Below are 72,089 nucleotides of genomic sequence, written 5' to 3' on the forward strand. Positions count from 1 at the left end.
AATAAAGAGTAGAGTGTCGTGTACCTCTAGTAACAACCATGGAACCCTTGGTGAGCTTCCAACTATCACGAGAGAATGAGCTATCTAAAGTCTTCATAACACAATTTACCAACAGAAACTAAGTTCAACCGAATATCTGGAACATGCTTCACACGCTTCAAAGTCAACTTGGTACCGTTGGAGGTTTCTAAGCAAATCTGTCCAACACCGGCACATTTTACAACACCTTAATGATCCATTTTCACATCACCAAAATCACCAGGAGTATAAGACGTAAACAGATCCGTCCTAGATGTAACATGAATAGAAGCACCACTATCAATCACCCAACTAGTGCTATTATCAACAAGGTTAACAGATTCAAACTCCTCAACAATAAGAAAATCATCATGAGTTACATTAACCTTAGCTTCCTTGCTACGATCATCTTTATTTGTGCTCTTGTCTTTACTTGCCGTAGCTTTCTCCTTCTTTAGCTGCCAACAAAATTTCTTCACATGTCCTTTTTTACCACAATGATGACACTCAAAATTTTTATACTTTTCTCGAGACTTGCTTCTGCTTTGATCTCTACTTTTAGGACCTCAACTTTGTTTCTCCCCCTAGACTCAGAAACAAGAACATCTGAATATGTAGTCGATGTACCTTGTGACTTTCTTCTCATTTCTTCATTCAAAATACTGCTCTTGGTAAGATCCATAGAGATTACACCATTAGGAGCAGAATTGGACAATGACATTCTGAGAATTTTCCATGAGTATGGTAAAGAGGCGAGAAGTAACAATCCTTGAACCTATTCATCAAACTTGATACCCATGGAAGATAACTGATTTATTATTCCTTGGAAGTTATTTAAGTGATCTGTCATTGATGTCCCATCTGTATATTTCAAAGCCAACAACTGCTTGATAAAAAAACATCTTGTTATTCCCATTTTTCCGAGCATACAACTATTCAAGTTTAATCCAAAGGGTCCGAGCATGTGTCTCCCCAATAATATGGTTCAATACATTATTGTCAACCCACTGCCAAATATATCCACAAACTTGTCTATGCAACAAAGTCCAATCATCATCAGATTTATCATTAGGCTTCTTTGTACCAAAAACTGGTTGATGAAAATTTTTGACATAAAGCAAATCTTCCATTTTTGACTTCCACAAATCATAATTAGGACCATTAAGAGTGATCATCCTACTACTATTAGTATTAGCTTCCATTGTTCATAGAATCACAAGCCCAGAAAAATACCAACAAGTTCTGATGCCAGTATGAAAGAGCCTAACAGCGGAAATAACACAAATATCCAACGCAATATGGCAGCAACTATGAACAAGCAAATATAGCAAGTAAGGCAATAACAAGAACACACCGAGATTTTAACGTGGAAAACCCCCTCAATGTAAGAGGTAAAAACCACGGGTCATCCAGACCAATAAAATAGCTCCACTATAATCAAATGAGGTACAAGAGAGTCTCAAACAAAGCACAAAAACGTGCATATAACCAACCAAAACATCAAAGCACCAAAGCTTACAAATGAGAAGCAAAAAGATAAAATATACCCAAAAATAAAGCTGCTGTTCGAAGCCTATTTCTCCCACTGCAGACTTCCAATTAAAATCTTCACCATTCAGAATGAAGAACAAGATGTGAAAAACCTGCAATCCAAATTTTGCATCGATCCAACGGTGAAAGAATGAGAAACAGTCATTCAAAAATTGCTGTTCTGTGTAAAATCGGGAAACCTATTTTCTCTCTTGCGAAACCAATTTTCCCCACTGCAAACTTCCAATCAACATCTCCACCAACCAAAATGAAGAACAAGATGAGAGGAATATGCAGTTCAAATTTTAAGCCAATCCAACAGTGAACGAATGAAAAACTGCCATTTGAAATATACTACTTTGCATAAAAACGAAAATTCTGTTTTCCCTCTTTTTTCTTTCTTTGGTGGCTACACTCTCTACCTCTTAATGACTCCAAAAAATCTAATTAAGATTAGACATTAGAATGTAAAAATACATCCCAAAAAATTAAATTTGAACCTCAAAAAAAGAGAAAAAAACCCAACAATCATTACTAAACTACCACCACTTTTAACACCATCAACACTACACAATACAGCAACAAATTAAAGAGAGACAGAGGGAGTGAGATGGAAGTAAATAAACAATAACATGGCGAGACTAAAAACAATTTCAACAAAACTAAAAGACAATTTTAGATTGCACATTTTAGAAATGAAGAAGCGAAGCTAAATTGAAGAAAAATTAATAAAAAGTGTATAAAAAATAAAGCTAAAATTAAAACAAAAATAAAATAGTGAGAGAGGCTTCACCAATAGATGAAGAATAGGGACAGAACAAAGCTGAGTATGCCCATTTCAGCAGTGACGTGATATAGGCGAGCTGAGGACAACACAAATCTAAGAAGGTGCATATCATGACGATTTTCAGCAGCAACGTGGCGGTGGCGGACTGAGCCGGAAGACATAAATTACGATGGCTTTAGCAGTAGCATGGTGGGACCGACAGAGAGCGGCACAGATATATTAAAAGTATAGGAAAATTATCATCTGTTCTAATGTACTATATAGAACAGCAATGTTCTTAGCACTACCAGGTATGCTTGTAACTTTTGTCCTTTAGTAAAGGAGTAAATGATTATTTTAATCAATAATGTAGTTTTAAAATGACTATATTAGTCAGCTATACCGGAGAGATTATATTTTATTAGTTTGTATAGACTTGTGCCTTGTGATAAAGCCGGTTCTATTGAGAAATTAAAATCGTCCTTAGCGTTTCATCTTATTCAATTGGTGTCAGAATACTAGAGTTGGAAAGCATGGAAAAATGAAAGTTAGGCTAAATGTGTAATCTCCTCCTCCGACCAAAGGAGATGAATACTATTAGAAGAATGGAATTTAAGAGACAAATATTTAGAATTTCGTTGATAAATTTTTAGTTTAAAATAAATTTATTTTTACTCTATTTCTTATTTTTTATTTGATTTTTTTATAAATTTTTTTTATTTTCTTAACAAATTATGATTATAATAATTTATCCTAAATTTGTGTTTTGTAAAAAATTTATCAATCATAAAATACAGAAGACTTAATAAAAAGTTTAAAAAATATTAATTAATCACAAAATAAAAAAGTATAAATTGTACTTTAATTATGTTATAAAACAAATTGATTCTATTTAAAATTAGTCTTTTATCATTAATGTTAACTTAAATTATAATAAGGTAAAAAGTAAAAATTGTATATAATAATTTAATATAATTATTTATACTACTAAAATTATTTTTTATTATATTTCATTTATTTTTATTTATTAGTGATCTTTAATTATCTATTTTAAATAAAAATTTGAATGGATTGAATTTATTTTTTTTAAATTAGTAATATAATTATTGTAATATTTACTTTGTTCAGTAATATTTTTTAATTTATTTAATCTGATTAATCATGTCTTTTTTATTTTATACTAATTTAACTAATTAAAGTTAATAAATTTCAGTTATTTTAGTTCTTGTAACTTTTTATTTTAATAATGTATTTTAATTAATGTATTAATACAATTTTAATATTTATATGTCATTAATAATAATCTCATTTTAAAGTAAAATTTTATTTTCAATATATATATATATATATATATATATATATATATATATATATATATATATATATATATATAATATGTCTAATTGTAGAAAATCTACTATTTTTTATATGATTAGATTAGACATATTTATATTCAATTTATTTGATTACTTAATTAGAATTAATTATATTAAAAGATAAGATTAAGATTATGGTAGACTAATTATATTGTTATTAATTAATTATATTAAAAGATTAATATTATGATAGATTATTATTATTTTATTACTTTTTATTCTGATATTAATTCAGATATTTAGTTTTTTTTATTATTTTTTTTTATTCTCTTATTATATGTGTTTATTTTTATAAATCTTATTAAATTAAATAAGGTACTGTATATCTTCTTTTTATTCCTCTTTTATATGCACATAAAATTTATTAAATTATTTTTCTTCCGTCTAATAATTTTGTTTATCTTCTATTTATATTTCTTTCCTTCACTATTTTATTGGTTCTTATTTTTTTAAATTTTACTTTAATTTATATATTTGTCCTTGTTACACCTAACATTTTCTATTTATGTGTAATATACATTCTTATATATGTTATAGAAATATGATTTGATTCCATTAACTTGCTAAATTTTTTAAAAAAATCTAAAGTTAAAGCACAAAAATTTATTTTAAATTAAAAAATGATCTCATGCATGCCTGTTTTCAACTGGTCTAATTTGAATAAAAAATTTATTTTATTTAATGACAGACTCAGATGAAACTCAACGGCAATGCCTGGACTCATAGCGATGGCGACTAAGTGATGAGTCTGTGGAAGAAGAAGAAGAAGAAGAGAAGAACTTAACAGACTCACAATGAGAGAGGAGGGAGGGGGAGAATTTACCTAGAGAAAAGGGACTCGGCAAGAGAAAGGTGGCGACGGGCTTAACAATGGGATAAGCAGCGATGGCGACATGAACTATGAAGGAAGATGGAGCTATGAAGGGGTAGGTGACGATAGGATCAGCAACAACGATGACGAGAGCTATGAGATTTTTTGTGAAGAAGCCGAGAAGAAGAAGACTCTGAGTGAGAATGACTGGGTTTCTCTTGCATAGCTATAGAGTATGGACTGAAATTGTGAATCACTGAATCTGTGATATGAGGCAAATCCTAATTCCTAAAAAGTGTTTATATGTATATATTTGGGACGGGTATACCCTAAACTCGATCATGTTCTATCCTAAACAAAATATGCCCTAACTCGAGTCAAGTTATTACGCTTCCCAACCGGGTATGGACGGGTCGGGTACATGCGTATTTGGTATTCTTATCAAATCTAATCACGTATTGATGCTCCATTTATTAAGGGTTTACTACTAGTCCGGTGGCGGAGCTTTGTGTGGGCAAGGGGGCATGACCACCCAAAGTTTTTGTATAAATATTAGTAATAATACTTTAAAGAAAATAAAATTAGCTTATTTGATTAAATTGATATACTTTCAACTTATGTCTGAGTTTCATATCTATCTTCAACATTTTTTCAAATTTTTTATCCTATCCTATTTGACATAACAAATAGCATATCTTTAAATCAACAACAAATGACATATCTTTAAATCAATGTTACAAATTAAATATCAATATAGAATTAACACTAAATTATATTTAGCTTCTCATATAGTTTCATGCATTATTTTATTTTTAGAATAATAAAAATTATAATATAACTAGTAACAATATCAGTTATTAATAAAAAGTTATTATTTTATTTTTAAATCAACTTTACAAATTTAATGCCATTATAGTATAATACTGTTTACATTAATAAATTTTGATATTTTTATTTTATTAGAAATTTAAGACTTTATTTTCTTGTATTATATTATTTAATTTGTAATAAAAGTAATAATAAAAATAATTAATCTTGAAATTTTGAGAGATAAATATTATCAAAAATAAAATTAATTTTTTAAAATGTTAAAAAATAATTTATAAGTTATAATTGATTTTATATAATTTAAATAAAAATCTAACTTTTTAAAAAAAATCAGTTTTTAGATTAAAAGAATTAGTTTTCTAAATAAAAATAGATTTTTATGTACACAAACTATTTTTTCATGTAAAAATTGATTTTTTTTAAAATTAATTTTTATTTAAAATCAAATTTTCTTATTAACCTAAACAAAATTTTTTATTAATCAAAATCAGAATTATTTTTTGTTAATTTTAACCATATATAATTCTACATATTAATAATATATTCAAAAATAAAATAATTATATTTATAAATTTTATTTTAATATAAATATTATTATATAATTTTTTATTAAGATTTTTGGTCCTCCACAAATTTTTTTCAAGCTCCACCACTGCACTAGCTAATGAATTGCTACACACAAAGCAAAATTCTAACTTCTAATAGTTGTTTAAACGGACGAGTGAGAAGATCACTTAACAAACTCAAATAAATTAAGACAAATATTAATTATTTTTAATATTTTAATATTAAAAATCTTAAAAATTTAATTTTAAATATAACTTTATAAAATATTTATAATAATAATTACTATATATTTTATTTAATTTTTTTATATAATTTTATTTATTATTCCGTACATAACAGGGACATACATTAGTAGTAAATAACAAGCTCATCTTGGTATAATAGACTAAATATTTATGGAATAGTCCAACAAATTCTCAGCTCCACTCACCTTTATAGGCCAACATAAAGTTGCATTATAGCCACAGGGACGAAAAGGAAATATTGGAACATTATCCACCGATGCAAGGGTCAAACGGTTGCTTGACCACTTTGCAGCTCTTTTAGTTGCTGTCCACACCAGATTACTTCCACTAAATCAGGACAGATTTCATTTTTTACATTAAATCTTGATGGTGAAATTGATTGGAACAGAAAAATTTCAGATTTGTACCATGAAATACGGAACATCTTCCAAAAATATATATTAAAAAGAAATTAAATTACATACGGACTTTGTTAAATAGAAAATAGTTTTTTTGTAAATAATATGAATAATAAACTCTAAAAATGGTCTAATAAAATAAAAATATACTACATTTTAAATTGTCTACTTAAATCTTAATATTAAAATAATTATTCACACTTAATAAATTAAACATTTAATATATTCATTGTTCACATTATTTAGTATTTTTATTATTTACCTATACTTTTTCATTACATATATATATTAATTAATTTTTTTGTGTTCACTTAATATTTTTACAACTATATCCATGAGAGTAAGTTTAAAGTTAAAATAGATGAACTAAAAAGTAAAAAAATCAAAATCAAAACATTTTGTTGACACTCGTTAATAACAAATATAACTAATAACAAACATGTTTAATATTCTGAAAAAAAAAATCATATACTTTAGTTTTTCTCTAATTTATTGAATGTTTAACACAAAAGAATCTCATTTTACTTATTAAAATGTTATATGCACTTTTAAATATTTTTATTAATTATGAACATGATTAATAATAATTAATTTTTTTTCTAAAAAAGAAGTAACCAAAACTGATTTTCGTCATACATAGATACACAAGAAAGGATCTACAATCAGTATACAGTCTACACTAATTGGGGTTTATGTTAATAGTGAAGGAGAAAGAGAGGAGAGTGAGGGATCGCAGGTTTTGTGTTTGGGACTGAAGGGCGAGCGAGGCAGGCATAATGGCCATTTTTTCCAATCATTAAAATCGTCCTTCTCAAACCCCATTCTCCCAACTTAAACCCTCACTCATTCTTTCATTTATTTTTGGCCCCCTTCTCTTTTATCTTTTTCCTTAAATTACTGTTTTGTCGATTTTATTTTGATTTTGTATTCCGATCAATCAGCAATGGTTACCAGCGCGGCTGATTCTTCCTCTAACCACCACTCTCCCATTGTTGCTGCCGCCACAACCACAAATGTTCCCACCAGTAACCTTAATTTCCCGCGAAAAAACCTGCCTTCTCCTTGGGCTCAAGTCGTTCGCGGCCCCGACGTTGAGCCACCCTCCGCCGCCGTCCACGAATTGCTGTCGCCATCGTCTTGCTCGTCCTCCTCTGCAACCGACCAACTGCTGCAATCCTCCGATCCCTCGCCGCTGGTTGAAAGTTCTAATTCCGATGGCGCCACCGCGGCTGCAGCAAGTGTAGATAGCTTGGATGCTGATAAGGCGGGCAATAATGCGGGTGGACCTAAGAAACCCGCGTGGAGGAGGCAATCCAACGGCGTAGAAGATGCTTGTGCTGTGAAGGTAATGGACGCTGTTTCTTGGCCCGCTTTGTCAGATTCCACCAAGCCTACCACTAAGTTGTCACCTGAGGCCTCATCTTCCAAGACTGCTTTTGATGGATCGCAACCTACTCCTCGGGTTAGATTTCCCTACTTAAGCTTATTGTTGGAAAAAAAAAGAAGATGATGGCTTTGTTATCCCTTATGATTATGATTGTATTTATTCATTTATTTTTTGTTGGGTTGATTTGTGATTGTGCTACAAAACCACAAATTTGTAAGATGATGTTATATCTACAGAATATGATACATGACTTTGGCAGGGTCCGGTTGCTTTACACTCTCCTCGAAAGCAAGGAGTTGGCAATGCAAGACCTAATCCAGCATCAGTTTATGGTGGGGCTGGTAGACAAAGACTAATAATAAAGCGTGGAGGCGGCAATGTCAATGGCAATGGCAATGGTGCTGGCCCTGTTCAAGCAATGAGGAGCTTCTCTGCTCCTCCTCCTCCACCACCACCACCCCCTTTTCCTGTAATTCAGATGCCTCCAACTAGCTTTCCTAATGGGGTAGCAGGGGTGGCAGCCCTTGTTCCAAGAGATCCTTACAGGAATAGTAGCTGGGGTGCAAGGTCTTCGGTTGGGAGTTTCGTGCCACCAATGATTGAACATAGGAGTCCATCTCGCAGGGTAAATTTTGGGCATCATCCACGTACTGGTGGTTCTTTTCATAATTATGGCAGCCGGAGTGATCAGGATCGCCAAAATTATGCACATACCAGAGATCCTCAGTTACACCCGCCAAGGATGTTTCCAACACGAGCAATGAGCCCGCTTCCACCTAATACCCCTTCATTTGCAGGTCCTCAGCCTATACCACCGTTTGTAAACCATGCTGGCTTTCCTGGTTAGTTGGTTATTGAGTTTGTTGGTTTTTTAATTCTATTAGTTGTATTCTCAGAAAAGCAAAAACAAATAATGTTTTTTCTTTTCAGAATATTGTTATTTTCCAACGTTACAATTTGAACCATTTGGGGGTATGCCATTCTTTACCCATGGACCTCCTGCTGCAATGTTCTATCCTGTTGCAGAAACTTCTCTTGTCAATGCAATAGTCAAGCAAATTGATTATTATTTTAGGTAAATTTTACATGTTTTGTATTATATAATTTGAAAATAAAGCTTTTTAACAGTTTGTTATTATTTCTCAGTGATACTAATTTAGTGAAAGATGAGTTTTTACGTTCTAACATGGATGATCAGGGCTTTGTTCCAATTAGATTGGTTGCAAGCTTTCGTCGTGTAAGTTATTGAATTATTGAATTTTAACTGACCTAACATTTCTTTGTGAATATATATAATATAATCCATGTGTACGGCTTTTCCAGGTTAAAAGTTTGACAAGCAATGTTGAGTTGATTATAGATTCATTGAGAATATCTACTATTATAGAAGTGAAGGTAACCTTTCTACTGCATTATATATTGCATAATGTATTGAAGTTTAAATTGAGCTTCTCCTCTCTTAACTTAATAGTTTCAATGCTAATTTATTCTAGGGTGATAAGTTGAGGAGGCGGAAGGATTGGATGAAGTGGCTGCCCTCTCCTTTGAATCGGGCAGATTTTGGTTCAACATCTATGGGTGGATCAAGTTATAATAACTCGGCAACTGATTTTGAAAATATCACTTTGGATAAGACCACTGTGGATAGACTTAATTCCAATTCTATCACAACCAGTGATGGCAATGTGAATGAAGAGTCCTCTAGTTCGTATCAATTCCATAATCATGATGCTATGCTTAGCAGCAATTAAACTTCAATTTAACTTACATATCTGTCCAATCATACCATTGTTAGCCTTTTTTTAGTATCCCCTCCTTATTCATATTAGAATAGGCTGCAAGTGTGATACCTTTCTACTGTCATATGGTCAATTTTGATAGTAATCAAGTCTGTTAACGATTGTTTTTTTCTTCTCAAAATTATTTTCTTTTATGGTCTAAAGATAAAGAACGAAATTAAGAATTTGATTGAGGCAAATTTATATAGCTTTATATTTGATGATATTTTCTATGAAGTTTAACTGTATTATACCGGTATATTTTGTAAAAGTATTTTTATTAGCGTAAAGTGTTTTGGCTTGTACTTGAGTTGCATGATAAAGATATATTGTAAGAAAAATAGTGTTAGTTTTTAAATTATTTAGTTGAGAAAAGAGACACAAGTAACAGATAACCAATTTGGATTTATGCCAGGCAGATTCACCACCGAAGCGATATACATATTAAGAATGATGATGGAGAGGTATCGTAGTAATAAAAGGGATCTACATATGTTGTTTATTGATTTGGAAAAAGCGTACGATAAGGATGATGGAGAGGTATCGTAGTAATAAAAGGGATATGTACATATGGTGTTTATTGATTTGGAAAAAGCGTACGATAGGGTGCCAATGAAGGTCTTATGGAAGGTTTTAGAAAAGAGGAAAGTAATGATTGCATATATTCTTGCAATTAAAGACATGTATGATGGGGTTACAACTAGTGTGAAAACTCAAGATGGTGTGACAGAGGAATTTTCTATTGGTATAGGATTACATCAGGGATCATTTTTAAGTTCGTACCTTTTCACATTAGTTTTGGAAGTACTCACAGAGCACATCCAAGAACCTGTGCCATGGTACATGCTTTTTACCGATGATATCGTCCTTATGGGAGAGTCAAGGAAAGATCTAAATAAGAAGTTGGACTTATGGAGAGAAGTTCTAGAAGTGTATGGTCTGCGCATAAGCCGTAGCAAGACAGAATATATGGAATGTAAGTTCGATCTGAGAAGGAAAAACCCTAATATAGAGGTGAAGTTTGGAGAAAACATCCTACGAAAAGTTAAAAATTTTAAGTATTGGGGTGCATCATACAGGATAATTGAGAGATTAAACAGGATGTAAAATCATAGGATCCAAGCAGGTTGGTCAAAATGGCGGAGTGCATCTGCTTTTATATGCGACAAAAAAGTGCATTTAAAACTTAAAGGTAAATTCTATCGCACTACTATAAGACCGGCTATGCTTTATGTTACGGAGCGTTGGGCGGCTAAAGGGGAGCATGAATATAAGCTGAGTGTAGCAGAGATGAAGATGTTGAGATGGATGAGTGGTCATACGCGATTGGATAAAATAAGGAACGAAGATATAAGGGAGAGAGTTGGAATAGCACCCATTGTGGAAAAGATGATAGAATCGCGTCTCAGATGATTTGGACATGTGAGAAGAAGACCGACAAAACCCCAGTCAGAAAGGTGGACGAGATGGAAGATGGATAAGGGGTGAAAGGCAGAGGAAGACCTAAGAATACCATCTATGATGTGGTCAAACGAGATCTACATGTAAACGGTCTCTTTATAAACATGATACATGACAGAACTTAATGACGTCGTTTGATTCATGTAGCCGATCTCATCTAGTGGGACAAAACTTTTTTTTTGTTGTTGTTGTTTGTTGTTGTATAATTCATATACGATGATGGCCGATGCTATGGTGCTGAAAGACATTTTTTTCAGTGCATAACTAGAAGCATCAGCTAGTTCCATAAGGGTCTGATGATCTAACAGCTCTTCCGCAAGCCGTAAGGTACAGGGTCCAGAACTTCCTTCCCTAACTGCTGCTGTTCAATCCGTCCCTGTGATGTTCCAAGGCGAAGAACTTATAAAGAGCATACCTAGTCGCCAAGCGGGTTGTAGAGCTGAACCTGCCATGCTTCCTGCTCTAACCGCTACCAGTCATCAGAACAATCCTTGATTCGTTGGAACCAGTGTGTTCATATTTCGAGTAAGATTCGAAAGGACGTATCTCATAGAACAAAATCCGCTTCTAGATGGTCTCGTGCGCCCGACAAAAGAGGGATGCCAGGAATACACACTCTCTCTTTCTCTTTGAAGGAATCCGCATTTCAGGCTCTCGATCGGGTCATGGCATTGTTCTGGAGTGGAGCGAGTTCAGATGCTAAAATGTGTTGTTGACATGTATAGAGAGACATGTGTTTGTGTCGCTGGCACACACACAAATAAGAACTAGCAGAAAGTGGTCAAAGTGAAGTGATAATTTGTAGAGAATGGTTGACCAATTTTTATGATAATTAAATAGTGCTAAGCCTTAGTGATAATTATGTATTTGAGTTGAATGTGTTTTTTTGGACATAAACTTTTTGATGTAATAGTGGATTTTGATTACTAAAATACAATGCTTTATACAAAAAAAAAATATACTGTACAAAAGATAAATAATATATTATATACTTTTTATATTAATAATAAATAATAATAAATATGTTATGCTACTGTATAAATTATTTTTCATACTTTTTATATTTAATTTTTCATGTTTAATATTAAATTATTTTATATTAATAATAAATTAAGTATTATATTTTTCAGGTTTAGTATTATATTTTTTGTCTTAATAATAAATAATTACAAAGAATTTATTTTAGTTGTATTAATTTTTTTATTTTATTTAGAGAATAAAATGTATTTATTTTTATTATTAAAAATGATAAAGACGTTTATGTATTATGGAATCTGATATTATGTGAGTGGTATTGAATTTTTTCTCTTTTATTTAATAATTTAGATAAATTTATTGGTAATCAAAGTTATTTAATTAAATGTTATTGGGTTTGATTTTTTGCTTAATATGCTACATGTGGCAAGAATGAGAGTATGCCATGATTATTAAAAGTTTATTTCTCTTTCTCCATATCATAACTCTATTTTTCTTTGTTTAAGTATATTATTATTATTATATGAAAAAATAGATAAATTGATCACATTATCAGTTTGGTATAAGTTGCTAAAAAAAGATTCAAATACAATAAAAAAAATCAGTCCAATTATTATCAAAATTAACATTAATTATTCACAATTTACTAACTCCATTGCATAATTGTTTTTTATTTTACTATCTTTTATTTCATTCTGATAACTTCCTGCATTCACCTGAGTTTTATCAGCACATGTCCCAACAATATAAATACGTATCTTTTTTTTTTATGTTACCAACACATTTTAGTACCTATTAAAAAAAAATATCTTTTAGCATCGTAGCACAGCCCTATGATAATAAGGTAGATTAGTAATTGTTCACATATTAAAACTGATTTATTATTCTTTTTTAAATAAATTTAAATTTTTTTATGAACTTACTCTTTGTTAACAAACTCATGTAAGGTGTACATGCGGGTATATGAATTCAACCCAACCATGAAAATTACTTACGGGTATATGTACTATCTAATATTATTCTTCTCCGCCATCAAAATTACTTGTGACGTCGTTTTCCATCTTTTCCACCTCTACGTTAGTTACTAGATTTTTTAAACTATAATCCAATTCAAGTGGATATTCCATGGATGTATTCCCCAACTTCTAATTTGTAATTAACCATCTTTTAGCTGTTCAAACAGTGCTTGTTTGTCTCCAGCTGCTGACATTTTTTTTCTTCTATAGTTAATTGATTTTCTTTTAATCCAAATATATAAAGAAAAATATTATACGTACTTTAAAATTCAGTCATTAATCAATCTTTTAATTTAAATAATATTATTTAATTAAATTTTAATTAAAATATATTCTTATCTTATAACTAAATATGTTGATAATTAAAATTAATTTAAATTTTAAATATTAAAATTTCTTTAACTTTCTACTCACTTTATAGAGTAATTATTTTATTATTTTTTTTATTTTCTTTATACGTTCTCCTCTCTCGTACATTCTTTTCTTTTTCTCTCACGTTCTTCACAAAAATTTTTATAGAAGAGTATTATTCCTATAGGTAAATTTACTATTTTATACTTAATATTTTATTATTATTATTATTATTATTATTATTATTATTAGATAAGTCGTACTATTTTGTTCCTATTTGATTCGAGTGACTATACATGTTAACTCAAAACTCATTCATCATTATTGTAGAATGAAATTTTAATAAGATTATATCAATATTTAAATTAAACAATAAATGAATTATCAGTCTATGTATCAATATTCTTTTCTTTTTCTTCACTTTCATTTTTCTTTCTTTTATTTTTTTTAAGCTTTATCTCTAGAATGATTAGAGAAGATCACCAATATAAAATAATTATACCGAATAAAAGATAAATAAAGGAGCAATTGCAGGTATTCGGGAGAAAAAAAAAGATAACAAATAAAAATTTAATAAAAGTTTATAGTTTTCAACAATTTTTTTTATTATTAGTTAGATTTTTTCATTACTTATTTGAACATTAACGCTTTTAAAATTATTAAAATATATGTTCGTAAATTTTTTTTTCAATTGTAACACATCTAAAATTATTAAGTTATACAAAAAATATTTTTGAAACACATCCAAAATCATAAATCTAAAATTTAAATTTAAACATTAAAAATAAAATTAATTTTTTATATCTTATTCGATAAAAGCTCATCTAATATTTCTTTTCTTTAATAGTTAGATTTTTTCGTTACTTATTTGAATATTAACGTTTTTAAAATTATTAAAATGTATGTTCGTAAAAATTCGTTTTTATTTTCAATTGTAACACATCTAAAATTATTAAGTGATATATAAAATATTTCTAAAACACATCCAAAATCATAAATCAGAAATTTAAATTTAAACGTTAAATATAAAATTAATTTTTTATATCTTATTTGATAAAAATTCATCTAATATTTCTTATTTTTTTTATTATTTGTTAGATTTTATCATTACTTATTTGAACATTAACGTTTTTAAAATTATTAAAATGTATGTTTGTAAAAATTAGTTATTTTTCAATTATTACACATCTAAAATTATTGACTTATATACAAAATATATTTAAAACACATCTAAAATCATAAATTTAAAATTTAAATTTAAACGTTAAAAATAAAACTAATTTTTTTAATATCTTATTCGATAAAAATGCATCTAATATTTCTTATTTTTTTATTAACATTTTTAAAATTATTAAAATAAATAATTAAGGTAAGTTTTTTAGATCTTATTCGATAAAAGTATATCTAATATATTAGTTCAAAATATGATCTCTTTTAGGAGTTTAAGATGTGTGGGTTAATAATTAAAACCCTTAAGATTTATCTTTTGAATTTTAAAATTAAAATCTTCAATTTTACTAAATTTAATTTTTGAATGTGTATTTAAATGATAATCTGTTAATAATTAAAAATGCTAAAACTGAAATAGAAATTTTAAATTTTAAATTTTAAATTTTAGTTTTATTTAGTTTGTATTTTGGATATATATTTAATTTTAAAAAGACAATAAATCTATTTAGATGTATCTGTTTCAATTTTTTTTAATTATTATAATAAAATGATGAATAAAGGATCACTTTTAAATGATACCTAGTCATACTGAAATATAAATATTAACATGTTGGTTAATTGGTCTTCCTCCGTTATCTATGGGTCAAATTAGGAAACATAAATTGGTTGAAAATTGAGATACTAACTCTTTATTCTATCAACTTGGGTTAGTCGAATAGTCAACTCTTAAGTAAATGTTGGGAGTTTGAATCCTACCTTGTGTATGAAAAAATAACACAAATATCTGACACAAAAATAATATAAAAACACTCACAAAATAATATGGCAGCAATTATGAACAAGTAGATATATTAACTAAAGTAACAAGGTAAAAACCACGAGTCGTCCCAACAAAATAGCTCTACTATAATCAAATACAAAATAGCTCCATTATAATCAAATATAAGATAAAAGAGAGTTTTAAATAAAGCACAAATTGTGCATACAACCAGCCAACACATCAAAGTACCAAAACTTACAAAATGAGTAACAAGATGAAAAATACTCAAAATCAGAGATGCTGTTCATAAAAAACAAGATAAGATAAACCTGCATTCCAAATTTTAGGTCAATCAACGGTGAACAAATGAGAAAATGCTGTTTGAAATTATATTACTATGTACAAAAATGAGAATTCTATTTTTCTCTTTTTTCTCACTTTGTGGCTGCTTTCTCTCACTCTCTATTATCCCAAAAAATTTAATTAAGATAATAGCAAAAGATACAAAAAAATATTTAAAAAATTAGACTTAAACCTTACAAAGAAGAGATAAAAGTCCAACCATTTTTTTCAATAATGATAATAACAGTGATATTATTGAAAAATAGAATATTAATATTGAGTAAACCTTTCAATAGACATTTAAAAAAAATAAATTAGGTAATTATTTCAAGCTAAAGATAATATGATATAATTAAAAAAAAATAGGCTTAAGTACGGGTCGGGTTGGTTTCGATTTAGGGTAAAATTAGAATCGAATCAATTGAATTGTAATTAGTTCGGTTTGGTTTGGATTTATGTTTTTTTATGTATGTATTCGAACCAAATCAAACTGATTAAGAACAGATTAGTTCGGTTCGGGTTAAATTGGGTACCCGATGAAATAGAAATTCATAAAAAAATAATTCAAACATGTAAAATCAATAGAAATAATTCAAACATGTTAAACACCAAATATATCAAAAACTAAACACGTTAAAATCTACATATATTAAACACTAAAGACATTAAAATTCAAATATATTAAACATCAAATACATTAAATTTTTATATTTTAAAAGGCATAAATATATTTTAATTTTTTCTTTTTTATTTAATTAATACATGGTCGAGTTTACGGATTGGTTCGGGTTCCACACTTTCAGAACTGTTATCCGAACCAAGAACTGTTATCCGAACCAATTACTAGAGAGAACCATTAGTTTAGTTCGAGTCGGACCCAATTACCCATTAATTTCGAAACCAATTTAATTAGTTCGATTCGGATTCGGACGAATAATTAGATACCCGCTATCCGTGCTCACCCCTATAAAAAAAAAAGAATAAAAGACAAATTAGTCTTTCATCTTTTATTACCATACCTATTTATTTATTTTTAAACCTTTTCGCAACAGCACCATTATAAACACATGGACAATCCTAATAACATTAGCTCATTCTTTTTGTCCAAACAATTGGGTGGAAGGATTCCAATATCACGAGACTAATTTATCTTTGCGATAGAAGAATAATTTTGTAATAAGTGAAGAATAATTTTGTATCTTTTAATCATGAGAGATGAATTTATTTTTACAATAGAAGATTAAAAATCTATTTATCCTTTAAAATTACTAAATTAGACATGCTATATGACCACATACAATTTTGTAGCCATAAATTCTTTACTTTGACTTTTATATAAGAGTACTATTAATCAATATTAAAATATTTAAAAAAAATCCCATTTTTTATTTAAAAAAAAATAATTAGATATTGATCCCTTTATTTATTATAATATATATATATATATATATATATATATATATATATATAATTCCAAATTTAAAGAAGAGACTTTTGCTCTGCTAGGTTCTTGCTTCTTTCACTCACCGTTATTTGTTTTATGTTCATCTTCCTTTACCATCACTCGATTTCTGATCCTCGCCGCTGCAACACTCGGATCCACTACTTTATTGGTTTTTGTCGCCTCTCTATCCCTCTTTTTCACCAGCGACTTTAATCTTTGTCCTTCTCCCTCCACTTCTACTTTTACAACCTACTCCTTTAAGATTCTATTTTATTTTTATTTGACTTATTTCTTTTTCTACGAAAATTTTAAGTGAATTTAAAAGTTCTTTCTGGTAAGATTCCATAATAATCTTTATAAAGTCATTTGCCAAAGTATGCCTTCGGAGAAGTCTGCAAATGTACAAATATTATTTTGATTTCAAAAGAATTGTATAGTAAATCATGTTTCAATTAAAAGTTTCTCGTTCTTATATGTGGGTGATGATATTTTGTTTGTGAGAATCATGATAGTTTGCACTACCTTTGGCCATAGCCTTCCACATAGAATACCACAACCAAAAGAAAGCTGTAAATTTGATTAACATGTAACATGGTTAGATTAGATGTATCCATATGTCTAAATGTGCACAACTTAATAATCTATATGTGTTCGTTGGTCATCAATCTTAAATTTTGTGCATAAAATATAGTGTAGAGTGAAATAGATACCTTAGTCAAATTAGGTTTTATGGTTGCTTATTTATTTATGAGAATGCTGTGAGTTGCTTGTTGATTTCAATGAGTTATTGCTAGTTGGCTGTTTTGTGGCTAGGTTGAAGTGTTGGTTGGTTTTTTGGTTTTGTGATGATTTTCTTTTTCTACTTGCATTGCAATGCATTAAGTTCTTTAGATTTTGTTATTAATGAAGGCATAGAAACTATCAAGGCTGCTTATTTGAACTGTAAAACTAAAAAGAATATTATGAAGAGGTGATGTTGTAGACAAATGTATGGGATCCTTTAGACAAAACATAATCACCTTGAATTTGTCTTTTAGGTGTAGTGCAAGCGAGAGGAGTAGTTTTATACAATAGTGGGAGGATTAACTTTAGAATATTCAATCTTTCTTGCATGGTCAACAAAAGGGCACGTAGCCTTTTCATGAGAGGAAGATTTGAATTTGTGATGAAACAAAGTCATTAAGCTGAATTAGTTGAGGAATTACTTCGAAATTCTCCTAATCAAGTGAGATATTCAACAGTAGCGATTTCTCGATGGTTGAAGGAAGTCCAGAGGATTTCAATCAATCTTCTAGTGGAGCGCAACTGGGATCCATGGATGTGCATCAAATTGCAAGCTTGCTTAATCAATTGTCCATATTACAAGCTCAAATCTCCAAAGTTGGTTCAAGTTCGATTTTAGATCCCTCAAGTCCCTACTTCATACATCCTGGTGAGAGTCCTGGTTTGCCTCTGATATCAATTACTCTAAATGCAAATAATTACCATAGCTGGAGTAGATCAGTGTTGTTAGCATTAAAATCAAAGAATAAATTGAAGTTCATAGATGGTTCAATAAAGAAGCCAGATCCAACAGATGCATTATTTGAGGCATGGGAGAGATACAATACATTTATTGTCTCGTGGATTAATTTGTCTTTGAGTTCTGAAATTTCCAAAAGTATGATTTGGAATAATAAAGTTGCCTCTGATCTGTGGAAAGATTTGGAACATAGATATTATCAGGGGGATAAGTTTCGAGTGGCTGAGTTAGAGGAAGAGATGTACCAAATGAGACAAGGCGAATTGACAATTACAACATACTTTACAAAGTTGAAGGCAATTTGGGAGCAATTAAATGAATTCAGACCAATTCCTAATTGTGTAGTGTGTGCTAAGGACTGTAAGTGTGGCTTGGCTAAAATGAGAGCATACAGAGAAGAGAGTTACACAGTGAGGTTTCTAAGAGGCGAACAATATTTGAATGTAAAATCCAAAATCATGCTTATGAACCCTATTCCTGACATAAACACCACATTTTCTTTGCTCGCTCAACAAGACAGGCAGTTTGGCAATCTGGATTTGATTGACTCCAAAATCTTACTGAATAATGCAAGAATAAACTACTTAGATGGCTCAGGAAATAGAGGCCAAGGAAGAGAAGAAAACAGAGGTGGTCAGACAAATGGAAGAGGCAGGGGTAGGGGCACCAATATGCAGTACACTTTCTGCGAGAAAATGGGACATATTGTGGACACATGCTACAAAAAGCATGGATTTCCTCCACACTTAAGACAGCGGCAACAAGGCAATATCAATCAAATGATGACTGCTGAGTAAAAAATTGATGAAGTCAATAGTAATGAATTGGCTATGAACCAAGAAGAAGTGAGTGAAACTGCAAGTGTAGCGTTAACAGTGAACCAAAGGCAAGCCTTGATGTCACTTCTCAAAAAACAATGTGCTCAGCAACACTCTCATGGTGCAACCCAGGGTTAGAAATCATCCAATCCTATTTCAGGTCAAGCTAAAATTCATTTATTGCAATTTAGTGCAAGAAATTTATCACTGATTAGACCAAAATCTGCTCTTTAGGTCATAGACACTGGAGCCACAGATCATGTTTCGTTTGATCTGACTGATTTCAAAACTTATCAAAGGGTTAGGCCCTTAGTTGTTAACTTACCTGATGGTAGCTTTACAACTAGTAGCATTGTAGGCACCATCATGTTCTCTAAGAACCTATTTTTAACAAATATTCTTTTCATTCCATCTTTTGATTTCAAATTGATTTCGGCGTCGAAACTTACAACACTTTTAAAATGCAAAATGCTTATTGATGATGAAACATGTGAAATTCAGGATCAAGCTATATTGAGGACGATTGGAGTAGCTAAATGTGCTGATTGACTATATACAATGAACAATCCTACAATACATAGTGATTCATCAAAATCTGCAGCATTAACATTTCATTCTTCCAATAATTTGTTTAGGTCAGAACAATAAGCATTTAGATGTAGTTTCTATTTCTAATGAACTTCTATGGCATGTAAGGTTAGGACATATTTCATTTAATAAAATTACAATGTTGCAGAAAGATTTTCCTTATATCAAATGTAAAGACAACAAAGTCACACCTTGTGACCCATGTCATTTAGCTAAACTAAAGAGATTACCATTTTTTCATAGTATTAGTAAATTTGAGAATTATTTTGATCTTGTACACATGGACATTTGGGGACCACTATCCACACTTTCTAGTTCTGGACACAAATATTTTTTAATAGTGGTAGACGACAAAAATAGATACACATGGGGTTATTTCATGAAAACAAAGTCAGAAGCATCCATGCTTTTACAAAATTTTGTGCAATATGCTAACGTTCAGTTTAATGCACAAATAAAATGCATTAGAACTAATAATGGACCTGAGTTTTTGTTGAGAGATTTTTTCACTAAGAGTGGGATAGTCTATCACACCTATTGTGTAAAAACTCCACAACAAAACATACTTGGCGTTGCAAGGGCATTGCTATTTCAGTCTCATATACCCAAAATTTTTTGACAATTTGCCATAGCTCATGAAATTCATTTGATAAACCGAGTTCCAAGCATTTTATTAGACCATTGCAGTCCTTATCAGATTCTATTTCAAACTTTGCCGAATTTACAAAATTTGAAATCATTTGGATGCTTAGCTTATGCTACTACTCTCACTCATGTCACAACTAAATTGGATCCTAGAGCTAAGAAGTGTGTATTTTTTGGTTTTAAAGATGGTACAAAAGGTTACACTTGATCTTAACACTAGGGAGATCTTTACTTCAAGATATGTTGTCTTCTATGAAAATTATTTTCCCTACTTGCCTCATTCTTCAAAATTGCATGATTCCAATTGCACTTCAGTCATTGGTTCTGGTTGCAAGACTAATAATCTTCAATTTCAAGATTTGGATCGATTTACTTACTGCACTTATCACTCACTTGCATCACCGCATTCTTCAATTGCAAATTCCCCTGACATTCCTATTTCATTAGAAAATAATTTAGCATATTCATTAGAAAATAATACATCTCATTCATTAAATCATATTGGATCTCATTCATTAGACACAACACATGAGAATTTAAATACAACACAATATCACCCTGCATCTCAGCAGAATTTAGCCACAAATATTTTTACTGACATCATTTCTATTGCATCAACAAGACCTATTAAAAACCGCAAGCCACCCTCCTACTTAAAGGACTATCATTGTATGCTGGCCACAACAGGTTTAGCACCTCCTTCTACCCAAAGATATCCAATTTCTAACTATCTTTCATATGATAAGCTGAATTTTAATTACAAGTCTTTTTGTTTGGTCGTCTCTTCAAATCCTGATCCTTGCACTTATGAGGAGGCTGCTGCTCACCATTGCTTGAGAGAGGTGATGAGCGGATATTTTATACGCTTTTTGGCATCACTTTTATATAGTTTTTAGTAGTTTTATTTAGTTTTTATTAAGTTTTTATAGGTTTTTGTGTTAAATTCACATTTTCAGATTCTACTATGAGTTTTTGTGTTTTTGGACAATTTCAGGTATTTTCTGGCTAAAATTGAGGAGCTGGAGCAGAAGTCTGATTTAGAGACAGAGAAAGCACTGCAGATGCTGTCCGGATTTGACCTGCCTGCATTTGGAAAAGCTTTTCTGGAGCTGCAAAAGAATAAATGGAGCGCTCTCAATGTCTATGGAAAGCTGACTTCTATATCTTTCTAGCAATATATAATAGTCCATACTTTGCTTCGGATTAGAAGACCCAAAACTGGCATCCAACGCCAGCTACCTGCCCCCTTCCAGGCGTCCAGCGCCCAAAGAGCAGAGACCAATGTACAAACGCCCAGAGAGGACCCCCTAGCTGGCGTTCCACGCCCAAGGAGCCTCATAGCATGTGGATATCATCAAAGCTCAGCCCAAACACTCATCAAGTGGGCTCCAAAAATGGATTTTAGCACTAAATAGACTGTTTTACCCTTACTAGTTATTTGTTTAGTATTTAAGGGATTTAATTTATGTAATTAAAGAGTGTTGGAACCTATTCAGCCCTATTTTCGTTTTACATTATATTTTTACTTCAGTATGAGTTTCTAAACCTCCTAGGTTGATGGGAAGAGCCCTGCTGAGTCCTATGAATTAATAAAAGTACTACTGGTTCTCTTCGATCCGTGTTTGATTAATTCTAAGATGTATATTTGTACTTCATCGTGGTGAATAGGATGATCTAACCAATTAGCTCTGTTCATCACATTAAGACGAACATGCCTGACAAACACTCGCTCAGTCTCAAGTTTTCACTTGACACCTTCACGCCACAAGCACATGGTTAGGGATAGCTTGGTTAGCCGCTTAGGCTAGGATTTTATTCCTTTAGGCCCTTCTATCCATTGATGCTCAAAGCCTTGGATCCTTTTTACCCTTGTCTTTTGGTTTTAAGGGTTATTGGCTTTTTGCTCTTGCCTTTTGATTTAAAGAGCTTTTGGCTTTTTCTGCTTGCTTTTTCTTTTTCTCTTTTTTTTTTCCGCCATTTTTCTTTTTTTTTTTCGCAAGCTTTTGTATTCACTGCTTTTTCTTGCTTCAAGAATTATTTTTATGATTTTTCAGATTATCAAATAATATTTCTCCTTTTCATCATTCTTTCAAGAGCCAACATATTTAACATTCATAAACAACAATTTCAAAAGACATATGCACTATTCAAGCATTCATTCTGAGAACAGAAAGTATTGTCACCACATCAAAGTAATTAAACAAATTTCAAGGATGAATTCGAAACCATGTACTTCTTGTTCTTTTGTAATTAAAGCATTTTTCATTTAAGAGAGGTGATGGATTCATAGGACATTCATAGCTTTAAGACATAGACACTTAGACACTAGTGATCATGTAATAAGACACAAACATAAATAAACATAAAGCATAGTAAACGAAAAACAGAGAAATAAGAACAAGGAGATTAAGGAACGGGTCCACCTTAGTGAGGGTGGCGTCTTCCTCTTCTTGGAGAACCAATGGTGCTCTTGAGCTCCTCTATGTCTCTTCCTTGTCTTTGTTACTCCTTCCTCATAGCTCTTTGATCTTCTCTAATCTCATGGAGGATGATGGAGTGATCTTGGTGCTCCACCCTTAGTTGTCCCATGTTGGAACTTAATTCTCCTAGGGAGGTGTTGATTTGCTCCCAATAGTTTTGTGGGGAAAAGTGCATCCCCTGAGGTATCTCAGGGATTTCACGGTGAGAAATTTTCTCATGCTCTTGTTGAGGTCCATGATCTCTTGTTTGCTCCATCCTTTTCTTAGTGATGGGCTTATCCTCTTCAATGAGGATGTCTCCCTCTATGTCAATTCCAGCCGAATTGCAGAGGTGACAAATGAGGTGAGGAAAGGCTAACCTTGCCAAAGTGGAAGACTTGTCAGCCACCTTATAGAGTTCTTGAGGTATAATCTCATGAACTTCCACTTCCTCCCCAATCATGATACTATGGATCATGATGGCCCGGTCTATAGTAACTTCAGACCGGTTGCTAGTAGGAATGATTGAGCGTTGAATAAACTCCAACCATCCTCTAGCTACAGGCTTAAGGTCCAATCTTCTCAATTGAACCGGCTTGCCTCTTGAGTCAACTTTCCATTGAGCTCCTTCCACACATATGTCCATGAGGACTTGGTCTAACCTTTGATTAAAGTTGACCCTTCTAGTGTAGGGGCGTCCGTTTTCTTGCATCATTGGCAAGTTGAACACCAACCTTACATTTTCCGGACTGAAATCTAAGTAATTCTCCCGAACCATTGTAAGCCAATTCTTTGGATTCGGGTTCACACTTTGATCATGGTTCCTAATGATCCATGCTTTTCTCACTTGACTTACCTTCAATAGTTAGAGGTCAACTAAGTGAGTGCAATTTACAGTTACCATCACAATTGACTATGATAATGGGGATAGGACTTCTAATTATCAATCCTTGTTAAGACTTTTCTTAATTATTATTTTATTTCCTTGTCATTTAAATTCCTTGTTCAACATTTAAAAACCCAAAAAAAAGATACTTTTCCATAACCAATAATAGATACACCTCGCTGCAATTCCTTGAGAGACGACCCAAGGTTTAATACTTCGGTTTATTTTTATTGGATTTGCTTAAGTGACAAACAAATTAAATCTGATTGAGGTTTAATTGTCAGTTTAGATCTATACTTGCAACACGACTACTTTTGTGAAATTCTTTACCGACGATTTTTCCTCCATCACTCCCAAATCACATAAGGCTTTTTCCACTATGATTTCTCCTATGATACAAGGGATTTGGAAGCTCCCAAGGTCCTTCAATTTCTGAGGTAACTTGTGTTGAATGATGGCACTACATTCTTCGGTTAACACCACAGTTTCATCATTTCTCCAGCTTCTCTTCTTGGTCATTAATTTCTTCAAAAACTTAGCATAGAGTGGCATTTGCTCTAGTACTTCAGCAAAGGAAATATTGATCTGCAGTCTCTTAAAAACCTCCAAGAATCTAGAGAATTGATTGTCCTTTTCATTCTTCTTTAATCGTTGAGGATAAGGAGCTTTTGGAACATATGGCCTCAAGACTTCTTTTTCTTGAGGTGGGTTAGGAGTAGGTACTTGTGCTTCCTCTTTATCTTTTGAGCTTTCATCCACTTTCTTCTCTTGCATTTCCCTTGAGGTTTCCTTCAGTTCCTTCCCACTTCTGACTGTGATGGCCTTGCATTCCTCCTTTGGGTTGGCCCTGGTGGTATTACATGGATTGTGGTTGGAAACTTGCTTGGATAGGTATCCAATCTGTACTTCAAGTTTCTTGATGGCAGCATCCTGGTTTTGCATATTGGATCTCACCTCTTCCTTGAAAGCTTGCATGTCTTTAGAATCCTTGCAAAGTTCTCCAAGCATGGCCTCAATCCGGGATAGTCTATCCTCAGATGGTGGTGGTAGGTTGGAATTGAGAGGCTGAGAATGGCTATTTTGGGCTTGATATGGAGGCTGGAAAGAGTTGTTGTGTGGGGTTTGGTATGGTCTTTGGTTAGTTTGTTGATAGGTGGAATTGTGGTAATGGTTGGAGTTTTAGGGCCTATGATCTTGAGTTTGGTTTTGCTGGTTTCCCCACCCAAAGTTTGGGTGGTTCTTCCAACCAGGATTGTAGGTTTTGGAGTGTGGATCATAGGGTTTTCTTGATGAGTTTCCAATATAATTGGCTTGCTCCCAATCACCTTCTTCCTCTGCATTCACCCCTTCTTGAGCTTGTGGTTGAGTATGGACTGCTGCAACTTGGTTCTTCTCTATCTGCTTGGTGAGGTCAGCCAATTGCTTGGTGTTCAACTTGTTTTGAGCTAGCAATGCATCCATGTGATGCAGCTCCATCACCCCTCTATTTGAGTTTCTATCAGAGGCATAGAAGTATTCATTGTTGGCCACAGTTTCTATGATGTCTATGGCCTTATCAATTGTCTTCTTCTTATTAAGAGAGCCTCCTGAAGAGTGATCTTCATAGAAAATGTGCAACTGTACCCATTCATTGAACATGTCCGGGGGGCATTTTCTTGTCAACTCCTTGTATCTCTCCCATGCTTCATAGAGAGTTTCACCATCTTGTTGTCTGAACGTTTGTACCTCAGCCCTCAACCTGTTAACTCTTTGGGGAGGGTAGAATCTTGCCAGGAATTTGTTTACCACCTCTTCCTAAGTTGTCAAGCTTTTCTTAGGAAAGGATTCTAGCCACTTTGCTACTTTATCCCTGAGAAAAAAGGGAAATAAAAGCAGTTTATAGGTCTCAGAATGGACACCATTGGACTTCACTGTATCACATATTCTCATAAATGTAGTTAGATGTTGGTTGGGGTCTTCCTGGGTAGTTCCTCCAAATGAGCAGTTATTTTGAACAAGGGTGATGAGTTCAGGTTTTAACTCAAAGTTATTAGCATGAATGGTTGGTTTAAGGATGCTACTTCCACAGTTTCTTGGGTTTGGGTTGATGTAAGAGCCTAAAACTCTTCTCTCTTGTCCAACATGATTGGCTGCACCCTCTCTAACATGATTATGCACCTCTTCCTCATGATGGTTCTCCATATTATCCTCCATATTTATATCCAGCTCCTCCTCTTCTTCCTCTGCACCAATAACCCTTTTTCTTCTTGCTTTCCTCCTTAATCTAGGGAATGTCCTCTCAGATTCAGATTCAAAAGAGGTTGAAACTTCTCTTCTTCTACCTGTCATACAATCAACAAAACACACTAGAAAGAGAAAAGTGACGGAATCACTCTTGTTAAGAATTGTGGTTAAGATGAGTGGTGCAATTGATCAAATAGTTAGTGGGTTAATTTCCTGAAATGTAAATAAGCAATGGAAAAACAAATCAAAGTGTTGAAACTGAAAGTAACTAAGCTGAAATGAACAAATCAACAAAGAAAAGAAAATGTTCAATCTAGTTATCCTCCAATTTAATCATTGCCAATGCAAAATCAAACTCCGGCAACGGCGCCATAAACTTGATGCACGGAAATCTGTCTCTCAACAAATTTTTCTCGGCAAGTATACCGAATTGTCGTCAAGTGAAAACTCACAATAGAGTGAAGTCGAATCCCACAGGGATTGATTGGTTGAGCAATTTTAATTAGAGGAGTTTTTCAGTTGAACTAAACAAATTTGTGTTGAGAAATGCAGAAAGCAAAATGGCGGGAAAGTAAATAACAAGAAATGTAAATGATGGAAAGTAAATTGCAAAATATAAATTGCATGAAAGTAAACTTGCAGGAATTTAAATGGGAATAGGGATGATGAGCATAAATGTAAATAACAGAATTAAAGAGAATGAGTAAGATCAGAAATAGGGGAGCTCATTGGGCTTAGGAGATGTTGCATTCTCCGGATCAAATTCATTCTCATCTCTTCCTCAATCAATGCATTCATTGATCTCTTGGCAATCTTAGGTGATTAAATCCCAATTCCTTGGCAATCCAATCTATCTAAGCTTGAACAATTGCCCAATTCCTTGATCTAATTGCTCATGGGAAGAGATGAAGTATAATCACTAATTATACCACATGTTTTTCTAGATTAAAGCATTGGTAGGATTATATGTCACCGTATCCATCCAACCCCCAATCCAGACCAACATGAGAAAGTATTTCCAGCATGATTTCCTCATTCCTCTTCCAAGGTTCAAAGGAAATCCATGTATGAGCAATTTCTCTTTCGAGACAATTGCTCAATTGGATGAAGATCGAAAGCATTCAAGTAAATCAAGAGAAAAGGGAGAAGAAGAAGAATGAAAACTATTATTGATCCATTGAATTACAACAGAGCTCCCTAACCCAATGAAAATGGGTTTAGTTGTTCATAGCTCTGGGAATGGAAATTGAAAATGGAGAGTGCATTGAAAAGTAAATTGAATTACTGAGAAAGTAAAAATACAAAGTGTTTACAATCCTGGATCTACCAAGTTCTCTCCCTTTTTTCTAGTTCAAAACTACCCTTATATATACTACTCTTCTGATCTTCAGTTAGCTCTGCAAGTCTCTGGATGTGGGCCTTTAAGCATAGTTGAAGCAGTTACAATTTTAGTGTGTTTAGCTCAGCTTGCAGGAAGAGTTTGAGTCAGGTACTTTCACGTTAGTTAGGCCGTTAGTGTGGTTAACGTCAAGTGTAAATCCTGGTTCGAAGACGTTAGTGACACTAACTTGGTCACTAACATTCTAAAGCCCTTTTGAAGTCACGTTAACCCCACCGTTAGTGGCACCAACGTGGCCACTAACGTAGCCTTTCCTAACCTTGAATACGTTAATGGTGTTAACTACACCATTAACGTCAAATTCATCTCTTCCTCCACGTTAATGGCCCACGTTAGTGGAGTTAACATGGCCATTAATGTGGGCATACCTTGGCTCGAAGACGTTAGTGGTGTTAACTACACCACTAACATTGCAAACTTCCTCCTCTTCCACATTAGTGCCCACGTTAGTGGCACTAATGTGGCCACTAACGTGGGCTTCTTAGTCATCCCCAATGTTAGTGGTGTTAACTATGCTACTAACGTTGCAAAGCCCCCTTTCTTCCACGTTAGTGCCCACGTTAGTGGCACTAACGTGGGCTTATGGTGGCACTCCTAACGTTAGTGGTGTTAACTATCCCACTAACGTTGGGGCTTCGTCTTTCTTCCACGTTAGTGCCCACGTTAGTGCCCACGTTAGTGGCACTAACGTGGGCTTGAATGACCTTCGAAGACGTTAGTGGTGTTAACTATACCACTGACATTGCAAGGTTTCCCCTTCTCCACGTTAATGGCACTAACGTGACTCTTCACTTCTTCTTGTTACCTGAAAACAAACAAACAAAGTGCATCAAAGTCCTGCTCTTAATCATGAGATGATGCATCATGCATTATATCATTCAACTCTTGCATTATTCTCATGAAATTGTTTAGAATTCACAATGTTTACTTGAATCAAGGTATGGATGCATATTCAACCAATTACTTGCTTATTTCCCAAGAAAATGCATGAAACTAACCTAAAACATAGAAAAAATGGCCAGTAAAACTAGCCAAGATGCCCTGGCATCAATCTTATTAATATTTTCAAATTTTTATCTTATCTTTTTTTTTTATCTTTCTTTGAATTTAAAAAAAAAATCTTATCTTATTTTGCTTTAAATTCAAATTTCAAAAATTCAAAATTTAAAATTTCTTGTTATCTTATTTTGATTTAATTTCAAAATTTAAGTTTAGTGTCTTGATAGTTATCTTTTAGTGTTTATCTTGTTATCTTTTTAGATCTTTATCTTATCTTTTTATCTTTCTTTGAAATCAAATTTTTGTTATCTTATCTTGTTTAAATTCAAATTTCAAATTCTTATCTTATCATAATTCAAGTTCAATTTTCAAACTTCAAGATTTCTAATTTTAAATTTTAAAATTCAAAATTTTTAAAATCCAAATTTCAAAATTTAAATCCAAAATCTTTTCAAAATCTTTCTAATCTTATCTTTCCTTGTTTGACTTTTTCTTTCAAATTTTAAATTTCAAGATCTTCCTTTGACTTTCTCTTTTTAATTTCAAATTTTTAAAATCAAATCTTTTATTTTATTTTCAAATCTTGTTGGTTAGTTAGTTACTTGTTTTATCCTATTCTCTTTCCTCTCTTCTTTTTCAAAACTTCCTAACTACTTTCTCTTCATTTTTGGATTCTACTTTGAGTTTGTGTATTTTTATGCAATTTCAGGTATTTTATGGCTGAAACTGAGGAGCTGGAGCAAAAGTCTGATTTAGAGACAGAGAAAGCACTGCAGATGCTATCCAAATCTAATCTCCTTGCACTCGAAAGAGCTTTGCTGGAGATACAGAAGTCCAAATAGAGCGTTCTTAATGACTATGGAAAGCTAACATCTAGAACTTTCCAGCAATATATAATAGTCCAAACTTTGCTTTAGAATTGAAGGCCCAAAACTAGCGTTCAACGCCATCCTCCTGCCCTATTCTGGCGTCCAGCGCCCAAATGAGAAGAGACCAGCGTCCAACGCCCAAGAAGGACCCCCTAGCCAGCGTTCAATACCCTAGAGGCCTCCTAGCACGTGGATCTCAATCAGGCTCATTCCAAACACTCACCAAGTGGGCCCCAAAAGTGGATTTTAGCACTAAAAGACTGTTTTACCCTTCTTATGTAATCTTTAGTCATCAGTCTAGTATTTATTTGAGAACTTTTACATCTTAGAGGACCTTTTGACACTTTACATGTTTATGATTGTATTTTCTATCAGTATGAGTTTCTAAACTTCCTAGGTTAAGGGGAGGAGCTCTATTGAGTTTTATCGATTAATAAAGTACTACTATTCTATCTCAATACGTGTTTGATTCTCTATTCTAAGATGTATATCCGTTCTTCATCATTATGAATGCGTTGAACCGGCACAAGGTTATCTCATTCTATAGTGGTTCAGAGTGAGTCTTTCATCAGACAATGACGAATCACTAGTTTGATTATACATCTCCTAGACAGCTAGTCCATAACTTCATTGGGGACTTCTCGAGATACCAGTTCAACCGAGGTATGGGGAGATTAGAGTCTTTGTGGTAGAGGCTAGACCCAAAGGCACAGCATTCTCTGATCCAGAAGATTCAACCTTGTCTGTGGCATTTTGAATAGGATCACTAAGGAGAATGAACTACAGGAGCTTCACCCTCAATCAGAATGGATCCGCACTAACCTTGGGGTTCAGATCTGGAGGAGCATTAGCGACCTTGTAAGAAAGGCGTTGATCACATACAGCCTGCCATAGAAGAAATCATTCACAGTTGAAGTAGACAGTAAGACCAGAGTAATCCAGAAGAACAAAGCATCTCCAAACCTTAACCATCTCTATATCATTATTCGAATTCATAATTACTGAGTAACGTTTTATTTATTTTACTTTTATGCGTTTTAAACAATCAACCAACTTCTCTATTCGCCTGACTAAGATCTACAAGATAACCATAACTTGCTTCAAATCACAATCATCGTAGGATCGACCCTGACTCACTCAGGTATTACTTGGACGACCCAGTGCACTTGCTGGTTCAGCTGTACGAAGTGTGGGAATTCGTGCACCACACGACATTCAATTTCAAGGACTAAAATGAGTCACTTAACGCAAAGTGAGGGACTAATTTGAAGCATCTACAATGATGACATAATGGATGACACATGGACGAATACTGTTGTGACACGTGGCACAAACAGACATGTGGCTAAATAGCATTGTGACACGTGTCACAACTATCCACGTCAGCATGCCACGTGTCACTGGTCAACGTAACACATCATTATACCATTACACGTGGTCAAATCATGGAGTGACACGTGTTACTAACACGCCACGTCATCAAGTCATATCATCACGCCGTTAATAGAAAATGGGTCAAGGACTAACATGGTGCATTTTTGTCAATCTCAGGAACGTAATTAGTGTAATTGTAATTTCAGGGACGATTTTAGTACACGGCGTCAATCTCAAAAACCATTTTAAGATTTAACTCCGTTTTTAGTAGTTAACTCTAATTAGTAATTATATTATCCCAGCAAATCAAATGCCACTTAAAACATTGGTGAAAACATTTTTTTCCGGGCATATCATTATTAATTTTAAGAAGGATGGTAGGAGAAAAATATTTTTAGTAAAAAATAGAAAATTAATTAGTACCGATTTAAACGTAAGAAAAATAAGGATGTTAGGATAATAATATTTTTAGTCAAAAAATAGAAAAATTAATTAGTACCGATTTAAATGTAAGAAAAAATTATTATTTGTTTGATAATAATAATAATAATAATAATAATAATAATAATAATAATAATAATAATTTTTATCAGTGGCTGAAAATACCTTTGTTTTTTATTGTTGAATTCTCGTGGTATATATTGCTGAACTGGTTCACATGTCATTAATATTGCATTTGCACAGGTAATGTGCTTATATGCAATCGGATCGGAATTTGTTTAAATCTGTTTTACTATTATTGTTTTGTGGTTGCTATAGAAATTGTCTAGTATGGTTGAAGATTGGATATCTCAAGTAAATATAAGGCAGTGTCGGGACAGAGTTGGATGTGTAAAACTTGGAACTTGTTTTTGCCTGTACACTCGTCACAGGTTTAAAAGACTCATGCGTCCTTATCAGGTATGTAATGAAAATGTTCAAAATGGTACTTTAGCATTATATTTTGTATTTCCGTTCCATTCTTCTCCACTAATACCTGCTCCTGTTATATTATTCTTATCAAGGTTCTAGAGATGCTTCAGATGCCATTCGTTGAACGGCGTTTGCAGATTAAGTTACTGTCTCTTGGTCATATTGAGCCATTTTGTCCAAAGTAAACAACTATATTTTTTTTACTTAAAAATTGCTCTCCAAATAGGTTATCGGGATAGTTCTTTTAAATATCTTTTTTTATCAGGCTTTAGAACCTCCAAAGGTTGAAGCAATGAGTTCAGCAATATCCTTACTATATGAGGCACTGTATAGTTGTATTTCACTCTATCACTGATTTCAGAGTATGAGTTATTGTGATTGTTATTTTTTTATAAGTCTATATCTATTTGATTTACGTACAAGATAGTTGGTTTTGACTTTTGACCCAGCTTTAATAAATACTCCTCATTGTTAAATTGTAATGTGATTGAGATATTCACTTTCTATTTCTGTTTATTTTTGGTGAGTTTTTCTATACAGTTCTATGAGTTATGGGTTGAATTACATTCACATAGAATCTTAACCTGTTTCAAAAGTTGCTTATGGTTTTAATACATATACTTAGATGATTAATATATTATTAGTATAGTTTAATTGTATATGAATTTATTTATTATATTTTACTTGTGTCATGATTGATAAATAACAAATGTCCTATTATTTGGTTTGATAAATTTGATTGTGTATTGGCTAAGAAATAAGTAATGAATTGGTTGTTATTGATGGAACTGTAGACGGTGGAAATATCCAAGTTTTAGGGGAGGTTTTGTCAAAATTTTCTAAAAATTTTGAATAAAAGTTAATAGAAAAAATTGTAATTGGTGTTATATGTTGTTTCTAATTTTTTGTTTCGGTTTTTCTCATTTACAGGGGTGCTAAAATGGTGATAACATACTACCTAAAAGAATATTTTGATTCATAGAGACACTAATCTATGTTAGACTTTTAACTTTTGGTTGAATTTATGTAAGAAATATAACTTGTAGAACTAATCAATGTAGACATTAATGTTATTTTGTTTTAAAATAAATTTTAGTTAAATGAAACATGTTTGAATTATATATTTTTTACATATTATATAAATGTTAACTTGTTCAGTAAAATAGTTAATATATTAATTAATTAAAAAATAATTTGGTAAATTATGTATTTAATTTGTATTAAAAAAATTATTACAAAATATTGTGCTTTTGAAACTAAAGAAAACAAAATGTTACAAAATCAAGTTATATTTTGTAACAAAATTTTGTGATAGGAAAAAATATATTGTCACCAAAAATATTTTGAAGATACAAATTTGTTATCATTTTTGTAACGAATTTTGATTTTGTATCAAAAAAATTTGTTACAAAATATTACTTTGAATTGTAACAGTTTCATTTTTTATTACAAAAACTTTTTTTAATGAGACACTGCAACAGCCCTTTTTTTATTACAAATTTCTTTTGTTTCAAAATTTCGATTTTTTGTAATAATTTTTTTGTTACAAATATTACTAATTAATAGATTTAGTTAAAATATATATTTAGAATACATATTAAGAATATAATAACAAAAATAAATTTTATTTTAATATATTAGTAATATAAAATACTTTATATAATCATTTAATTGTATTCGTTTTTATGGTTGACTATTTATACAGTAATTATAAAAAGTAAATATGGCAGATTTATACCATCTTGTTTGTAAGGCTGAACGAGACTTGATTTAGATTGGATGAGCCATTAGTGAGTGCATTCGTAGAGAGATGATGTCCGAAGATGTATACTTTTCACATGCCGTTCAAGGAGTGCACGATCACACTACCAGATCTAGCGTTTAAGGTTCCCGATTGACGGTCAATATGTCAGCGGATGCCTCACGGACTTTGAGCGACATATCGAAGGTGGCCGCCCAGCGTGGGTATGGTTCGAGGAGCTGTTGGGTGTTTTACCTCTCGCGAACTGTATCGACAAGTTCACAGTGAAGTACACTTAGACGCAAGAGACATTTAGTGAGCTTCCGTAGGCTACAGACGATGAGACGGTTAGGAGGTATGCCCAGGCGTATATCATGATGCTCTTATCGACGCAGCTATTCAGTGATAAGTCTGGTACACGTCTTCACATTCGTTGGCTACCCTACGTAGGTAAGCTAGAGGACATGAGTCGATATAGTTGGGGTTCTGCTACTCTGTCATGGTTATACCAGTGCATGTGTCGTGTGGCCAACATGAATGTTGTCAAGTTAGCTAGTCCATTGCAGCTCCTGCGGTCGTGGATCTTCTGAAGGTTCCCTGGTTTCCGGCCTGATGGATTTTATGTCTTTCATTGGTCGTTGGCGTCGAGGTACTTGCTTTTGGGTTATGCAACATGTTTTTAATGTTATCAGTTTATTTCGTTCATTGATAAAATGTTTCGGTTTTCAAATGGTCAGGTTATCACTCAACGTTGAGCGACAAGGGGTCTCGAATTACGCATTGGAGGCTTAGGATAGATTTACTTCACTTCAAGAATGTGAGTATTTATGGTTTCAATATGTTTCATCGCTAATATGAAAAGTATGGGGGTACTGCTGAATTCCTAAAATAGATGCTCCACTATCCACAATTGGAGAAGTCCTTGCTATGTTATCATCACTATCATCAGCTATCGTGGTAAACTCCATATCATCATGAAACATCATCATCATCATCATCATTCAGTACATCTTCGACACTATCCGGTACTCCACCCTCTCTGAAAACTGTGACCATAACAAGAGCACTGGCCGTCGCAATCGCAAGCTCACCCAAGAATCGAAAATCACCTATTCCTCCGTCACAACTATGGTTTAGATCAGCTGCAAAGGACAGAGATGCAACTAAAACTGCCTCATGTGTAATCACCGGCACAGCTGATGAGGCACCAAAAGGCATTGAACTAGAACAGACTGGTATTGCTGAGGATTGAGGATTCTAGTTTGAACCTCCTAAACTACACACCACATCCACAAACTTCGCCAACAGCTCAAGGCTCCTCACCTCGAAAAATTGACGACGACAATGGAACAGAACTTACAAATCTTTGTTACTGCCTATGACGAATGAATCGTACTTCACATCATCACGCAACATGCAAATCGAAATTCTGTAGAATAACTTCTCCATCTGTTTCACGCCGTGCAGCCCCAATTTTTGGAGTATAGTATTCTGAAACTTGGTGAAACTCGTCGAAGTTTTATAAAAAACACTCAATGGGTCCTTATCAGTAAATTTAATTTTCGATCGCATTTTCTTTTTAATCGATTCTCTATAGTGCACCAGAACTAAAAAAACTCTCATCACTAACCATTGTGAGTCCCACTATTGTGAAAAATTCACGTTTATCTCGTATTTATATATATTAGGAATATACTAAATCAAATTAACTCCTTTTGATTTATACATATAGCAGATTTCATAGTAAACCGAGCCTATTGGACTCGATTTACCATTAGCCACTACTGACTGTAAATCGACTTTAGTTCATTCGATTTACTAAGGGGACTAAATCGAAATTGCTTGATTCGATTTAGTAGTAGCCAACTAAACCGAAATTTATTGATTCGATTTAATGCTACTTAGCCTAATTCGTATTTATTGAATTCGATTTATGTGTAAACTCCAAATCAACTAATTCGAATCAAGTTGATTCGATTTAGTACGATCAAGTCTAATTAGAATTCAATGAACTCGATTTACATAAAAACATGCAACGAGACACCCACGTAACATTTTTTTGGCTTTGGGGACACACGTAAAATTGGGTTAGCTTTGGTTTATGAAAGTCATTTATCCCGTATTTAGTGTATATTTTATATTTCAATAAATATTTTATACTAATTTTAGTAGTTGATTTTGATATATACCTATCATCTTGTTTTTATGATATATTATGTATATACCAAAATCAGTCACCGAAGTATAAAATACACGTTAGAATATAAATACATATGAAAAATAAATTAAATCACATGTATTTATACACAAATATATTAATAGCTAATTTTAGTAGTTAATTTTAATATACAAATAACATTTTCGTTATATATATTAATAAGACTTAATTAATTAATTGCGAGCACTATCAGGATTATGAGGCCGTGCACAGACAAAATGCATATCAGTGGCGCACTAGAATTATTCTCAACATGATAGAGTCTCGCAGATAATATAGAGTCAGAGATGCACCGAACAGTGTGGGAATACGCATCAAATAAATTAGATTCCATCACTTAACTTGAAGTTTGAGAAACCAATTCGATACCTACTCAACACTGTATATATTTTTCCCAATATTGAAAAATATTACTTGCCTTAAAGATATCCATTTCTCCACAAACGGTGAACTTATTAAGCGTACCATTCATCAGCTAAATGATTAATTTCCATGTTGATTATCCATTTGCCAAACCCACTAATACATTTATGCTGTATTTAATAGATTAAAGGACCCACCAGTTTAGCTTAATTAGGCCTAAAATAAAGGTAAAATGTCCTTTCATTACATATATATAATAATGACATTAAGTTTTTGCTTCTGGTAAGAGTATAATGGCTTCACTCAATAAAAATCTTTTTATTTTTTCGTTTCGATATAACATGTACAGTCAGCCAGAAACAATGAAGTATTAACAAATAACAACTAATTGAAAGTGCCATCGATTGCTGCCAAGGATAAGGAGAATCTTGCTCAGCTGAATCGCGTGAAGTTATTGTTACGTTGCTAGTTTGGTTTCTATTTTAAAAGGACTCTGTCATTATAAATTAGCTACCAAGCTACACATACGTACGGTAATGTTAATGTCAAGGCTTGCAGATGAAGCCAACAAAGTTTTATACTTGCCGCCACTAACAACTCAAGCTAATACACCATTTAACCCACACATTTTTATGATAAACTGCATGGCATCATTACATGTTATGTTACTCATTAGTAGTTGCTACCTCCACTTTGGGTTAAAATATTAGTCATCACTAGTCAAAGCCAAGCAATACATATATACAAGTATATGGCTATGGCGCACTTTGCGTGGATTGAATGCTTGGACGCGTATATGCGAGGAGCATAAAGGGAATACGCATGCGCATCAACATGCAGTTACTCCACCCAGCATCACACATTGTACACTGTTATTTTTTAATAATATCGTTTTCAAATCAGATGATAATAGTAATTAATCAGGAACTAATAGTAGAATAGACGGATTGCTCCTATATATATCCGCATGATACCCATGCCTAATCTTCAATAATATTAGTTCACATTAACAGCAAAAACATACATGAAAGAGAATAACAACTATTTACCTTCCTTGCCGCTACTATTCTGCTGCTGTGTTCTCTTGTGCCTGGCAGAGTCAGCAGATAACGACAATAACAATAATAATAATGAAGTTTATATAGTATATATGGGAGCCGCGGATTCAACAAATGCATCCCTTCGTAATGATCATGCTCGTGTTCTCAACTTGGTCTTAAAAAGGTAATTATATTAACAGGAACGAAAATAGCAGGGAGCTAAGACTCTTGGTGACTAAGTTGATTCAAATATAAAGAAAAGAAAAAATATGTTGGTCACTTAAGATTTTTTGTAATGTAATATGTCTATTTATTAATTAAATTGGGATGATTGTAATAATATAAAGTTGATGTATGTGAAAGGAATGAGAAGGCTCTAGTACAGAACTACAAGCATGGATTCTCGGGTTTTGCGGCTCATCTATCAAAGGAAGAAGCGGAGTCAATAGCTCAGAAACCAGGAGTGGTATCTGTGTTCCCTGATCCCATTCTGAAGCTTCACACAACACGTTCATGGGAGTTCCTCAAGTATCAAACTCAAGTCAAAATCGATTCTCTCCCAACCGCCGCAAATTCTCAGTCATCAGACACCATCATTGGCATCTTAGACACAGGTTATTAATTATATATCCTATACATAACTATTAGTTCAAGTTCACGATAATCTACTATTTTATTTTATATGTATGCCTTTCATGAATTAATTGAATATCTGGACGCACCTAATATGTTTCATCATTTAACTTTCAACATTAATTAATTAACAAATTAAATAACTCAATATTTGAAACTTATCAGGTATATGGCCAGAGGCGGAAAGTTTCGTGGACACGGGCATGGATCCTGTTCCATCCCGTTGGAAGGGTACCTGCATGAAATCGACAGATTTCAATTCATCCAACTGCAACAGGTATAGTTATAATAAAATTGATAATTGAGATCCCACCAAATTAAGAGAACAATGAAAAACTACGTACCACCACTGCTATGCCGCACCTTGCTAAGTTAATTAGTTGCCTTTCTGATCAGATATCAATATTAGTTACATGAGGAATGATATAATTTATTATTTTTTAATAACAGTTAAATTTAATAATATTAAAAATATTAAAAATATAATACTGAACTTTTGAATTAAATAAAAGAGAACATTTTTTTTGAGAGATGTTAAAATAATATTCTCTTCTCTTTTATTTATAAAATGTATACTCTCCTCTTTTGTAATTTTTAAAAAATTTTATCTTTAATTCATTTTTAAATTTTTTGTGTTAATTAACATTAACTTTACTTGCCAATGAGTAATAACTCAAATGGCATAGTCTCCCCATACTCAATTAAGAGGTTGCGGGTTCGAGTCTCCTATCTTTGATAAAAAAAAAACATTAACTTTACTCATTTTTCAAGAAAAATAAATTATTTTTACAAAAATACCCTTTAACAAAAATTTTACTTTTTGATTAAATTTTATTTATCAAATGTCCTTTAACAAATTATTTTTCTACTAATTAAATTGTATTTTTTTAAAATATTTTTTTAAAAAAATTTTAATAATTAAATTATTTTTTTAAGATACTTTTCAATAATTTTTTTTATTATTAAAAAATTTGCTTTGTAAATATGTAAAGGAATGATATGTTAATTTTTAAATTTGGGATTTATCTATTTCGACTTATTTTTAAATCTTGATAAAGTTGTTAATAATTTTATGAAATAAATTATTTATTAATATCAATTGTTATACATATTAATAGTGGTAAGAGTTTTTTAATTTAATGTTAAAATAATAAACATTAATATCAAAAAATTAATAGTAAAGTACAAAAATAATTGTTAACAAAAATTTTGGTAAAATCACAATTTAATAATTAAAAAATTATTGAAGGGTATCTTAAAAAAATAATTTAATCATTAAAATTTTTTTAAAAAAATATTTTGATAAAAATATAATTTAATCAATAAAAAATTAATTTGTTAAAAAGTATTTTGGTAAACAAAATTTAATCAAAAAATAATTTTTTTGGTAAAATATATTTTTGTAAAAGATAATTTATTTTTCTTAAAAAATGAGTAAAATTAAAATAGATTAAAGAGAAATTTTTTAAAAATTATAAATATATATATATATATATATATATATATATATTTTACAAATAAAAAAAAATGAGAGTGTCATTCTCAAAAAAAAAATAGAATTTTCTCTAAATAAAAATATTAGATTAACTAAAAATATTGGTTAACATAAATTAAATTTATTAATATTTGAGGCTTTCTATTAATCGCATAATCATTACTTTTATTATGATATGCATGGAGGAGTCGAGTGGTCCCTTTTTATTAAGAGAATCATTTAGGTGTTATGTTTCGTTTTTGTTTCAAGCAATTAGAATTTCTATTCTATTCTTAGCAAAGAGGAAGTTATTAGTTCAAATTTCAAAAAGTATGAATTTTTAAAATTTTGGAAATTTAATTTCAAACAATAAAAATGATCTAATATATCATAACATAAATGAAATAGAATAAAAGTCCTCATTTGTTTTTGGAACACCTAAGTAATTATTCGAGATAAAAAAAATAAAAAGGAAAATGTTATTTAATTTGTAAGGTCTCTTTCTATTTATCTCCTTTAAATATATAATGAGGTATTTATTAATATGAAAATATGAGCTAACACTACGTATCATATACTAGGGATATCATAATTTAAAGGTTAACTTATTATGTGAATTCTTATATTTTCATTAAATTTCTATAATTTGAAATAATATTTTAAATTCAGTGTTTATATTATTTTTAATTTTATAATTAAGTTATTTCTGTACCAAAAACATTTGAGTTAATAAAATATTTTAAAAATGAGAAGACGTTTGATTTAAGAATTTAATCCATAAATATTAGTATCTTCAATTTTAATAAAAAAAATATTCTATTAATTCTAAATTTTTTGGCACGATAATGACTTAATTTAATTAAAAAATTTTAAATTATAGTAATTTAATTATAAATTTGATAAAATTATAAACTAATACAATAATTTAGTCCATCTTAAAGTTATCTTATCTAATTTAATATTTATAATTATATTATATATCTATTATATATTATTAATTTTATAACCAAAATATCCTACATATTATTTTCTTGCAAATAAAATTAAATTTATTTTTCCAAAATTAAAGAGTTTTTTTTTTCCTTCATCTCTCTTTTTCTATCTCTTTCATTCTTTCACCACTTTTATCTCTTCTATATATCATTATTAAAGATTAATTACAATTTGATAATTAAATGTATAACATGACATTCTCTAATTGCATTTAAATTAAATTAAAATTAAAATATTAAAATTAAAATATAGCTATATATATATATATATATATATATATATATTACTAACTTAACCAAAATGTGTTGTATGATATTTTTTTTATTAAAATTGAGAAAAATATTTCCTTTCAAAATTAATAAATTTTCTTTTTGGATTCTCTTATCCTGTCTCCCTTTTCTATTTCTGTCTATTCTTTTCATTTTATATATAATTTATAATTTATATTTGTAATTTGACAAATCAAAATGCATCATTAGATATATAATTTTTTATTACAATTAAAATAATTTTTTCTTTTAAAATTAGCAAAATATTAAAAAATCTGTTTGTCAAAAATAGCCAATAGACGATTGTTCCAATAGACCATAGGGAGAGAAATGTTAACATGGCCATCAAGGTTGAGAAGAAGATTAAAGGTGAAATCAAAGCTATGAGAGTATAGCTTGTATACGTGGTTATTTTTGTCAGACAAATCTAATCATTTGTGGACATATGAGGAGTTATGATCTTTTATGATTATTTTTGTCACCGAATCAATCTTTTATGATTACTTTTGGTGGTTTAGTCTATTAATAACTTATTTGAACGGTAATTAATGAATGGAAAGTAAAATAAATTTTAATTGATTTATATTAATTTTTATTTATTTTCAAACATTTTTAAACACTTATTATTTGTTATTCCAAATATTTTATTTTTTAATTCTTTTTAGACATTTTCATGTTGTGAATAATAATAATAATAAAGGCGTGGTTTTCATTTTGGGCAGGAAGATAATTGGAGCGAGGTATTATGCAGACCCTAATGGGGGTAATGACGGGGATAACACAGCAAGAGATTCCAATGGCCATGGGACTCACGTCTCGTCCACGGCGGCGGGTGTCAACGTCGCAAATGTATCCTTCTACGGTCTGGCGGAGGGGACTGCCGTCGGTGGCTCCCCACAATCCCGATTGGCAATGTACAGAGTGTGCACCAACTTCGGGTGCCGGGGCTCCGCCATCCTCGCCGGCTTTGACGATGCAATCAACGACGGCGTCGACGTGCTGTCTCTCTCACTTGGATCGCCGTCAGTGCTCCGACCAGACCTCACATCCGATCCCATTGCCATCGGATCGTTCCACGCGGTGGAGCGCGGGATCGTGGTGGTTTGCGCCGCCGGAAATGATGGACCGTCGTCGAAAACTGTCGTGAACGACGCGCCATGGATTTTAACGGTTGCAGCCACCACTATCGATCGGGAGTTTGAGTCTAACCTTGTGTTGGGTGACAACAAAGTGGTCCAGGTACCAATTGATGTGGCGACTTTTTTCTTTCTCTATATTCTCTTCCTTCTTCACTTTTAATTTCAATCTTTAATCTCCATTACCTTTTTTCTTTTCTTTCTGGATACTGCTTTGTAATAATAACAACTAATAACCATTGCTATTGTTAACTCTCCAAATTAAATCAAATTCTTTATATTTCTTTTTAGGTAGTTTTATTAGTATTTTTAATAATGGTATACCCGCATGAAGACTAATAGTTTGACATGTTTGATTGAATATGTTTTACTAAATCATCTAACGGTATCTTCATATATATATATATATATGAGTATTCCCCTTGGAATTAGTGAATTCACGATGAAACAGTAGGTTACTATAGAGGTTTAACTAAGGACTAGTGTCTACTGATATATGTGGTGAACTGGTGATGAATGGAAGTTACTAAATTTCAGGGCAATGCTATAAATTTCTCTCCGCTTTCAAAGACACCGGATTATTCATTCATAAATGGCGAGTCTGCCAAGACAAGCAGTGCCACGGTTTCTGACGCAAGGTACGCATGCATGCAAATTCTACCAAGCAGTGAATTAAATAAACTCCCTTGTATTACTTTAATTTGTGAAACGCATGCAGGCAATGCCACCCAAATGCGTTAGATGGAACAAAGGTGAAAGGGAAGATCGTGTTTTGCGATGGGCAAAACGATACTTATTCAACTACCGAAAAGGCTTTCCAAGTGTCACAAGCAGGAGGAGTAGGCATGGTTCATGTCACTGACCAAGGTGGATCTGTGACACAATTTCTTGGGAACTTTCCAGCAACCACCGTAAGCCCAAAAGATGGCGCCCCAATCTTTCAGTATCTCAATTCCACTAGGTAAATTAAATCAATCTCCCATCCATCTTTATAATTTTACTATGACCATGAATTTATTAATTTTATCATGTGTATGAAGCAAATCAATGGCAACAATTCTGCCAACAGTTTCAGTCATTAAGTATAAGCCTGCACCCGTGGTGGGATACTTCTCTGCAAGAGGCCCTGCAACACTTTCAAGTAATATCCTCAAGGTAATTGTTTTTAATTAAGCCGCCAATAATACGTTTATATATGGTTCTCTGAAGGCTGTTTCTGCGTTGTAGCCTGATGTTGCAGCACCGGGAGTTAACATTCTTGCGGCATGGCTTGGCAACGGCGCAGACGATGATGTCCCACAAGGACAAAAGCCCTCAGCATACAAAGTCCTTTCAGGGACTTCCATGGCATGCCCTCATGTTTCAGGCCTCGCAGCCAACGTTAAATCTCGTAACCCCACTTGGACTCCCTCTGCTATTAAGTCAGCCATAATGACTTCAGGTAGGTTAATTAATCGGTTAACGATTACTTTCTAATGTAATCCACTCCTTAATCATCTTTCTAAATGCAGCAATTCAGAACAACAATATGAAGGCTTTATTGACAACGGATTCAGGGTCAGTAGCCACACCTTATGATTATGGAGCAGGGGAAATTACGACATCTGAACCGTTGCAACCAGGGCTAGTTTACGAAACCACCACCATTGACTACTTGAACTTCTTGTGTTACATTGGGCTTAACGTGACCACCATTAAAATCATCTCCAAAACTGTCCCTGAAAGCTTCAATTGCCCAAAGGATTTGAGCCCTTATCAAATTTCCAACATCAATTACCCTTCCATAGTAGTCTCCAACCTCAAAGGTGGAGGAGCAGTGAATGTGAGTAGAACAGTGACAAATGTTGGTGAAGACGATGAAACAACCTACTCCTCTGTTGTGGATGCTCCCAGTGGGGTAAATGTTAAGCTAATTCCAGAAAAACTTGAATTCACGGAAAGTAGTAAAACACTAAGCTACCAAGTTAGCTTCAGCTTGAGTTCAAGTTCGACGTCGTTGAATGGAGATCAGTTTGGATCCATTACTTGGAGTGATGGCAAATATAGTGTTCAAAGTCCATTTGTATTGACTAATTAAGTAGCTAGTGCGTAAAAGCCAGTAATATGAATAAATGCAACTTCTTATGTGTGCCTTGTTCCATTATTTATTTGCTCTTAACTATATATCAAGGTACCGTACTGCGAGGGAGACAATAATCCAAAATTGTCTTATTTAGCTTAACATTCATAATTTTACATATATAATATCTATAGTTATATATTCATGACGTCTAATATTACTCAAATCAAAAGTTGTTTACATATTTATTTAGGACTTGACTCACAAGAATCTGGTAGGTCCTTTGTGTGGGATGAAAGCTGTCCCAAAATACATATTTAGAATCGTCATTGCAGATTTGCAGATCCAAAGGGTTACACAGTATAGCCGCCTCTACGGTCCCCGTGCCACAGCATCCCCTGTCCACAACTTCAAACCCTGAATTAAATCAATGAAATGAAACATTTAGAATATAATAATAAAGAAATGTATGTATAAATTAAATATACGTCTTTAATTTGTAATACCATATTCGGATGGATTTTCAATAACATGAAGCAAAGGATTGTAAACATCCATATCTACCAGCTTGGCTTGAGTGAGACTATGTCTCAGGGAGTTCATGACTGAAGATAATTTAGCATTGAACAACTTTGATGCATCGTTGACTTCCTGCGAGCACTTTCTCTCTATACCTCCAAATAGAGTTCGCTGAAATGGCAAGCATCCTATTGGGGGTGCATTAAATACTCCGATTCTTCTTGCTCCCAACTTATATATTTCCTTTTCATTATTTAACTTTCAACAAATTAAATAAGAAGTAATAAAAGTTCATGATAATATTCATGAGAGGAGCTAGCTAGTGAGATTATTATTGATTTATTACCATAATGAAAGAAGAGGCAATTTGGACCAACATATCAGTGTAGGAGTTAATATCATATTGCGCTTTCCTGATTCCGGTTGCGAAATAAGAGTTGGAAATGTCGTTGCTGCTGGCTACCACAAGTACTACACTTTTTGACAAGATGAAGTTGGTTCTTTCCTCTCCAAAATTTGCTTTCAGTTTTCCAATGTACTCTTTGAATTGCTCCAGTTGCTCGGATAATGGTATCACAGACTAATGCATATGCATTATATTAATTAAGAGGTATGGATCGGATTTATTGAAATGCATGCATGTAAATAAATACACCTACTAATTAATGTACCAGAAGTTTTGGAGTCAAAGGATCGTAACCAGAGCCACCGGAAGCGAAGTTGACTCCGGTAAGAAGATCCGCGGGCCGCAAACTTACAGACATATACGATGGTATCGGCATTTTTATTCCCAACTCTTCGGCTGAACTATCAAACAAGACAATAGTGAATCACAAAATCAATGTGATGAACTCTTGTGGAGTCTTAGAGGGAGTTATTAGAGATAAGAACTAAAAGAATATTTAATTAGAGTTGTCAAACAGGTTTACCCGATCTATTTAGACTCAATCTGAAGGTTATAACACTCTTAATTTTTTTTACGAGCTTCAACTTTTAAGTCTATACCGTTGGTTATGTTAAGGCCAACGGACTAAATGGGTTGATTAGTTTATATTTTAATTTTCAACCTTGTTAGGTAATTAACTAGGATATCAGTCAACTACAGTTAATTATTAGTTGGTTGCAAAAACGTTTAAAAAATACTAAAAATAATGTGCAATTTACTTCAAAACGTCAATTTTATTATCATAATATAAAAACAAAAATCATCTAAACCTTAATCCTTTCGCTTCCTTCTCCCACATCTTTCTTCCCAAAAAAAAAATGCCTCATTCCACAACGTTTTCTTCCGCCGTGGATGCGCTTCCTTTTGCCGTGTGTGTACTTCCCTCCACCATGTCTTTGTTTCTCTTTGTTGTGCGTTCACTTCTCTCTCCCGCATCTTTGCTTCCCTCCGTTGCGCCGTTGTTCCTTTTTTATACGTCTCTCTCCGATGTTGTTAGCCTCTCACCATTCTCATCTAAATTTAAAAAAAAAAATCCAAAACTAAAAGAAAAGAAACATCCAAAATAAAATAAAACAAACATTTAAAATTAAATAAAAAAAAAACATCTAAAATCATTATAAAAGTATTATGTTTTAATTTTTTAGATTTTTTATTTTTAAAAAAGAAACATACAAAATATAAAAACATCTAAAACTAAATGAAAAAATATTCAAAATCATTGTAAAAAGAATACTCATTAAAATCCAATAAAAAAAACATCTGAAACGTAACAAAAAGAAATATCCAAAATCTTCTACAAGAATTTTTAAAGGTGAGCTAGAGAAGAAGAAGAAGCTAAGGAAGAGACGACACTGATGGAGAGACGGCGTCGAAAGAGAGGCCGTCGCTGATGAGGAGGCGATGTGAAGGGAGAGATACGGAAGAGATGCGAAGGGAGAGGAGAAGAGAGGTGAAGGAGTGGGAGGACGTGTGTTTTTTGAGTATAAAACTAGTTTTTTAAATTTAAAAATCAAAATTTTTTAAAAAATTGATTGCTTAGCTGTATATAAAGTTGGATCTCTAGATTTTTTTTTATTGTTGAAAAAAAAATTTAAGCTAAAAATTTTTGAAAAAATATCACTTTTAGACAAATAATTTTTTTAATGAGTCAAATCTTTAGATTAGGTCAAGAAAAAACATTAAAAATAAAAGTATTTATTTTTTTTTGTAAAATACAAAAAAATATTTAAACGGACCACCCGTCTAACTTGGGAGATAGCTCATTTGATCCATTACTTTTTCGGGTAGATCAGACTCTACCTATTTAGCCTAAAAGATTTACCTTATATAAATTCTTTTAGAAAATAATCTAAAAGGACATGCATATAGTTTTACCGCTTTTTATTTTTGTTATGGAGGAGGGATTAGGGTAGGACGGGGATATGGAGAGTGTGTGTGCTTTACCAGCCTGTGGGATCAAGTAAAGAGAAATCGAACCGTTTGAATTCTCCATGCCAAATCGGACGGTCCGTATTGTACCAACATTAAAATATTCAATTCGAACCATCCGAATTGATTTACGAATTATATATATATAAAAAAAAGAGAACGGACGGTCCGATTTGCTACATTCAAAATTCGAATTTTCCTCCATGCAAATCGGACCATCCGATTTGTCCATACTATTTTTCTTCTCATACAAGTTGTATGGTCCGACTAGTTACCTTAGCATGTCAAAAAATTCTGTCTCACATTGAAGTTTAGCACCACCCTATCCCATAACTCAGCACAACACATTCATCACTCCAATAACCAAAAAAATGAGCCTAGTTTTACATCTTATTGTATTTTGTTCTTGAAAAATGTTATATATACAGTAAAAGTCAAGTACCATTCATCATGTATTTGTGTATATTTATATATATTATTTTATATTTTTAATATATATATTTTATATAAATAATTACTTTTTAAGTTTAAAAGGTCTAATTTTAAAGATAAAAACCACCATTTGAGTAAGTAAACGGATTGACCTATGAATTTGATTCATTTAAACGATTTTATATTCAATACTGATATATAGGAGGGCCAATCGTGCAAGGACTGTGTATACTTTAATTAGTATAGAATAGATAAAAGTGTAAAATAATTCTATATTATTAGTACATTCAAATTAAATTACATTTTTGTTTCTTTTTGTTTTATGACAGTATATAAGTTTTGGTGACTAAAATAAAACTGTCAGCTATTATTTTTATATGAACACAATCTCACCTAATTATTTTTATGTGGAGATAATAGATAAAAATAGTTAAATAATTTAATATATTTACGGTTATATCTCTTAAAAAATTAAAAAAAAAATGACTAAATCAAATGAACCTAGAAAGCATTCTTCATAAGTTAACCAAGTACCTATAAAGTCAGTTGGGACTTTGCCATTGGAGAACCTTCCCGTTGGTTTCCCGCCAAGAAAGTCCCTTCCATATGGAAGGAAATTGCACTTAGCCAATGTTGCTAGCTCATTGTTATTTCCTGTGTCCACTATTGAGTCACCAAATAATATCATTCCTGTCACCGTTTCATTCCTTGGCATCTTAATTATACCCTCTGCTCTGTAACAATAAACACCCAGCAACAAAACCCAATAAGAAAGAAACACCACAATAATCTTATTAGTATTACTATTATTATTGTTCCTGCACTGTAGTGCCTCCATATTATTTCTCCTTTAATTCGCTAATGCTCAATTGTGTGATTCGTGACTCGTGAGCCCCATAACATTTTATATATATAGAAAGAGAGAGAGAGAGAGAGCTATATACTTGGAGCATAATTCATGCTCGTATATGAAATATTAAATATTATATGATATGCTCAAATTTTCTCATCATTTATTAGTCCAGCAAACACAGCGCTAGGAAGGTTCATGTATCTCATTTTTTTAACATAATAAAACATGTACTGGGATATTTTCTGTGTGATTTCCAATTTTCCATACATAATTGCTTCAAACATACACAAGTCTGATCCCCACACATACAAATCAGAGTTTATTGCTCCAATTCACTTCCACATATCTTGTCATAGAATATGTATCACCAATTATAATATTGCTTTTCTGCAATTAATAGTAATAACGGAGAACCCCAACAATGCAAGGAGAATAACTCAGATATTGCTATGTTCCTTATATTTATAAGCAAGAAAAATATGTAGTGAATGATCTAGAATTGGAATCATGCCAACGAAAAGAAGTAGGTTGCACGACAGGAATAATAAGAAGTACTTCGAAATCAGCTCAACAACTTCATGGGAAACTAAATGTGAGGAGACAGACAACTAATTATAATAATAGAAAATAAAATATTATATACTAATCAGAGATTTTGAATCTGAAAACAATCGATCTATAGTATACTGCATACAAACGCGGGCGCCCACATTAATTTTTAAAATTGATAAATGCAAATTAAAAATATAAAGAGTCTTGCACAGCTTACACACACAAATTAAAAATATAAAAAATCTTGCACACACGCACACACATAACTACTTAAGTCAAAATATCTTTATGTGATATGATAGTTAAAAAATATGATATTTTAAGTATTAAAAGAAATTAGATAATTTAATATGGTTGATTAGATTTTTTAATATAATATATTGGTATGTTAATTATCATTTTATCTGTCTTTAAATTTAATCTAATACTAAATTATTAATAAAAGATTGTCAAGTAGTAAAAATCCAACGTGTCTTAAAAGAGAGAATTTTAAAATTGAATTAGTTATGGTATTCTCTCTACAAATTATATCATATGTGGTCTTTCATTCTCTTATCATTTATTCTGCATCACTGTTCTTTTATTTCAAGTTTTACACTTTTTCACGTTCTCTCAATTAATTTTCTTTTTCTTTTTGTACCTGTTTTCCTCATTCTCTTATTTACTTTTATTTCATTCTTTACTTCAATATTTATTTTCTTCACCTAACAAGTATTAGAAAGGTGAAATTTAAAATTTAAAATTTGAATCACAGCTAAAAGGATATAATTTTCTCATCTTCTTCAATTATCCTCTCAATTCTCTTATTCTATTTTTTTCAATTTTATTGCTCATATTTTGACTTGAAGGTAGAGATTATAGGGTATATTTTTTTTAAGAGTAAAGTATCATTTTTGTCCCCAACGTTTGGAGTAAGTTCTAAAGTTGTCCCTAACGTTTCAATTGTCCTATTTAAGTCCCTAATGTTTCAAAATTGACTCAATGTTGTCCTGCCGTTAGAGATCCGTTAACAGAATTGACGGCGGGAAAAATTGAAATAATTTTAAAACGTTAGGGACTTAAATAGGACGAAAACGTTAGGGACAAAAATGATACATAAAAATAATTTTTAATTCAATTTTGTCTTTCAAGAATATCAATTTTTTACTGTACATAGTATTCAATTATTTTTTAAATACATCTAAGTAAATTACACTTAATCACATTATTTTTATTTTAAATAAAATTATTTTTTATAATTTTAAAAAATTTTGATACATTAGACACAAAAGATATAATTTATATTTTATTATATATATATATATATTATTTTTTTTCTTTTTCGCAAGTTTATATACTAATCATTCTACAAATATTTCATGATAAATAAAAATCTTTAAGAGTAAAATTATAAAAAAATTAATTTATTTAGAATAAAAGTAATATGATTAAGTGTAATTTACTTATATGTGATTAAAAAATAATTGAATACTGTGTATAGTAAAAAATAGATATTATTGAAGGATAAAATTAAAATTTATTTCTATGTATCGTTTTTGTCCCCAACGTTTTTGTCCTATTTAAGTCCCTAACGTTTCAAAATCGTCACAATTTTATCCTGCCGTCAATTCTGTTAACGGATCCCTAACAGGCAGGACAACATTGAGTCAATTTTGAAACATTAGGGACTTAAATAGGACGATTGAAATGTTAGGGACAACTTCGAGACTTACCCCAAACGTTGAGGACAAAAATGATACTGATGAGTTTGGAAAACTCTAATTTAATTTTGATGATGAACAAACATTATTGAAATTTTTAATTACAAAATTATTAATTTGATTTTCACTTAACATATGTTAATTAATAATTTTGTGATGCAGGTTTTTAATTGGGCCGGAAAATAAATATGTTGCTAGCCCAAATTAAAACCAACAATCAGCCTTGCTACATCTTGCTACATGTTATCTATTATGTGGCTGAATTGTTGTATTAATGGGCCAAGCTCAATGTTATTGCAACCAAGCCCATATTTAATTTTGATGAATGTTTTTCTATGCTTGATCCGTTCCAAAATTTTATTAGGAAAGCAAATGTTATTTTGGGCCAAGAAACTTATTGATTATTGCAACCAAGCCCAATTCCATGAGAGTTCCTCATGGTTTGTCCGAATCCATGAAGCAAAGAAAAACAAATCCTCAAATGCTTCCAACGGATTCCATTATACTTCCTGAAAGGATTTCAAAGCTAATTTAAACATTGGGAATATAAGCAAGTGAGAGAAGATTGATTTGACTAAGGGCATCATTGCTATACGCCAACTAAGGGAAGCAAAAGCAAGCTATTTTTCAATTAATTAGTTTAACCACTATTGCTTTTCTTCAGATTCCTTCTTCTCTCTCACTTCTTTCTCTCTTCGGTTATTACTCAGAAAATATTGGCAGCCATGGAAGCAAAAATGAGCTATCGAAAGGAAGAGAAAGCAAGCCTAAAGACCATCACAATGATGGCAAGAAAACATACTAAAATAAAAGTGTGCTGTGGCTAAGATCTTCGACCATGAATGGTAAGATATGGTGACGAGATCTTGGCTTCTTCATACCAAAAAAGGAAGAAGAAGATCTCGGCTAGCAAAGGGAGATTCTTGAAGCATGGCTTGTCTTTGATTCTGCTCAACCATCACAGGAAGTAGCTAGAGTGGTGAAGTGATGGTTGAGGCAGAGATTAAAGCAGATGAAGTCATTATCATCATGAAGCATCAAGGGCCAGAAATTCATCTTGGAGAGCAAGCCAAGGATGGAGAGCTCGGATTGATGAAGGGTAATGATCAAGAAGGGACTAGAGGTAATTGCATGTTGGGTTTTGCATAGTTATCTCTTCTCTCTCTGTATGGCCGAACCGGTTTCTTGAAGGAAGAAGAAGTTGGCTTGGGTTTTTGGCTTCAAGTGTGGAGGCTTCTCTCTTCTATAAAAAGGGGGAACAGCTGATAAACCCCATTTTGAGGGTTTATCTTGTATCGATTTCAGGGGTTTTATCAATGATTCCACACGCTTTTCATATGAAAATACAAGACTTTGTGTTCCTTTCCTAACTTTTGCCTCATGGATGAAAACATGCTTATTTTGCACTAAATTAGATACATTTCTAATCTTCTCTTGGTGCCATTCGATGCCGTGACCTGTGTGTTAAGTGGTTTCAGAATATAGGGCAGGGATGAACCGGAAGAGAGGATGAGAATGGGCGCGAAGGAAAGGAGCATGAGAAATTGAGCTTTGGAAACTTCAGCAAGGGCGCGTGCGCGTACTTGGCGCGCCCGCGTGGATTGCGCAGTTAGAAGTCAAAGCCAGAAGCCAAGCCACGAGCTGGCTTGTGTAGCGGCTAGGCCATAACCCCCATGGACGCGCACGCGTACGCTGCGCCTCCGCTCACATTGCAAGATGCCCCAGTGGCGCGCACGCGTGCTTTGCGCGTACGCGCCGATGCTCGAACATGATTTTTTTTAGAAGTCACGTGACCTGTGCGTGGAGATAGTTGGAGATCTCATCTTGGGGGAAGTGCCTTGGCGGGAAGAGCTTAAGAAGACCAAAGGGTTGAAGGGTTAAGGACTTTTGGCTCATTTTTTTTAGATGGTTCTAGATTTTTTTGGCTATTGTTAGTTACACTCTTGGGTAGAGAGAGAGAGAGGGAGATTCCAAGCTCTCATTAGGGTTCATCTTCATCCATTTTCTGAATTTCCAATCACACTTTGGTGAGATCCATTGCAATTCTCAATTCATTTGTTCATGTTATAGATCTTCTTCTCCAATCTCAATTAGTGCTTGTAATTGCTCAATCCTCATAGATCCTAGATTCAACTTTGTAGTTTTGGATTTTTTTCAATTTCTTGAGAAGCTCATTTCCATTGTTGTTCTTTGTTAATTGTTGTTAGTTCCTTGTGTTGAAGCACTTTCAATTCTACTTCCTTCTCATTTTTTTACTATGTCTTTTTTCCTTGCTCATCAATTGTTTGATAAAATGCCAACATTAGTTATGGAGTAAAAGTTTCTTACTTGGCATAGGGTTTGAGTCATTAGAAAAAGTTGAATAGTTTATGTCAATTGTTGATTTGGAATTAGAAATTGCTAATTGACTTGGAGTGCACTAAAACTAGATTTCCCTAAGGTGAAAACTAGGACTTGTGACTCAAGTTAGTTACTCTCATTTGACTTTCCTTTATACCTAGGGGTTAACTAAATGAAGCAAGGCCTAATTGTTGTCATCATTGACGGGACTATAAGGATAGAATTTCTAATGCCAACCCTAGGCCAAGTCTTCTAAAAATTGATTGCTTGTTTGCCATTTATTTTGCTAAACCTTCAAAAGAACCACAACAAGGCTTCCTAATCGATAAGATGCATGCTCTAGCAATTCCAAGGGAGGACGACTCGGGGGACTAGTACTCTCGGTTATAGATTGTAGGATTGTTTGATGCGAAGTTTGAATGTCGATTAGACTATACTCACGATTATATCCATTATTGAATTCTATATCGGCATGATAAATTTCGTTTATCAAAATGGCGCCGTTGCCGGGGAAATTGCTTAGTGTGCCATGTTATTGCTTAGAGTAGTTATGTGTGCATGCATATAGTTGCATTTTTTTTGTGATTCTTCGTCCAAGTGACTAACCCCTCATCGTTACCATGAATTTCACTTCCCCTTCATTGCATGACGCGTTCACAACCGAATCCGAGCTTAGTCCCCTTTGACCGGAAATAGAACGAACTTTGTTTCATATTAGACAAGCTCGGAAGCGGTTAAGGTTTGGACAAGGTGAAGAGGTTTTCACCACCTCAACCACCTTACTAAAAGTGAACATTGAACCGTCACTCAACGAAGGCAATAATCATTCTCCCATCAAAATCACTAACAATTCTTTTCTTGTTTTAGGTACTAACGCCATGGATGCTCCGAGGAGAGTTACTATCAAGGAAGCGGGTGCACCAGATTATATCCTTCAACCCCTTCATGTAACTCACCCAAATTTGAATGCAAACTTTGAACTCAAGACCGCTTTGATCAACCTCCTACCCAAATTTCATGGGCTTCCCGCACAAGACCCTATTCGACATCTCAAGGACTTTCATCGTATATGCTCAACAACAAGACGGGAAGGATCCGATGAGGTTGCTATATGGTTGTTTGCTTTCCCTTTCTCTCTTGAGGACAAGGCTAAAGAATGGTTCTACACTTTATCTAGTGAAGTTACCTCCGATTGGGACTTGCTTAGACGAGGATTCTTGGATAAATTCTTGCCCCCGGAGAAGATGGATAGGCTAAGGAAGGAAATGTCTTGTATTGTACAAGGTGAAATGGAACCACTGTACGAGTATTGGGAACGGTTTCGTAAGCTACTAGACGCATGCCCTAATCACATGCTTGACACTCAAGTATTGCTTGGATACATATGTCAAGGGATGCGAGAACAAGATAGAACCCTCTTGGACACCTCTAGCAATGGTTCTTTGTCTAAATATAAAACAGCGGAGGAGGCATGGCAACTTATCATTGACTTAGCCGAATCCAATCAACATATGAGACGAAGAGTCAACCGCCCAAGAACCGTGAATGAGGTATCCACTAGTAGTGAAACCACCGCTCTAACCAAATCCTTGAGCGAAATGACATCCGTCTTGAGGCAACTCCAATTGAGCCAACAACAACCACAACAACCTCAACCTCAACCATACCAACAACACTCTCCACCCCCTCAACAACACAATCAACAATTGGTCCCTCAAAAAGTGTGTGGCATTTGTTCTTGCTATTCCCACTACACGGATGAGTGCCCAAGCATTCAAGAGGACAACACTTTGGCGGCTACCCACAATTTCTATGACCGTCCAAATCAAGGGTACGACCAAGGCGGTAATCCTAACCAAGGGCACCCTTATCAAGGAGGAAGCTACAATCAAGGGAGTGGGTACCACAATCAAAATTGGAGAGACAATCATCAACAAGGAAATAGGGACAACAACAACAATGGAGGAGGTCAAAGATGGAACAACAATTCACAAAACCGGCCACCATACAACCAAAACAACCCACCATACAACCAACAAAACCAACAAAGAAACTACCAAACATACCAACCACCACATCAAAGACCACCACACAACCAATCACAAGCTCCTCAACTCACATATCCAACCGCCCCCTCCAACCAAGATGAAACACTCCGGACCATCATCCAAGGCCAAAAGGAACTACAAAACATACTTGCTTCCGGTCTCACCGGCCTCACCTCTACACTACAAGCTCTTCTTGCACGAATGGACACATCATCAAATCCCACTCCTCAACCCCCAATCCAAAGCGTCATTCCTTCTCAACCTCAACCCAATCTTAAGGGGGCATCAATGCCATCACCCTGAGATCCGGAACACAATTAAAAGAGAAGGGAGCAAAGGATTCAAATCCCATCATAATCACTCAAGAGGAGGAGAGAATAGATATAGAAGAGGTAGTGGAAAAGGAGACACCACAAGTCATAGTTGAGGATGAAACTCAACCAACAAAAGAGACCCCCAAGACTAAGAGAACCTTGGAAGAAGAAATTGCTCAACCACTCCCATTTCCAACACTTGCAAAGAAAGCTAGGAAGCGCATAGAACTCGACCCCAAAATGGTAGAAATATTCAAGAAAGTTGAGGTAACCATCCCCCTCTTTGATGCTATCCATCAAGTTCCTAGATATGCAAAATTCCTTAAAGATCTATGCATGAACAAGGATAGAATTCTTGAATTGGAAACCATCCCATTGGGGAGTTCTATTTCCGCTTTAATGGGAGCATTGCCCGAGAAGTGTGATGATCCGGGCCCTTGTATGGTCACTTGCACCGTCAATGGAGTTCAATTCGTAGATTGTATGTGTGACCTCGGAGCATGTGTTAGCATCATGCCTCTCTCCATCTACCGGGTATTGAAGTTACCACCACTAAAAAGGTCGACGGCGAGATTTGTCCTAGCGGATAAAAGCATAATAACCGTGACGGGTGTTGTGGAAGATGTATTGGTGAATATCAAAGGGTTGGTATTTTCGATTGACTTCTATGTCCTTGAAATGCCATCAAGTGAAACCGAGAGAGCATCATCCATCCTACTTGGAAGACCATTTTTGAGAACTTCTAGATTTAAGCTAGATGCTTACTCGGGAACATACTCATTTGAGATAGATGAGAGAGTCGTAAGTTTTAGCCTAGAAGAAGCAATGAAGCATCCACCAGAAAATTACTCTCTATTCCGGTGTGACCCAATTGACAACATTGTTGCCGAAGTGCACCTTGCAAAGTTAGATGAGAAGTACATGATTGAAGAGGCAAATAAAGATCCAAGCAAATTAAACACCACACACCATACAAACCATCCGGAAAACCCAAACATCAAATCATGACAAAAAGATGGAATTGAAGCCACTACCTCCCCACCTAAGGTACTCATATCTTGATGAAGCCCAAAAGCTCCCCGTGATAATCGCACAAGAGCTAACTCCTCAACAAGAAGAAAAGTTGCTAGAGGTATTGAGAAAAAATAAAAGGGCAATCGGGTGGAGTTTGGTGGATCTAGTGGGAATAAACCCCCAAGTATGCGAGCACCGCATATTCCTTGAAGAAGGAGCAAGACCGGTCCGACAACCTCAAAGGAGACTTAATCCAACCATTCTTGAGGTGGTGAAAAAAGAGGTCACTCGGCTACTTGAAGCGGACATCATCTATCCTATCTCGGATAGCGAGTGGGTAAGCCCGGTCCAAGTGGTGCCAAAGAAATTCGGGGTGACCACAATCAAAAATGAAAGTGGTGAACTTATAGCAACAAGAGTGCAAAATTCTTGGAGAGTATGCATAGACTACTGAAGGTTGAATGCGGCCACAAGAAAAGACCACTTCCCACTACCGTTCATCGATCAAATGCTTGATCGACTAGCCGGTAAATCATATTATTGTTTCTTGATGGTTACTCCGGATACTTCCAAATACACATTGCTCTAGAGGACCAAGAAAAAACAACATTTACTTGCCCCTTTGGAACGTATGCTTACAAACGTATGCCATTTGGCCTATGCAACGCACCGGCAACGTTTCAAAGATGCATGATGAGCCTATTTGCGGACTTTCTAGAGCAATGTATGGAAGTCTTCATGGACGACTTTAGCGTGTACGGTGATTCATTTGATCATTGCTTAGGTAACCTTGAAAAAGTCTTAAAGAGATGCACCAAAACAAACCTTGTCTTAAATTTTGAAAAGTGTCATTTCATGGTCAAACAAGACATTGTTTTGGGGCACATAGTTTCAAAAGAAGGTATCTCCGTAGATCCGGCAAAAATAAATGTTATATCTAGTTTACCTTACCCCTCCTCCGAGAGGGAAGTCCGCTCTTTTCTTGGACATGCAGGATTCTACCGGAGATTCATCAAAGACTTTAGCAAGGTAGCCCTACCTCTCTCTCGACTACTGCAAAAGGACACTGAATTTGAGCTAAGCAAGGAATGTATGGAAGCATATGACAAACTTAAAGTGGCATTGACACAAGCTCCTATTGTGCGAGGACCGAATTGGGCTCAACCATTTGAAATCATGTGTGATGCTTCGAATTATGCGATAGGAGCCGCGTTAGCACAACGCGAGGGTAAGATTCCCTATGTCATAGCTTATGCTTCAAAGACACTAGACGGAGCCCAATCCAACTAGACTACTACCGAGAAGGAACTCCTAGCTATTATTTTTGCTTTGGACAAGTTCCGAGCCTATCTTCTTGGTTCCAAGGTAGTAGTGTTCTCGGATCACGCGGCACTAAAGTATTTGTTGGCCAAAAAGGAATCAAAACCGAGATTAATTCGTTGGGTGCTTTTGTTACAAGAATTTGACTTGGAGATCAAGGATAGGAGTGGCTCCCCAAACTTAGTGGCGGACCATCTAAGTCGCCTCGAACACACAAAAGGCGACACCACTCCTATCAATGACACCTTTCCTCTAGATAGTTTGCACGCAATCTCGGAAGTAGTTCCTTGGTATGCCCCAATAGCAAACTACTTGGTTTCACGCACCTTCCCTCCCAATCTCAACAAACATCAAAAGGATAAGCTGAAAAGCGAATCCAAATACTATGTTTGGGACGATCCCTATTTGTGGAGGTGTGAAGCGGACCAAATAGTACGACGGTGCATACCTCAAACCGAATTCCAAGCAATCTTGGACGCTTGCCATTCTTCCGAAGGAGGTGGCCACTACGGCCCCCAAAGAATGGCAAGAAAGGTCCTTGATTGCGGATTTTGGTGGCCAACCCTTCTCAAAGATTCTTCCCTCTATTGCAAATCTTGTCCCCAATGCATTCGGTTTGGAAATATTTCTAAGAAGGACGAAATTCCCCAACAAAATATGCTTTTTTGTGAAATCTTTGATGTATGGGGAATCGACTTCATGGGACCATTTCCAAATTCCAATGGCTTTCTCTACATCTTGTTAGCCGTCGATTATGTGTCAAAATGGGTGGAGGCAATCCCCACCCGGACGGATGATGCCCATGTTGTTTATTCTTTTGTGAGGAATAATATCATTTGTCGTTTTGGCTCTCCAAGAGCAATCATATGTGATCAAGGATCCCATTTTTGCAACAAAAAAATGGACGGCCTCATGAGAAAGTATGGCATCATACACAAAGTCGCCACGGCCTACCACCCTCAGACAAACGGCCAAGCCGAGGTGTCTAACCGGGAAATTAAACATGTGTTGGAAAGGATTGTGAAGCCGAATAGGAAAGATTGGAGCGCTAAACTCTCCGATGCACTTTGGGCATATCGAACGGCTTACAAAACACCCATTGGAATGAGCCCTTTTAGACTTGTATATGGTAAAGCATGCCATCTCCCGGTAGAAATCGAACACAAAGCTTATTGGGCCATAAAGGAATGCAATATAAGTTTGGGTGGAGCCGGAGTAGAGAGAAAGCTTCAATTGGCGGAACTGGAGTGCTTGAGATTAGAAGCCTATGACAATTCTAGACTCTACAAGGAAAAGATGAAAGCCATTCATGACAAGAACATTAGGAGAAGGGAATTTATACCCGGTGACCTAGTGCTCCTTTACAACTCAAGGTTGAGATTACTACCCGGAAAGCTTAGATCAAGATGGGATGGACCTTACCAAGTAGAGAAAGTAGAACCTTACGGGATCTATCACTTGCGCCACCCATCAAGTCCGGACATTTTCAAGGTGAATGGGCACCGTCTCAAATTGTACCATGGTGAGCAAAGAAAGAACTCCAAGGAATTTGAAGTGTTCCTCTTGAGGGATGCATCTCTTGAACAAGAGCTTTGAGCTAGTGGACGTCCAACTTAAGGACGGTAAACAAAAGTGCTAGGTGGGAGACACCCCACCATGGTAAGATCTACCATTTGTACATAGCCATTGAATTCTTCTTTGATTGATACTTGCTTACTACTTGACTTCATGTTTGGTAGCTAGATGATCGATGAAGTTGTAGCTAGATTTCGTTTCAAATTTTGTTTCATTTGTTGAGTTCATTTGGTACTTTATCATGTCAAAACATCCTTCTATAGTACCTAAAGTGGTTGTTTGGAGGGTTGGAATGCTGAAAGTGGTGCGAGAACATGCAACTTTGAAAAAGGCACCCTCTGCGCGTGCGTGCACCTAACGCGCACGCGCCCATAAAGCATTTCCGACCATCCACGCGGACGCGCGATGTGCGCGGATGCGTGGATTGCAAGAAGTACCCCTCCATACATATTCCAGAGAGTTAGGCCACTCTCACGCCCGCACCATGCCTGAGGCACAGGCCGCTCACGCGTGCGCGCACAGGGCGCGTACGCACTCCTTGACAAATCCTCAGATCGACGCGCTAGCACACCTCGCGCGCGCGCGCGCCGATTGCCCCTGTGCACTCCTGGTACATATTCCAGAGAGTTAGGCCACTCTCGCGCCTGCACTAAGCCACCAGCCCACCACCTCTGTCGCGTGCGCGCACTAGGCGCCAACGCGCCCACATGCCCGCAACGCGAGGCACGCGTGCGCGCCCATGCCGCACACGCGTCCCTTGCCTCTGTGCAATCCTGGTACATATTCTAGAGAGTTAAGCCAACCCCAAGCCCATCTCAAGCCTGGGGCATAATCACATTGCCGCGTGCGCGCACCGTGCGCGCGCGCGCCATCACTCCACCCCCGCTTCCTTGCTGCGCTTGCGCGCCCCGTGCGCGCACGCGTGGGTGACCGACGTCAACATAATAGGGAGCACACTTGCTCCCTTCATTCTTCTTCCCCCTTTTTTCTTCTTACCTCCTCTACTACCCATTTACTTACTACTACTTCTCCTCCCAAACAACCACCCCCTACCATCACCTCCGGCAACCACCCACCTCCGGTGGCCCCTACATTGCCGCCTCCATTCTCCATCATTCCAACCCACAACTTCCTCCCCCATACCCTTTTCCATCTCTCTCAAGGTACTATACTAGGCTCCCCTCTTGCTCTACTTCTCTCTTTTGCTTCTTAGTCTGTTAATTTCATTCTCTTTTAGGTAGTCTCTTTCTTTCCCCCCCTCTTTTGAGCCCCTCACTTCTTTGGGGTGTTTTTGGCTCCTTTTCCATTTAACTCTTCATAGGCACTTGGGTCATAACTTCTCTTGCATTGATGAATGAGATGTGTTGCATGATTTTCTTATAACCACTGTGCATTGTAGTGATTAATGTTGGTTTGTGGAATGTTACATTGCTCCCCCCCATCTATTTACATACTACAAAAGGATGCACCCCAAGTGTTTGAAGAAATGCATACATGATACTTTTTGAACTTATTGTGACTCTTGCTTCTTAACTAGTCACTTTTGGGTGCACCTTCACATTCTACAATCCATCCACTCACCATTTCATAAATTGCTTCCCACTTTTGGTATTTGAGGGTGTATGCTTCTCATGCCTTTTCCTTGCATGCCTATACTACCCCTATACCACATGCCAATGATTTGCCTTGCTCATCACATGTTATCTTCGTTACATGTTGCAGCTGTCATGTAATAAGGATACCCATATTCTTACGGCACAATTTCTCATTTGCATAATCATATTCAATTACGCTTCTTTGGGTTTGATGTTATCTCCTTTCTTTACTATCATAGGATGGTCATAAAAAAGAGCAACGGGAAAGCCCCGAAGAAGCCAGCATCCAATAGAGCACGCCAAGAACTAACGGCCAAGCCACTCCTAAAGAAGGCTAAGGGCCCCGTTGATGTTCTAGAGAAGGACAACCCTCCGAAGGATCCAAACAAGTTCCCTAACCGCTACTGCGAACTTGTTTACTCAAGGATGATTGAAAGAAATTATCACCCAGAGCCTTTTCTAGTCCTCCCGGCCCACCTCACTCCGATAGTGATGCCACACATTGACCAGAGGCAATGGAGGTTCCTCTTGAGGCAACCCAAGGAGGTCAATTTATCATGGGTGGTGGAATTCTACACCAACTACCACTCACCTCTTCTCACATCAATCTTTGTGCGCCGAAAGCAAGTGTCAATCACAGTGGAAGCCATCCGAGGAGTCCTTGGGATTGGGCCGTTAGCGGATGGATATAATGCCTATCAAGAAGTCTTGACAGCATGCGACGACCGTGAGTTCGATTGGAATGTAGTCCTCCGCGTAATTGCCTCACCCGAAGCATGTTGGATTCGAGGGACCATAGAGCAAAGACCAAAAGGTTTAGATGCACGCTTCCTCACTCAAGAAGCCACGACATGGGCCCAAATTCTAGCTCACTACGTGCTCCCAAGCATCCATGGGTCATCCATTGCCGCCGAGCTTGCCTTATTGATATGGTGCATCTTAACCGAGAAACCAGTCGACATTTCGCATGCCATTCGCCAATCCATGGGGCGCATTCATGCCAAGGGAAATCTACCATTTCCTACTATGGTGACCGAATTAGTGGTGGCAGCCGGAGTCCACCGAGAGACTAAGGATAGGAGGACCTCAATCCCGGTCGAGGGCGATGTTATTCCGACCAAGAGGTGCCTCAAGCCTCCGGAAGTCACCAAGGACATTGGACTACCCACACCAACCCGCAACACCACTACATCATCCACGCCTCAAAAATCAGCCACCCAACGCCTTGAAGACCTTCACAAGAAGTTGGACCGTTATGAGAGGCGTAACCAACGCCGATATGCTCACGTGAAGAAACTTCTAAGCATTGTCACCCCACCCATGGAGGAACTAGATATCTCCACATCCACCGCAACTTCAAGCGGAAGTACCGATGATAACGGAGATGAAGGACACTCGGGACTCAGCCATTGCCACCCATTGCGCATCACCTCTAGCACGGGGGACCGTGCTAAGTTTTAAGTGTGGGGAGGTCGGCCGACCGATCTCCGTAGGTAACACCCAAATAAATTTTCGTTTTCTGAACTCCTTTGTAGTAGGATAGGTTGCATGATTAGGTTTTCTTTGATATCATTTGCATGATAAGTTTACTTGGTTGGAACAATGAAACTCTCTCTTAGGAAACTAATACTTTGGGGCAACCTTGACATTGCCAATTTTGAATATCTTGATGCCAAAATCGCTTGAAGAACTGTATTTTGGAACATGAATTTTGAGTTAAGAACACAAGCTAGTGAGCTTTGAGCCTTGTTTTGTGGCTACATGTTATAGTCACTTATTCTCCTTCTTGTGTGTAATTGTTTTCTCTCTATGAGTGTAATCCTTGCTTTGTTTGAGTCTATATGTCCATTATTCCTTGTATTCATGCATCTATATAATTGAGGCCATCACTTCATTAGCCCACCTACTAAATAACCTTACCCTATATCTTCCCTTGTTAGCCAAAAATTGAGCCTACGCTTAACCCACTTGTTCTTTAAATTAGCACATTACAAGCCTAAAGCGGAAAACCATAATTGTCCTCATTTGGATCTTTGATTAGCTTAGGCTAGTGTGTGTGTGAGTATCATTCAAGCGTGGGAACCTTGGGACATTGGGGGAATAAAAGGGGCAGTTTTGTATTGTTATTGAAAATATTGGGAATTGGGTACATACTCATGTATTGGTCAGATGTAAAACCTTATGCATTGATAAAATGAGAAAAACAAATGAAAAAGAAAATAGAAAAAAAATAAATAATATGAAAAGAAAGGAAAAAATAGAAATAAGAAAGAAAAAAAAAGAGAGAAGAAAGGAATGAAAAGGGGACAAAATGCCCTAAAGCAAAGTGCAACTTAATAAGATCAATGCATAAGTGTTGTGAAATGAAAAAAAAAAAAGAGAAAATACATGAGTATGTGAAAAAGTGAAGAATGGGTAGTTAGATTAGAACTCAATTGTATAGGATGTCATAGGTTAGGTGGAAAGTTTAAAGCTTATCAAAGATTCAAATTTCAAGCTCACTTAACCATATATGCATCCTACCTTAACCCTAACCCCATTACAACCAAAGAAAAGACCTCATGATAGATGTATGCATGCAGGAAATATATGTTGATTGATTAGATGAGAAACAAATCTTAGAAAACATGATTAGGAGAAAATTGAGAGAATCAACCCTAGACACTCGAGCGAATAGAGTGTAAACACTTCCGGTGAGGGTTCGAAGGCTCTAATTCATGATTCCCGGCTCTCACGAGCATGCTTCATGCGAAGTTGCATATATTGCACTTGATGCTCAAAAATTGGTGAATCCCATATATTGACCGCCACCGTGCCCTATATGCTTGCATATATCTTAGGAAGGTTGATTTGTTCCTAACCAAGTAGATGGTAGCACTAGTCGTAGTTGCATTCACGTAATTAGGTTGCACCTCATGAGTCTTATACCTCTATGATCCTTCGGTCTTTTGCGTTTCTCTTGCATTTCTCTAAGCATGAGGACAAGCTAGGATCTAAGTGTGGGAAGGTTGATAAACCCCATTTTGAGGGTTTATCTTGTATCGATTTCAGGGGTTTTATCAATGATTCCACACGCTTTTCATATGAAAATACAAGACTTTGTGTTCCTTTCCTAACTTTTGCCTCATGGATGAAAACATGCTTATTTTGCACTAAATTAGATACATTTCTAATCTTCTCTTGGTGCCATTCGATATCGTGACCTGTGTGTTAAGTGGTTTCAGAATATAGGGCAGGGATGAACCGGAAGAGAGGAGGAGAATGGGCGCGAAGGAAAGGAGCATGGGAAATTGAGCTTTGGAAACTTCAACAAGGGCGCGTGCGCGTACTTGGCGCGCCCGCGTGGATTGCGCAGCTAGAAGTCAAAGCCAGAAGCCAAGCCACGAGCCGGCTTGTGTAGCGGCTAGGCCATAACCCCCATGGAGGCGCACGCGTACGCTGCGCCTCCGTTCACATTGCAAAATGCCCTAGTGGCGCGCACGCGTGCTTTGCGCGTACGCGCCGATGCTCGAACATGATTTTTTTTAGAAGTCACGTGACCTGTGCGTGGAGATAGTTGGAGATCTCATCTTGGGGGAAGTGCCTTGGCGGGAAGAGCTTAAGAAGACCAAGGGTTGAAGGGTTAAGGACTTTTGGCTCATTTTTTTTAGATGGTTCTAGATTTTTTTGGCTATTGTTAGTTACACTCTTGGGTAGAGAGAGAGAGAGGGAGATTCCAAGCTCTCATTAGGGTTCATCTTCATCCATTTTCTGAATTTCCAATCACACTTTGGTGAGATCCATTGCAATTCTCAATTCATTTGTTCATGTTATAGATCTTCTTCTCCAATCTCAATTAGTGCTTGTAATTGCTCAATCCTCATAGATCCTATATTCAACTTTGTAGTTTTGGATTTTTTTCAATTTCTTGAGAAGCTCATTTCCATTGTTGTTCTTTGTTAATTGTTGTTAGTTCCTTGTGTTGAAGCACTTTCAATTCTACTTCCTTCTCATTTTTTTTACTGTGCCTTTTTTCCTTGCTCATCAATTGTTTGATAAAATGCCAACATTAGTTATGGAGTAAAAGTTTCTTACTTGGCATAGGGTTTGAGTCATTAGAAAAAGTTGAATAGTTTATGTCAATTGTTGATTTGGAATTAGAAATTGCTAATTGACTTGGAGTGCACTAAAGCTAGATTTCCCTAAGGTGAAAACTAGGACTTGTGACTCAAGTTAGTTACTCTCATTTGACTTTCCTCTATACCTAGGGGTTAACTAAATGAAGCAAGACCTAATTGTTGTCATCATTGACGGGACTATAAGGATAGAATTTCTAATGCCAACCCTAGGCCAAGTCTTCTAAAAATTGATTGCTTGTTTGCCATTTATTTTGCTAAACCTTCAAAAGAACCACAACAAGGCTTCCTAATCGATAAGATGCATGCTCTAGCAATTCCAAGGGAGGACGACTCGGGAGACTAGTACTCTCGGTTATAGATTGTAGGATTGTTTGATGCGAAGTTTGAATGTCGATTAGACTATACTCACGATTATATCCATTATTGAATTCTATATCGGCATGATAAATTTCGTTTATCAATAGCCACTGGTTGAAGTAAGGAGTAAGATTTGAGAGTGCAAGGCACAGAAGTCTCAGAGCTACCTAAGCTAGCAGTGTCTCTTCTCCTTCAATGTATTCTGTTTAGTTTTTTTCTATTTAATTTTGTCATGTCTTGAGTCTCATGGTAAAAGGCAAACAGTGAGATTTGTAATGAAAAAGCCATAGAGCGGAAAAAGGCAGAGAGTGCAAAATTAAAAGAAAAAGCCATAGATGTCTTAGAGTTTCTTTGTTCATCTATGTTGTGTTTCATGATTCTGTGGGAATCCCCTTGTAAGTTGGGTTAGCACTTTAAAGTTTGTAATCAGGTTGATTATAGTAAAATTCCATCATTATTGTGATGGAGACTGGATGTAGGCTGCACTGCACTTAGCAGCCGAACCAGGATATATCTGGGTGTAATTTTCCTTCTCTCCTACTCCATTTCTGTTTTTACTGCACAGGAGCAAAAACCAAAAATGTCTCGTGCCAAGTGACGAGACAAAATGAAAATCTCTCGTGGCTAGGGACGAGCTAAAAACAGAAAAGTCTCCTCTAAATCCAGCAAGTGTTAGCAAGCAAAAAGGGGCTAAGATTCAACCCCCCCTTCTCTTAGCCACTGAAACCATCAATTGGTATCAGAGCTTGGTCTCAAAGAGATCAAGCTTTGTAGCTTGGAGCAAAGATCCTCATGGCAGAAAACAGTGGCGCAAATGTGGTGTCTTATAATCTAACTGAAGGTCAATCAAGCAACAGACCCCCTCTTTTCAATGGAAAAAATTATACCTATTGGAAGGAGAGGATGAAGATATTTGTACAAGCAGTGGATTACAGACTATGGAAAATCATCTTGGAAGGACCACAATATCCAACTGTTACAAGTGCCGAAGGAGTTGTTTCTCTCAAACCTGAAGCAAGATGGACAGAAGAAGATAGGAAGAAGGTAGAGTTAAATGCCAAGGTAATAAATCTGCTCAACTGTGCTATAAGCTTCGAGGAGTACCGACGGGTATCAAGATGCACAACGGCAAAGGAAATTTGGGACAAATTGCAAATCACCCATGAAGGAACCACCATTGTAAAGAAGACTCGGACAGACATATTGAATAGAGAGTATGAAATGTTTGCAATGAAGGAAGGAGAGTCCATTAATGAACTGTTCGAACGGTTCAATGCTATCATTGTTGGCTTAGATGCTTTGGGAATTACACATTCTGATTCTGTGCTAGTGAGAAGAGTGTTGAGATGTCTCACAAAAGAGTGGAAAACTAAAGCTTTAATTATTTCTGAGAGCAGTAGCTTAGACTCCATGACACTTGATGATTTGAGAGGAAATCTTCTTGCTTTTGAAAATACCTATTTAAAAAAGGATACAAAAAAGAAAGGAATTACATTTTCTTCTGTGTCTAACCCTCTGGATGATGAATCTAGTGATAACTCTTCTGAAAATGAGTTTGTGTTATTTGCAAAAAAATTCAGGAAAATGGCTAAGCTCAAAGGCAAAGGCAGCAGCACAAGGAGAGTGAAGAAAGACCTTAGCAAAGTAACTTGCTACAATTGCAAGGAAATGAGGCATTTCAAATATGATTGTCTCAAGCTGAAAAAAGAGGAAAAGCCAAAAAGAGGAAAGAAGAAAGGACTGATGGCCACATGGGAAGACTTGGAGAATGATTCTGATGATGATAATGAAGAAACCGAGACCAAGTCACAAACATGTCTCATGGAAGACCACATAGATCAGGTAGTCTTTCATAACCCTAATACTGAAGATCTTCATCTTATGATAGACCACCTCTCTGAAAAAATAAGATGTTTTTTGCTGGAAAATCAAGAACTTGAACAACAAATCACAATTCTCAAGGCTGAAAATAGTTTTTTAAAAGAAAAAGTAAGAGAGGCCGAAATTGCTTGTGACCTTGTTGAAGAGAATAAGCAGTTAAGAGCCCAAGTTAGAAGCTGTGAAAGTAACCATTCTGTTCTTGCATATGTGGATTGTTTTAAGCAAAATGAAGAGTTGCTTAAAGAGGTTAAAAGACTTAAGGAAGACAACCAAGTTTACACAAAGTTCCGAAAGTTTAAATCACATCTTGGCTAGTCAAAAACCTCTTTATGATAAGGCTGGGTTGGGGTTCTATAAATCTGAAAATTCACATTTTGAAAATATTGCTTCATCTTCTAATGACACAAGATTTCAAGATCCCACCTACTTTAACAAAACATCAACTCCAAGATTTTGTAGACTATGCAATCGGAATGGACACTTTCCCATTCAATGCTTTTTCGGTGAAAGAATGGTCGGTGACAAGGTTTATAAAATTGTTTTTGATTACAATGGCTTAGGGCATAGAAGATGGTTTAACGTAAAAGGATCCAAAAAGATTTGGATACCTAAGGTTACTTGAGCTTGTTTTGTAGGTGTGCCTAGCATCCAAAAGAAAGGAAAATATGTGGTATATGGACAGCGGATGCTCTAGGCATATGACCGGAAAGACAACCTTCTTTATAAAGCTTGATGAATATGATGGAGGGCTTGTCACTTTTGGTGATGATGCAAAAGGAAAAATTGTGGCTGTTGGGAAAGTGGGTAAAAATTTCTCATCTTGTATAAATGATGTTCTCCTTGTACATGGCTTGAAACATAATTTACTTAGTGTTAGTCAACTTTGTGATTTGGGTTTTGAAGTTATTTTTAAGAAATTTGTTTGTTTAGTTGTGTGTGAGAAAACTGGGAATGTTCTTCTTGAAGCTAAAAGATACAACAATGTGTATGGATTAACTCTTGAGGATTTAAAGGAACAAAATGTAACATGCTTTACATCTTTTGAATCTGAAAAATGGCTTTGGCATAGAAAGTTGGGACATGCTAGCATGTATCAAATTTCTAAGCTAGTCAAAAGAAAATTGGTTAGAGGAATTCCAAACATTAAGTTTGATAAGGATCTTACTTGTGACGCTTGTCAATTGGGCAAACAAGTAAAATCATCTTTTAAATCAAAAGATGGAATTTCAACCAAACGGCCATTGGAAATGTTACATATTGATCTTTTTGGTCCTACTAGAACTCAAAGTTTAGGAGGTAAACATTATGGTCTTGTGGTGGTAGATGATTACTCTAGATTTGGTTGGGTACTTTTCCTTGCTCATAAGAATGATGCTTTTCATGCTTTTTCCACCCTTTGTAAGAAAATTCAAAATGAAAAGGATTTGAAAATTGCCCATTTGAGAAGTGATCATGGAAGAGAATTTGAAAATCAAGATTTTGAAAAATTATGTGATGACTTAGGGATTTCTCATAATTTTTCATGCCCTAGAACCCTCCAACAAAATGGGGTGGTTGAAAGAAGGAATAGAAGACTTCAAGAGATGACTAGGGCTATGCTATGTGAGAATGAAATTCCTAAATTCTTATGGGCTAAAGCTGTGAACACAGCATGTTATATTTTGAATAGAACAATCATTAGAAAAGGGTTAAAGAAAACACCATATGAGCTATGGAAAGGAACCCCTCCAAATATTAAGTATTTTCATGTTTTCAGATGCAAATATTTTGTACTTAACAATAAGGAAAACCTTGGAAAATTTGATCCAAAATCATATGAAGGAATGTTTGTTGGATATTCCACCACAAGCAAGGCCTATAGAGTTTATCTCAAGGAGCATAGGACAATAGAGGAATCCATACATGTTACTTTTTGCGATTCTAACTTAATTCCCAGTATTGTGAAGGATATTGATTCAGATTGTGAAGAGGCTGGAACAAATAAAGAAAATCCCAAATCTGTGCAAAGTGAAGAATCTGTCAGCCCGGTTTTGTCTCGTCAGATTGGAGGAGACATTTCCATTTTGGCTCCTGAGCAGGCACGAGCAACTGAAACAGTAAGACCACCAGAAGATCATCAAAGCTCTAAACCTGTCCGAAAGCCTAGAGAATGGAAGTCTATGAAGGGTTATCCTCATGACTTCATCATTGGTGATCCCTCTCATGGTGTAACAACAAGATCATCCACCAAAAGGCAAGCCGAACCTAGCAATCTTGCTCTCTTGTCACAAATAGAGCCCAACAATGTCAAACAAGCTCTTGAAGATCCATCATGGGTTAAAGCAATGCAAGAAGAGCTTGCTCAATTTGACAAGAATGAGGTTTGGATACTAGTACCTCATCCGGATGGTAAGAAAGTTACCGGTACTAAGTGGGTATTTAAAAATAAACTTGGTGAGGATGGACAAGTTGTTCGTAACAAGGCTAGATTAGTGGCCCAAGGTTACGATCAAGAAGAGGGTATAGATTTTGATGAGTCTTTTGCTCCGGTAGCTAGAATGGAAGCAATTAGATTGCTTCTTGCCTATGCCGCCCATAAAGGTTTCAAAATGTTTCAAATGGATGTTAAGTGTGCTTTCCTTAATGGCTTTATTGATAGAGAAGTGTATGTGGCACAACCCCCCGGTTTTGAACAAAAAGAGTTTCCAAATCATGTTTTCAAATTAACTAAGGCTCTTTATGGTCTTAGACAAGCTCCAAGAGCTTGATATGAAAGGCTTAGTGCCTTCTTGTTGGAAAATCAATTTCAAAGGGGTACCACCGACACTACTTTATTTATTAAAGCATCTAATAATGATATACTCCTTGTTCAAGTTTATGTTGATGACATTGTATTTGGATCGGCCAACATTTCCTTGTGTGAAGAGTTTGGAAAACTCATGACTAGTGAGTTTGAAATGAGTTTAATGGGAGAGCTTACTTTCTTTCTTGGCCTCCAAATTAAACAAACTCCTAGTGGTACTTTTATTTACCAAGAAAAGTATGCAAAAGAGCTTATCAAAAAGTTTGGCCTAGAAAATTCCAAAGCAATGGGTACACCAACCCAACACAAAACTTGAAAAGGATGATGATGGTCAAGATGTGGATGAAACAAGGTATAGAGGAATGATAGGTTCACTCATGTACCTTACCTCCTCTAGACCGGACATTGTCCAAAGTGTGGGTGTATGTTCAAGATTCCAATCTCACCCAAAAGAATCCCATCTCACGGCTGTTAAGCGCATCATTAGATATATTAAGGGAACTTGTGATTATGGATTATGGTATCCTAAATCTGATGACTTTTGTGCAGTAGGGTTTTGTGATGCAGATTTTGCGGGAGATAGAGTGGATAGACGAAGCACATCCGGCATGTGTTGCTTCCTTGGAAGCTCACTCAATATGTGGTCAAGCAAAAAGCAAGCCACAGTGGCTTTATCCACAGTTGAAGCAGAATACATTTCTGCATCTGCATGTTGCACTCAATTAATTTGGTTAAAAACATAATTAGAAGATTACAAATTAAAAATCAATAGTATACCCCTATTTTGTGATAATATGAGTGCTATAAACATTTCAAAAAATCCTGTTTTACACTCAAGAACAAAGCACATTGAAATTAAATATCATTTCATTAGAGAACATGTGCAAAAGGGAACTATTGATATTCAGTTTGTAAAATCTGAAGACCAAATTGCTGATATTTTTACAAAACCACTCTGTGAAGACAGATTCTGTACCTTGAGAAAAAGTTTGGGAATGTTTGATTTAAGTTTCATTGAAAATTTGTGAATTTTTAACTCTGTTCAGTTTTGTCTCGTAGGTTTGGACGAGATAAAAATGCAAGCTTGATGGAGGAGCTATGATCAAGGGGGAGGCAACGCAGATTTAAAATTCTCATGGGCCCCACCTAATAATTCTTGCCCCACCATGGCAGTTTAGTTAGTTATTCCCTCTTTGAAAAATAAAATCACAAAATCCCTTGGATTGTCTTTTCAAATCTTGTTGGAAGAAGTATGTTGTCAAATCATATCTTCTCCTTCCAACTAAATCCCTTGATTCAAGGAAAACTCCCTCTTTATCACTTTTTGAAACTCCCATTTGGATAATAACCGCGCCATTATGGTCATTAACCTCCCATCATCTCTCTCCAATCCTCATTTATTGCACCACTAACCTCCTTCCACCCCCTTCTCATTCGGCACTCACCCTTCATATTCAACCTCTTCATTCCTCCTACCATGAAAAAGAAAACTGCACTTAGGAGAAGTAGCCGAACCCCCATTCCAAAAAACCCACCTTTTTCATCACATCCAACCCATACACACATCCATCTCCATTCTACCTCATCTTCTACTCACTCACCTCCTTCTAAAAGAACCGAAACCATGCGCCGTAAGGTTGTTGCCAAGAAAACGTCAGGGAGAGGCAAATCTGGAAAGGCCAAGGAACCTAGTGTTGAAGAAGATGAAGACGAGTCTCACACCTTGCCCCCTCAATCATCGCCGAAAAGATCCACCCCACATGCAAGGAGCTCTCAAAAGAGGCAGAAAAGCTTTGTGTTGCATGATACTAATGAACCTGCGAATTTGGAGTCACTCGAATTCAAGAACAAGTTTCACAAGCCTCATTCACATTTCGATCCCTCTAGGTTCTACTCATGTGCGTTCTATGAATTTCACAAAGAGGTCTTGCTGAAAAGACATCTCTGCCCTTCTTACTTGGTGAATCTTGAAAATCTGGCCACCAAAGGAATCAACTTTTCCTCTCTGTTTGATGCTCTGAAATGGACCCCTCTAGTTCACATTCAGAAACTGGTTTACCCGGGGCTAGTCCGGGAATTTTATGCAAACATGCGTTTGATTGATGGCTCAATCCACTCTTACGTCAAGCGTGTTTACATAACCCTCACTCCTCAAACCATAGGTGTTGCTCTTGGGTATGAAGATGAAGGACCAAAAGTCTACATGGTTGATAAATGGGATGATCAAGTGGGAGTTACACAACAAGCTGTCTTGCAACACATCTGTGCAAACCTCTCTGGACTAGATGGATTAATCCCAACTCACAAATCCCTCGGCCTGGAGAACTCTCTATTGCACCGTATCATCACTCATATCCTCACTCCTCAAAGTGGTTCTCACCATAGAGTAACAGTTTCTGATTCTATTATCCTTTTTGCTCTCATTACTTCCACCCCAATTTCATTTGCTTATATTATGATACGTCATATGTG

At 34.8% G+C, this 72,089-nt stretch overlaps 4 protein-coding genes and 1 non-coding gene across 6 annotated transcripts; 4 read left to right on the forward strand and 1 right to left on the reverse strand.

Annotated features, from left to right (window-relative positions):
- Positions 1–7,203: 7,203 nt before the first annotated feature.
- Positions 7,204–9,928, forward strand: LOC112766202 (la-related protein 1C). Its single transcript, XM_025812092.3, has 6 exons — positions 7,204–8,001; positions 8,186–8,768; positions 8,857–9,001; positions 9,073–9,163; positions 9,250–9,321; positions 9,420–9,928. Exons 1-6 carry the CDS (start codon positions 7,483–7,485, stop codon positions 9,675–9,677), a joined length of 1,668 nt encoding a protein of 555 aa, XP_025667877.1. The 5' UTR covers positions 7,204–7,482; the 3' UTR covers positions 9,678–9,928.
- An 8,549-nt stretch (positions 9,929–18,477) lies between these two features.
- LOC140180674 (uncharacterized) lies at positions 18,478–19,542 on the forward strand. The gene has a single exon (XM_072221944.1). It carries the CDS (start codon positions 18,478–18,480, stop codon positions 19,540–19,542), a length of 1,065 nt encoding a protein of 354 aa, XP_072078045.1.
- Positions 19,543–25,777: 6,235 nt separating this feature from the next.
- On the forward strand, positions 25,778–25,881 carry LOC112768214 (small nucleolar RNA R71). Its single transcript, XR_003185652.1, has one exon. It is a non-coding gene; the product is annotated as a small nucleolar RNA R71 (small nucleolar RNA).
- Positions 25,882–36,520: 10,639 nt separating this feature from the next.
- Positions 36,521–43,908, forward strand: LOC112762549 (CO(2)-response secreted protease). The gene is made up of 9 exons (XM_025808423.3): positions 36,521–37,463; positions 37,643–37,893; positions 38,078–38,189; positions 41,371–41,887; positions 42,322–42,422; positions 42,503–42,745; positions 42,825–42,939; positions 43,012–43,225; positions 43,296–43,908. The coding sequence occupies exons 1-9, from the start codon at positions 37,264–37,266 to the stop codon at positions 43,859–43,861; spliced, it is 2,319 nt and encodes a 772-aa protein (XP_025664208.1). The 5' UTR covers positions 36,521–37,263; the 3' UTR covers positions 43,862–43,908.
- A 56-nt stretch (positions 43,909–43,964) lies between these two features.
- LOC112762550 (GDSL esterase/lipase EXL3-like) lies at positions 43,965–45,910 on the reverse strand. Of its 2 annotated transcripts, none has more exons than XM_072223187.1 (5): positions 45,578–45,910; positions 45,034–45,169; positions 44,709–44,942; positions 44,350–44,605; positions 43,965–44,260 (listed from the first exon to the last, which is right to left on the reverse strand). In XM_072223187.1, exons 1-5 carry the CDS (start codon positions 45,604–45,606, stop codon positions 44,070–44,072), a joined length of 846 nt encoding a protein of 281 aa, XP_072079288.1. In that variant the 5' UTR covers positions 45,607–45,910; the 3' UTR covers positions 43,965–44,069. The 2 variants fall into 2 exon arrangements, with proteins under 2 accessions (XP_072079288.1, XP_072079289.1); XM_072223188.1 differs by having other exon boundaries at positions 45,034–45,164; positions 45,578–45,796.
- Positions 45,911–72,089: the final 26,179 nt, after the last annotated feature.

This window comes from Arachis hypogaea, chromosome 17 (assembly GCF_003086295.3).
Source record: "Arachis hypogaea cultivar Tifrunner chromosome 17, arahy.Tifrunner.gnm2.J5K5, whole genome shotgun sequence".
NCBI lineage: Eukaryota > Viridiplantae > Streptophyta > Magnoliopsida > Fabales > Fabaceae > Arachis > Arachis hypogaea.

What these genes read in the sequence shown, in the direction of transcription:
- LOC112762550 (XM_072223187.1), bottom strand. Translation starts at nt 45,606, where the DNA reads ATGTGGGAGAAGGAAGCGAAAGGATTAAG. An exon ending in AAGGAAGCGAAAGGATTAAG is followed by an intron (nt 45,170 to 45,577) that starts GTTTAGATGATT and finishes CTTGTTTGATAG; the next exon opens with TTCAGCCGAAGAGTTGGGAA. An exon ending in TTGCCTCTTCTTTCATTATG is followed by an intron (nt 44,606 to 44,708) that starts GTAATAAATCAA and finishes AATAATGAAAAG; the next exon opens with GAAATATATAAGTTGGGAGC.
- LOC112766202 (XM_025812092.3), top strand. Translation starts at nt 7,483, where the DNA reads ATGGTTACCAGCGCGGCTGATTCTTCCTCTAACCACCACTCTCCCATT. An exon ending in TGGTTGCAAGCTTTCGTCGT is followed by an intron (nt 9,164 to 9,249) that starts GTAAGTTATTGA and finishes CGGCTTTTCCAG; the next exon opens with GTTAAAAGTTTGACAAGCAA. An exon ending in CTACTATTATAGAAGTGAAG is followed by an intron (nt 9,322 to 9,419) that starts GTAACCTTTCTA and finishes AATTTATTCTAG; the next exon opens with GGTGATAAGTTGAGGAGGCG.
- LOC140180674 (XM_072221944.1), top strand. Translation starts at nt 18,478, where the DNA reads ATGGTTGAAGGAAGTCCAGAGGATTTCAATCAATCTTCTAGTGGAGCG.
- LOC112762549 (XM_025808423.3), top strand. Translation starts at nt 37,264, where the DNA reads ATGAAAGAGAATAACAACTATTTACCTTCCTTGCCGCTACTATTCTGC. An exon ending in AATTCATCCAACTGCAACAG is followed by an intron (nt 38,190 to 41,370) that starts GTATAGTTATAA and finishes CATTTTGGGCAG; the next exon opens with GAAGATAATTGGAGCGAGGT. An exon ending in TTTCAAGTAATATCCTCAAG is followed by an intron (nt 42,940 to 43,011) that starts GTAATTGTTTTT and finishes TCTGCGTTGTAG; the next exon opens with CCTGATGTTGCAGCACCGGG.